The 72,089-nt window shown below is 39.5% G+C and overlaps 1 long non-coding RNA gene across 1 annotated transcript; it reads right to left on the bottom strand.

The window, feature by feature from the left end:
- Positions 1-38,409: 38,409 nt before the first annotated feature.
- Positions 38,410-47,792, bottom strand: LOC126933951 (uncharacterized). The gene is made up of 3 exons (XR_007718780.1): positions 43,910-47,792; positions 43,240-43,386; positions 38,410-38,564 (listed from the first exon to the last, which is right to left on the bottom strand). It is a non-coding gene; the product is annotated as an uncharacterized LOC126933951 (long non-coding RNA).
- Positions 47,793-72,089: the final 24,297 nt, after the last annotated feature.

The raw sequence follows: 72,089 nt of genomic DNA, 5'->3' as shown, positions 1-72,089 counted from the left end.
GCCCTAATGTCACCTCCAAGCCTTTGTGTAACAGCAGTGGACAGGGAAGTCCATGCAGTCACTCAACAGAGCATCCTCTCCAAGCAGAAGAAAACAGATAGTGAGGAACTTCCCCAAAGGAAAGGCTGGGGCCACAGAGGATAAGAGTGGGTCAGCTCCTTCCAGAGAAGTCCTGGCAGCTGGCAGATGAGTTCCATGAAGAGCTTCCTGCACTGTGTGGTCAGGGATGTCTTACAAGGGTTAGGGTGTTAGGCAGTTCTTGTGGTTGCTCTAAAGAAATACCTGAGACTGGGTAATTTATAAAAAAAAATAAGGGGAGGTTTTATTGGCTCATGGTTCTTTAGGTTGCACAGGAAGCTTGGCACCAGCATCTGCTCAGCTTCTGGGGAGGCGTCGGGAAGCTACAATCATAGCAGGAGGTGAAGGAGGAGTAGGAATGTCACCTGGAGAGAGGGAGAAGGGGGAGAGGTGCCACACACTTTTTAACAACCAGATCTCATAAGAAGTCACTCACTATGGCAAGGACTGCACCAGGCCATGAGGGATCCAATCCCATGACCCAAACACCCCCCACCAGGCCTCACCACAAACATTGGAAATTACATCTCAACATGATATTTGGGTGGGACAAATATCCAAACCACATCAGTGGCCATAAACTCAAGGTTTGGCGTCTACAACTGATTGGACACCAAAAATTAAAGGACTTATCAGAACCAGTCTTATAAGGCAGGTGTGGTTCCTTGCTATGAAAAGTGCCTATTATGTGTTTTTTCAAACTTCTCTTTTGTAAACGATACTTTATAGAGTGGCTGTCCCTTTGCTCACATGTCAGATGTGCTTGGAGATCAGGGTGTGAACAGTTTATTACTTATAGCTTAGTTTGTAGCTGCTGAGCTGTGAGAAGTCACATTCACATTTGAAGCCAAGGGCTGCCCATCAACCAGAGATCCTGGAATTGGTTGTCAAGGAAATAACTGAGTGACTGAGATAATGGGTATGTACTGAGTGGAAGTGTGAGTACAGACATTTGGGTGACCAAAGGAGTAGAGCATGGTAGGCACTTCATGTAGTTTCCTGAAATCCATCTAAATAAATAAAGGATTCCATTTAAGGGCTCAATATGGCTGTGTGACTTAATTCTGGACAATGAGACATAAGCAGAAGAAACATATGGAGCTTCCAGATCCTTCCCTCCTTTATGTATTTCCCATACTGTTCACTGCCCTACGAATAGGCTGGAAAATGCTGACTCAGTCAGCTTGTAGGATGAAATAGAAATCAAGTGTGGAGACTGGCAAATCAACACAAAATAAAACATTCTCTTCCAAAGCAACATTTCAGGGGAGAGAAGATGTCAAGTGGCTCAGAGAGGTTGAACAGATTGTCCAAGGGCAACCAGCAGAGTCATACCCCGAGGTTGGTCTCAGTTTTTCTTCTCTTATTGATTCTTTTTTCACTACACAAAAGAGCCACTCAATATAAAAGTCAACAACTACTAAAAGAACATTCAAGTGTGTATGCTAACATTTAAGTATAGTGGTCTTTGAGATAAAATATAGGTAGACATATGTATGAGTCAGGGTTCTCTAGAGGGACAGAACTAATTATACAAATAAAGGGGAGTTTATTAAGTATTAACTCACACAATCACAAGGTTCCACAATAGGCCATCTGCAAGCTGAGGAGCAAGGAGAGTCAGGCTAAGTTCCAAAACTGAAGAACTCGGAATCCAATGCTCGATTGCAGGAGGCATCCAGCACAGGAGAAAGATGGAAACTGGGAGGTTGGCCAGTCTCATCTTTTCACATTTTTCTGCCTTCTTTGTATTCTAGCTGTGCTGGCAGCTGATTAGATGGTACCCACCCAGATTAAGGGTGGGTCTACCTTTCCCAGCCCACTGACTCAAATGTGAATCTCTTTTGCCAGCACCCTCACAGACACACTTAGGATCAATACTTTGCATCCTTCAATCCAATCAAGTTAACACTCAGTATTAACCATCACAACATATGACTGGCTAGAGGTTGCTGTTTTTTTAACATACAGAAAATGTATACACATCAATATAGAAAACACTAGGTAAATATTAGTAGAAAATAAACATACCCAAGTAGAAAATTAATAAAGAAGAAATACAAATAATCACTAAATCTATGAAAATATAAAAATCCATAAACACAAAGATATATTAATTTTATTGCTTATTATATTGGCAAATGAATCGGAAATCATCTAAATGTCACAAAAGCAATAGTTAAATAATTTCTGATTCATGGATGAATGAAGCAATATTTAACCATTAAAGTTAGGATTTTAAAGTTAAACTAATAGCATGGAGAATCATTTATTTTACAGTTTTAAATGAAGAAGCTGAAAAACGATATGGGTTGAGTATGATATGAAGCATCTTTTCTTTTTTTTTTTTTTTAGAACTGGAGTTTCGCTCATGTTGCCCAGGCTGGAGTGCAGTGGCGCGATCTCAGCTCACCGCAGCCTCTGCCTCCCGGGTTCAAGCGATTCTCCTGCCTCAGCCTCCTGAGTAGCTGGGATTACAGGCATGTGCCACCACACCGGGCTAATTTTGTATTTTTAGTAGAGATGGGGTTTCTCCATGTTGGTCAGGCTGGTCTCAAACTCCTGACCTCAGATGAACTGCCCACCTCGGCCTCCCAGATATGAAGCATTTTTAAACATCATGGAATAAAAGACCTGAAGGAAAATGTTCCAAATATTTTAGGTCTCTTGATGGTGTTCTTTAAAGAAGTTTTTATTTACACTTGTCTGTGCTTTCCTACATTGGCTGTAATAATACATAATAGATTTGTAGCCGGAAAAACAATGTTTGAACTCACAAATACCTCCAAATTCAGAGCAAAGGGCATGCCACCCTGACACCTGGCGTTTTCACAATGTCTCCCATATGCTTTTCTCAGACATGTGGCTGCCTCTTCCAGAACTTCCACTCCCGTGATAATCGTACAATATTTGACTTCCACTCCCCTGCTAATTGTACTATACCTAATCCTCACACACTCTGATCTGGCCATTTTCTCTTCAGTACCTGACTTATCTTCCCTCCTCCTCCACTGAGCCAAGCACTTAAAGGCTCAAGGTTGCTGGGAAGGAAAAGGATCCTGTTACGTATGGAAGACACACGCTAATAGTGCCAGCAGTGTGGAGTGGGGGCCAGTGGCCCTCAGCAAGCTGGCTATAGACAGTTCTCAAGGCAGTAAGTAAAGAAGCAGAATTGGCAGAATAATGTTCGGCTTCTTGAGTATAATGAGCATGATGGTGACGACGTTGTTGATGATAACGATGATGATGATCACAGGGCTTGTATTTTGTCAGTGGTGTTCAAAGTTTTAATTTGCTAATATTTTACTGTGATTGTATTTTACAAAAGTAACTTCCATACAGATTGGAAATAAAAATAATAATAAACAAAAAAAAACCTAAAACATACAAGCATCTGGTTCGTCACCACAGATTCTCTGAGAAGCACAGTGTGAGAGCTGCGTCCTTGTGGGCACAGAGGCAGTGAGTCCTTGTGATCAGATCCTGGGTTGCTGCAGAGGGAATGCCAGCAAAGAAGGGATGGAGAAACAAGTAGAAGGTAGCTTTCTCCCAGGATCACCTGGGAGAAAGAGAAAAGGAATTCTGAATGGTGACTCCTGCGTGTTCAGAAAAATCCATCAGAATAAAAGCCCATCAGTGACCAAGGGGTTCTTTTTCCTGGCTTGTCCAATCATGTCTTTGTAAAACTGCTCTCTGCCCTTGCTGTGAAACAGTGAAGTGAAGACCCAGATGTGCCGGGAGATCAGGTTACCCTTCTCAGAGTCCCCTCCCACCCGCTATACACATCTACCCTCCGGAAGAGTGATACCTGATGTCATTTGGGGGAAAATGCATGAACGAGTTTACATTTGTGGCCTTAGGGCACTGGCAGAGTAGGTGTTCCCCAAACATTTGTTAAAGAGAATCTTGTGTTTTTGTAAAAACAAGAAAAACCACCACTCTCAATGTGCCCACCTCAATTTCCTTGCACTGCATAAGGGTTCAGCTAAAATAGAAGGATAATGTTTCCAAACTAGACTAAGGAAGCTGATAAATTTGATCTTGGTGAACAAGAGGGAAATCTTCAGTTCTTACAATAGAATCTTCTTCCAGGCCCTGAGATTGGAGTAATCCCCATGCTTTGTCACAGGATTAGATGTGAAATCACATCATTTGCTTCCTTCAAAGTTTCCAAGCATCTTAGTTCTCACTTTTATTACCTGCTCTTATCAATCAAGAACTACTACAATGCTTTTCACATTTTTCTTTCATGCTGTGACTTTATTTAAAACAGGGAACTTTTTGTACACCTGGAAACTGTCTAGCAAAGGATAGACACTTCAGAAGACACACACACACAAGTTGGGTAGTAGTGGCTCTGATTTCTAGAAATACAAAGAAAACTGTACTCACAAAGAGATCCTTATAGCTGGTTCCTTCCATTCATGAGAGGATAAAGTTAATGAGCCCAAGGTCAGGGGATCAATCACCATATGAACCACTTAAGTCTGGGCTGGGGCAGAACTTTGTCCCCCAGCAAAAAGCTGCACCCTGTCATCACCATCTTGTAAATGTCAGGCACCAGTCGCAAATGGAACTGGAACAGAAAATGTGGACAGTGTCAAAGTTTCCAACCAACGACTGCAAAACAACTAGAAAATTATAACCATCATCATCACACTTCCTCACAATTATAAGATGTTCTGACATGTAAAATATGTTTGTACATATTTCTTTATTCACTTTCAAATATTGTTGATCCCATCGGCCACCTAAGGAAGTAAGTGATGTGCTGTTTAATTTTAGAGATGAAGAAATCGAGACAAAAAACGTTACTCAAGCAATGAGTGGCAGATCCAGGACTCCAGCCAGATGTTGACAAATACTGCCTGAAAACCAAAATTTAGTAATGGGGAAAAGGTGAAATTTTCTTTGTACATAAAAGATCTTTTCTCTTTCGTACAGTTTTACCAAAGGCAAGGGTATACCATTATCACAGAACTTAAGAGTAAAATAAAGTTGATATAAGTCCTTCGCACTAGGTGAACATTGTCTCAGGAAGTGATTGACTGGGAGGGTTGTAGCTCTGGGCTTAGAAGGAATGTGAATTCTGCTTTTCCAAAAGCATGTAAGAGCATCTGTGACTCCTCTGCTTGGCATCACAGAACCTCAGGACCTGAAAGAGAAGGACCTGGAGAAGTCATTCTTCTTAGCTGCTTCTCCCCGTAGAAGAAATGAGAGTTCCGTTTCTAATATCCCGGTTCTCTGGAAGCCGACTTTGAGCCAGGGTTTGGCATAAAGATATTTATTAGGGATCAACACCTGTGGGAAGAAGCAGGAAGGAACAGAACCGGCCTGGGAAAAAGGCAACACCATTTTGCAGGCCGAAAGGAGCCATGGCCAGTCCCACAGGAGCTCCAGAAAGGAATATTGCCCATGGCAAAGGTCCCCATTGTGCAGAATGTCTGGGCCTTTACCCCAACCTTGTTCTCCTGGCCTCGGGTTGCCCTGGGAAAGTTGTAACCCCAGGCCAGGTGGCTTTCCTCAGCTGGGGGCAGAACTTACAGGAGCAGAGAGCTGGGGGCCTTGGGCTGACCCCACTACTGGGCATGGCAGCAGGCCCTCCCTGGGGGTGGGATCTAGACAGTGTGTCTATAGGTCTAATTGGATCCACCCCATTGGTGAGGGATAACAGAGGTACACGGCAAGGAAATATCCACATTCATCTAGGAATGGCCCATAAATACCGAACTAACTTAATTCACAGAAAGATAAAATCTAGATATAGAACCCCAGAGTAACAAACAAGAATAGTCATGAAGATTTAGTAGCCTCAGACGGAAGGCCAGGAAATCAGAGCTGCAGCCAAGCCTTCTTGACTATGGTAGCCAGAAAGAGGTGCCACATGGACACTCCCAGCTTATTCTCAGTACAAAGATAGAAACATATTTGTGAAAATAAGCCTAATTTCTAAGCCCAGCTTTCACTGGGGCAAAACTGTCAATATACTTCCCGCTGTAATTGGGACTGTCTAGGAACACAGGGGCTAAATCTCATAATGGAAGACCTAGATCGAACTTGTCCAACCTGTAGCCCAGAATAGCTTGGAATGTGGCCTAACACAAATCTGTAAACTTTCTTAAAACATTATGAGACTCTCTCTTTTTTTTTTTTTTTGAAAGAGTCTTGCTCTGTGGCCAGGCTAGAGTGCAGTGGCACCATCTCAGCTCACCGCAACCTCCGTCTCCTGGGTTTAAGCAATTCCCCTGCCTCAGCCTCCCAAGTAGCTGGGATTACAGGCACGTGCCACCACACCCAGCTAATTGTGTGTATTTTAGTAGAGACAGGGTTTCACCCTGTTGGCCAAGATGGTCTTGATGTCCTGACTTCGTGATGCTCCCACCTCGGCCTCTCAAAGTGTTGGGATTACAGGCGTGAGCCACCATGCCCGGCCACATTATGAGAATCTTTTGCAATTTTTTTTTTTTAGCTTATCAGCTATTGTTAGTGGTGGTGTATTTTATGTGTGGCTCAAGGCAATTCCTCTTCTTCCAACGTGGCCCAGGGAAGCCAAAAGATTGGACACCCCTGGCCTACATGATAGAACCTGGAGGACACCAACCCGAAGTGGAACCTGATGTTTTCTCTAAACCAGCAGAGAAGACCACTATCACATTCTCCTGCTGGATGTAAAGCTTCCTGAGTTCACCATACACATTCATGGTATATTTTATCTTTCAATGAAATAACAAATTACATTTTTCCTACTGTACAAAAGAGAATTACATCAAGTTCTAGATGTGTATTTATTACAAGGTTATTTTTCACAGATTGCAACAAGTAGAGTGTACAATGCTTGGTAAGTTTCTGTGAGAGACCTCTGTCCATTGTGACATCAGCTTGCTATTTAATGTCATTTATAAAGAAAAAGTAGAATCCACCCATTGAACACACACAAAATAAGGTCACCATACTGAGCTTCACTACAGTCTAATTTTCCCTTATTATGATCTCTATCATTTCTGTCCTCAGAGAAATTGCAAATGTGTTCGAAATTTCCTCCATCCCCTTCATGAAAACCATGCTATGCTGGGGAAAATCCCAGGCCCGCTATTCTAGCCACTGATTAAGGAAGCAGAGCATCTAGATTATCTAGGTTTTGTGAGAATTCACTTCACTAGCACAAAGAGAACTGGAAACACAAATGTAAAAGCCGACATCGAGGTGAGAAAAGGTCAATGCATCTCTACATTGTTTCAAGCAAAAGATAAACGGTCAAAGAAATAACCCCTTTAACAGGTCTCTTGGTTTCTTTGGATCCTGAAATTTCAACACTTTTCTAATTCGAAAAAAAGATACGTAAATTTACGCCTACTTTATACTAATGGGTCACCCTTGGTTTTGTAATCATGTACAAATCCACACAGCACAGGCAAACAGAAAATGTGCTGCCATGGCATGACCACTCATCAGATGCCCTTCAAAATGCATCAGTTCACTTGGTCGGTGTCCTTGAAAAAGGATTTCATTTCAGTTGTTCCAATTCTCTATTAATCAAACTTTCGATTCTTGTTTACATTTTAAGTAAAATTTTTCTACAGAAAACCCATATGCCAACAGCCTGATACACACATACTGTTCATCCAGGTTATTTATATTCAGCTAACAGATAGACAGTACCTTCTATGAACTAAGTACCATGACAAGAGCTTTACAGGCATCAGTATGAGGACTCACCAATGAGACCTCATTTTGCAACAAATAAAAAAAAATGAAGATGAACGTGCCTCATGAAATCTTAGTTCATTGTGATACCTCCTTATTCGTACACATGAGGCTTAGATCAGAACAATACATGTTGGTCTGTGTTTTTACTAGTCTCAGAAATACCTTCTTCCATTGTAGAATCCTACAGTTCTCTTCTATTTGCAGTCCTCTCCCTTTGCCATAACAACTGCCAGCACATGTGGTTGCCATGGCAAGCAGAGGAGGCATTATTAAGAAAGATAAGAGCTAAGACCTTACCTTATAATTCAACCTTGGTAGTTTATTTTTTCTCTTGAGTTCTTCATATTTTATGACCTACTTCATTTGCCCATGAACTCCAAATGCTTTCCAGATGCATCTGGACTTTATCAGATAACTGGGCAACAAAGGTACTCTTGGCTTTTTCCTGGTATTCAGCAGCAAAAGAGAAAACAAGCACCAATACTACAGAATCTCCAGGCCAACTACGAAAATGGCATGTAAAATTATTGTAAGACAAATGAGTTAGATATTTAGCACAACCGGCTCTCTAAAAGGTTAGAAAAGAGTTTAAGAATGGAAAAACAAATAATAAAACTACAAGTATTAAGAAAGATTTAACTCCAGACTTAAATAAGGAATTCCAAATTGCTCCCCAAATTCCAATGAAAAGCACTCCGACCATTTGAATATGTCAGTTGTCAGCTCTTTTAATGAAATAAAATAGCAACCATACAGCAAGGCTGGTACTGCAGCATCCGCCTTACCGGTAAAAAAACTGCAGTTCAGAATCATCGAATTCCTTGCCCAGGATTGTCCCATGTAACAAACAACAGATGCAGCTCTTTTGACCTCGAGTCTGGCACACTTCACAGCATTTTATGCTGCCTCAGCAGTATTTTTCTTCATAGATTAATTATTTCCATTTGGTACAAGGTGGTCTTTTGCCAGTTTGAATGGCATGAACAATATTTTCTGTTGCAAAACCGTCCCTGGGGAGGCTTCCTCAATGCGGAGCTGTGATATTGCACTCCCCATCCACGCTCCTCTGAGTGCATCCCGAAGGCACCCTTAGCCTCGCACATTTCCCTGAAAGTGAGAAGTTGTTCTTAGGTTTCCTGCACATCATAAACACCTGTGAAGGTCTGAAAATGGCGACTTCTTAGTCTTAACCTCTGAGATTAAAATTTAATTGGTCCAGAGTGTAACTTGGGCCTCAGGCTCCTTAAAAGCTCACCAGGTAATTTTGTTATGAGGCAAAGTTATAGAGCCACAGATCTAAAACTTTAAAGAAACCTTCGGTTGTGTAATAGGTACCTTTATAGTGAGCAATGCATTAAAATCACTTGGACAGACAGTAAAATACATATTTCCAGGTCCTATCCTGGAAATACAAGGGTTGGAATCATGGGTAGAAATCCCATGATTCTGATATAGTCAACAATTGGCATTTTGCAAACTGCTGAGTTTAGACGCCTAAAACATGGACAGATTAGAGAAATGGGCTATTGCAAACTTTGGGAATCACCGGAATCCTCTTTTAACTATCAGACCCTCTAAGGAGGCTTATTTCTGAAACGTAGTACCAATTATACATCATTCAGTCATCATGATTTAGCAGCTCTTACAGAAAGAAAACACACGGAATGCCCACCTGACTGTGTGATGAGAAATGTCCTGTTACGGCAGCTGCCAGGCTGTGAAGCCTGGGTTCATTCAACTCTGGAAATCTGAAACAGAAGATAATAATTACATTTTTAAAAATCCACATGAGTACCATTCAGGACATAGGTATGGGCAAAGGCTTCATGACTAAAATAGCAAAAGCAATGGCAACAAAAGCCAAAATTGACAAGCAGGATCTAATGAAACTAAAGAGCTTCTGCACAGCAAAAGAAACTATCATCAGAGTGAACAGGCAACCTACAGAATGGGAGAAAATTTTTGCAACCTACCCATCTGACAAAGGGTTAATATCCAGGATCTACAAAGAACATAAACACATTTACAAGAAAAAAACAACCTCATTGAAAAGTGGTCAAAGGATATGAATAGATACTTCTCAAAAGAAGACATTTATGCAGCCAACAAACATATGAAAAAAAGCTCATCCCACTGGTCATTAGAGAAATGCAAATCAAAACCACAATGAGATACCATCTGATGCCAGTTAGAACTGAGATCATTAAAAAGTCAGGAAACAACAGATGCTGGAGAGGATGTGGTGAAGTAGGAACGCTTTTACACTGTTGGTGGGAGTGTAAATTAGTTCAACCATTTTGGAGACAGTGTGGTGATTCCTCAGGAATCTAGAACCAGAAATACCATTTGACCCAGCAATCCCATTACTAGGCATAGATATACCCAAAAGATTATAAATTATTCTACTATAAAGACAAATACACACACACGTTTATTGCAGCACTGTTCATGATAGCAAAGACTTGGAACCAACTGAAATGCCAATTAATGATAGTCTAGTCTGGATAAAGAAAATGTGGCACATATACACCATGGGATACTATGCAGCCATAAAAAAGGATGAGTTCTTGTCCTTTGGAGTGACATCGAAGAAGCTGGAAACCATCATTCTGAGCAAACTAATACAAGAACAGAAAACCAAACACTGTATGTTCTCACTCATAAGTGGGAGTCGAACTATGAGAACACATGAATTTAGGGAGGGGAACATCACACACTGGGGCCTGTCAGGGGGTAGGGAGTAAGGGGAGGGATAGCATTAGGAGAAATGCCTAATGTAAATGACAGGTTGATGGATGCAGCAAACCACCATGACACATGTATACATATGTAACAAACCTGCACGTTCTGCAAACGTATCCCAGAACTTAAATAATAATTTTTTAAAAATCCACCTTAGCCAGGCACGATGGCTCACACTTGTAGTCCCAGCTACTTGAGAGGCTGAAGCAGGGGGATCACTTGAACCCAAGAGTTCAAGGCTACAGTGAGCTGCCATCATGCCACTGCACTCCAGCTTGGGCAACAGAATAAGACCTTGTCTCTAAAAAATATAAAATGATAATTTCCACATCATTGTTCAGAAATTAATTTCTCTTCAAAATGCTTGATGTTCTTTTGCCCTCGGTTAGTCGTTTATTCATCTGGTTATCTTGACAGGATCACCAGTGATTTTAGGTTGACATAAAACTTTGGCAAAACTGATTATACCCAGAGTGTTCAGTGACAAAGGTCAATTCTGTATTTGTAATAAAATGTCAGTTGAGGCCAGTCTTGGTAGCTCAAGCCTGTAACCCCAAAACTTTGGGAGGCTGAGGCAGGCAGATCACCTGAGGTCAGAAGTTCGAGACCAGTGTGGACAACATGATGAAACCCCATCTCTACTAAAAATACAAAAAAATTACCCAGGTGTGGCATTGGGTGCCTATAGTCCCAGCCACTCGGGAGGCTGAGGCAGAAGAATCACTTGAACCCAAGAGGCAGAGATTGCATTGAGCTGATATCACGTCACTGCACTCTAGCCTCGGTGACAGAGTGAGACTTCGTCTAAAAAAATAAAATAAAATAAAATAAATAAATAAATTTTAAAAATGTCAATCGCAACTTGTCAAAACTTTAAAAAATGAGACAGGTCTCCCTTCAACTCCACTTACATTGCATCCTTTTTTGTGGAACCCCCTGTATGAGCTCCTTTCTATTGAGTGCTTGTTGCTAAGGCTCCCATTACTTCCTAATCAAATCCAACCCTATTCCAAAGAAAGGGCCTAAACCTCATTTTCCTCTTGATATAATACACTGGAAGTAACTTTCAATGCCGCCTCTTTTAGTGAAGACATTATCTGACTTACAAAAAATACACAAGTACATTTAACACAAATTTCCTGTTTATTATGTACCAGCATGTACTACGGGGGGACTAGAGAGAAACGAGTAAGACAAAGCCATGTTTCAAAAAGCTTGCTACTCTCCAAGAGAAACATATTAAACCAATACACATCAAGGATTGTATTCCATGTAGACATAGCCATAATGAGGATTCACAGGCATGGGTAAGTTAGTAAAGGCTTTCATTGAGACATGATCTGACTCATAGAGGATTTATTGGAATTTTACAATTAAAAAATAAAACAAAAAAAACAAAGTGCACTCAAAGAATTTGTGCTTCAGAAAACATCCACAGCAAACTCACCATTTGAAAGTTATTCATGATGACTGCCCATAGAAGACAGGGAAGATCCCAGAGGAATTTAAATTAAGAAGTTTGCAGGAGGCCTGGAGGAGGCCCTTGAATGCCATGAGAAGAAGTCTGTGCTTTTTCTTTGTTCAATTTGTAGTCACTAGGATGACAATCCCAGATTTGTGTTCTAGAGATCTATCTAGCAGTTGCATGAGAGATGCGTCTAAGCAGGTCAAGAATGAAGGTACGAGAATATCGGGTAGTTCTTACAAAAGTCCAGTTGTGCAATGATGGGAGCTTCTATTAAGTCATGGGGGGACGGGTTAGGATATGAGCTGATTGACTTGAGATAGGTGTAAAAGTAAAGCAAGGATTTGGACAGTCAGGATGAAGTTTATTGAAAATTCAGATATCAAGGAAGAATACATGAGGTTTTCATTTGAAACAGGGAGAAAGTAAAGAATTGTTCAATAATTTTTCCGAGTTTTTCCAATAAAGACGTGTAAGTGGTTGACTCTCTTTTTTAGGCATTTCATTTTCCCCTGCCAGATTTTAAAGTTCCTTCAAGATTGAAATCATCTTTTACTGACTACCTGCATCTCTAATAATGCATTGCACAGGAAGGAACTCAGAATAAATAATCAAACAAAATTACACGTTAGCAAAACCTATCAAAGTATCAGGAGTGTAAAACACATGAAACAATGCAATGCATGGCCCAGTATTTCAAGTTTCACGTCGAAGAGGACAAAGTGATGCATGCATCTGTTGGGCTTGTTGAGTACTTTCTCCTGGCTAGCTTTTCCCCAACTGGTTTGTTCATAGCCGTGAAACTTGCAAGCCTGATTCTCTGACTTTTGGGGAGAATACTGAGCTATATGACATTATTAAATGAGTGCATTTCTAGCTAGAGCATACTCTATTATTTGCAACCAAGAACCATATTCATATTTTAAATAAAATCATGCTTTATAATGCCAAAGAGCTTATTTGGCAACAAAAGCTAATATTAATCTTCATTAATTTATTAATTCTTCCATTTACTAGAAAATATCTAAAGATTGCCTACTATGTGCTCTGCAGTATTCCTGGGGCTGAAGGCAGTCATGAGCATGACATGTGTGCCCTCTCTGTCAGGACACTAAAATAGTCTAGCAGGGGAATCAGATAATAAACAATACAAATAATAAAAAAAAAAAACCTAGATATTCCTAGAAGTTCTGTGAAAAAAAATAGAGGGATTAAGGGAGAAACTTCAGTCAGTGTAACTTCTTTAAGAGTACTCAGTGAAGACAGCTTTGAAGAGGTGGTATTTAATCTAAGATCTAAAGAAGGAGACACGGTGAGGAGTGCAGTAAACGTGCAGGGAAGGAAGGAACGAAGGGAGAGCTTGGCTTACAAAAGCCTGATCTGGAGCCTGGTAAGGGAGCGAAGTGAGCCCTAGGATGAACCTGGGCTGTCCTGACTTCCAGGCTAAGATTATAAGGTCATATTAAGCAAGACACTGACAGATTTTAGCAGCATGATCAAATTCAGCCTTTTTCTGACTGCTGTGTTTTAGAACAGCGGTCCTCAAACTTTTTGGCACCAGGACTGGTTTTACCGAAGACAAATTTTCCAACGATGGGATGATGGGATGGGGGGATGGGGGGATGGGGGGATGGTTTTGGGATGAAACTGTTCCACCTCAGATCATCAGGCATTAGATTCTCATAAAGAGTGTGCAACATAGATCCCTTGCATGCGCAGTTCACATTAGGGTTTTGCACTCTTATGAGAATCTAATGCCACTGCTGATCTGACAGGGGATGGAGCTCAGGTGGTAATGCTCGTCCCCCACTGCTCACTTCCTGTTGTGTAGCCCAGTTCCTAACAGGCCATGGACGGGTACCAGTCCAAGGCTGGGGCACTGGGGACCTCTGTTTTTTATTTATTTATTTATTTATTTATTTATTTATTTTTTTATTTTGAGACGGAGTCTCACTCTGTCGCCCAGGCTGGAGTGCAGTGGCGCGATCTCGGCTCACTGCAATCTCCACCTCCCGGGTTCACGCCATTCTCCTGCCTCAGCCTCCCGAGTAGCTGGGACTACAGGCGCCGCCACCACGCCCGGCTAGTTTTTTTGAATTTTTAGTAGAGACGGGGTTTCACCGTGTTAACCAGGACGCCTGGCTAATTTTTGGTTTTTTAGTAGAGACGGGGTTTCACCATGTTGACCAGGCTGGTCTCAATCTCCTTACTTAGTGATCCCCCCGCCTCGGCCTCCCAAAGTGCTGGGATTACAGGCGTGAGCCACCGCGCACAGCCGGGGACCTCTGTTTTAAAAGACACATTCACTGGGTGGGCACAGAAGGAAGGGCACCAGAAAAAGAGTTCTCTAGAGAATAGAGGAAACTGCTTTGGCAGGGCTGGTGGTTACAGAGACAGAAATCACTAACTAGGTGGATTCAACACCATTTGATGCTGGAATCTATTATGGCTTGTTGTTTGCCGGGTTGCATATAGGAGGGAGAGAGTGAAAAAATAAGTAATTTTTAGACTTCTTGTTTAAGCAACTGGATGGTTTCGCTATCTCATGGTGTGAGAAATGTCAGAAGAGGGGCATTATTTAAGTTTGGGGTGAAGAAGAATGTCAAGAGTTCAGGTGAGAAAATATAAAGCAGAGACACCTGTAAGATACCAAGTGATGGTATCAAATACATAAATCTAGAGGGTGGAGAAAAGTCCAATATATAAATAGAAATTTGAGGATATTTACAAACAAGTGGCACAAACAGCCATGGGGATGAATAAAATCACCTAGGAAGAGTATTATTCATTAGAGTGGGCAGAGAACTAAGGAAGTCCAGCATTTTAGGGCTGGGTAAAGGAGGTGAGTCACAAAAGGAGGCTATGAAGGAACGGCCAGAAAAGAAAGAGAAATCTCAGATGACCGTGCTGTCACAGGTCAAGTTATGTGAGCATTACCAGAAGGATGTCATGGTATCTTGTTAACTTTTGTAAGATAAGGAAAGGAAAGCGTATAATCTAAGGGGAATGATTGGGGAAAGAGGGGAATTTAATGATACGAGAGAGTAGGATAATTAAAGAAATGAAGCACTTGTAAAGAAAAAAAAAAAAAAAAAAAAGCAACAAACATGATCCAGAGCTCCTGTAGCAAAAAGAGTCTTTGTTAGAAGATGGAATAATTCCTCCATAAATAGAAAAGAAGATGAGTCCAGGCTCAGACAGGTGCACAGAGTCAGTGCTGGGGAGGTGAAGGGGCACCCAATGGCTTTTGTTTTTCTAATGAAGTGAGAGGCAACGCCATCTGTGGACAGCATGTGGCAGGAGTGGCGCAGAGGGGAATGATGGGGGATGAGCTTGAATAGAAAAACAAAGGTCTAAAATAATTAGAGCAGAGAGTGGGAGAATGAGCTTATTAGAGGAAAACCTGTAGGATTTCTTAGAATTTTTGAGTGAGAATTTAAATTATTAATCATGAATGTATGAAGATGATATTATACTCTTTTATCTTTTTCTAAACGTTCTATAGTGGTGTTCACATTTGCAGATAAAGACATGAAGACTATACGTGAATCTAACCAAGATTAGTGTTTTGAAAAACAAACAGAAGGAAACAATAAGTATGCAAGAGAAATGACAGTCTTTCTAAAGGGAAAGTTATTTTCAAAAGATGTAGTAGATTGAATTATTGCTTCTACCTATTCACTCTGCTTTCTTGTAAAAAAAATTATATGCATTTGCATCATGCACGAGATTTGTAGTGTCTCCCATTGGAGAAGCATGTATCCTCACCCAGATGACATCAAGCTTGTTTGTGCGACTTGCTTTGGCCAACGGCATGTAAATGAATGTGGCATGTATCACATCTAAGCCACAGCATTGAGAGTCGTGTTTTGCCAGCCATGTCGTTCACTTTTCCATCCTTTGGGAAACAGTTGAGTTTCTACTCACACTGCTTCTCATCCTTTCAGCCAGAAGATCAAAGCTGTCTTCATCCAACATGGAGTAGCTGATAAGGCAAGCTACAGTTGGCCCAATGTTGTTTGGGGTAATAAACCTGAACCTCTTCATTTGCTTTGGGGCTATTCTTATTTTGACTTTGTTTCCACTTACCCAGAACTTCTTATTCGATTAGCTCATCTTAATTCAGTCTCTTACCCTTTGGACTTGATGTTAGTATTTGGTACCTTGCTGCTTGAGCTTGACTCTTGGCTCCAATGAATCCCTCAGGGACTTTTCTGGAAATTTTCCTGGCCTTTTCTTCCTCCAACCTGTCTAGCTATTCCTGCACTGTCTGGACCCACAAGCTCAGAGACAGGGCAGATTTGAAGAGTTCCTGTTCTGAGGAATGCTCAAGGGGAATTGATTGTTCCTGATTGCGAAGGCTACATAGTAGATTGTGCCTCCTCCTCAATTTAACTAGAAACAGAAGATGATACTCAGGGCCCTCAAGGAGGTCATTCCAATCTGGAGAAGCTGGTTCTAATGAGATCCAGTGGCCAAGAAAGAAACTTGTAGCAGCCAATTCAAGTGGCTTCTGCCATAAACATAGCATAGATTGTCCTTGAAAATCTAGGTGCCTTGTTCTCCAAAGGTCTTCTTTTGAGCTCAAGACATTCAGGCTGTACTATTATGCATATAGCTTAGAAATATAATGATTTTAAAATAAATTAAATTAAAGTCGAAATATTGTTTGGGATATGAAAAGTGTTGCAGACTGAATCGATATAAAATGTGTTGCAGACAAATTGCATCCTTTGAAGTCCTAATCCCTGATGCAACAATGTCTGCAGATGGGGCCTTGGGGAAATAAGTAGGTTTACATGAGGTCCTCGGCTCTGGTCTGATGGAAGAGACACCTGAACATTTTCCTTCTCTTTGTGTGTGTGTGTGTGTGTGTGTGTGTGTGTGTGTGTGCGCGCGCGCGCGCGCGCGCGCGCCTGCATGCACCAAGGATGTCACAAAAAGGTGCCCATCTACAAAACAAGAAGGGGGCCCTGACAGAGAACCAATTGGCTAGCAACTCTATCTTGAACTTCCCAGCCTCTGGAAGTGTGAGAAATAAATTTATGTTGAAAAAATCACCCAGTCTATAGTATTTTGGTATGGTGACCCAAACTGACTAACACAAAAGGTAAAAAGAGAAGAAATGTGTTTTCTATGACAAATCTGACTCAATTTTCCGTATTCCCACTTACTGGAATTTTTGAAAATCTTTTGGTTTACAATATTTCCTATTCAGGAAACAGTGCGCCTAAGCTCAGTCATATTTTACTGCCTTCATTCATCACCTGTCCTTAATGAAAAATAAATTTAAGTAAGTGAATGATGAGATGGATCAAATTATTCTCTAGAGCTCTAGAGGGTGTTTCATGCTCCCTAGATGGTATATAAACGCCTGAACATTTGTATACAAATTGATCAAACATGCAAATCAGTAATCTGGGACTGAAAAGACACAGAAATGATCTTGGAAATTGTATTTCAGAAAAAAAAAATTAGAGTATCATGTTGGTAGACACAAAAGAACTTTGATGAAAGCAGCTGTTAAATTGTTAATTTAACATAAAGATGGAGCTGATGATTCAAAAATGATCAACTAGGTTGCAGATATTCTGCACTCTGAATAGCATAGGCTGCACGGCATTCAGCCCGCTCCTCTGCTGTCATTTGAGGCTGCATTCTATCTGCATTAACAGAACTGTTAATAAATCACATGAGCAAGAAATGAGGAACTGAAAATCTCCAGGTGTTTGATAATGCCTCAAATATCTTCACCACATGTTTCAGAGGAGTCATGTGAGTTCAGAAACATGACTTGGTGATTACTCACTGCATTGCTCTGGCTACAGCCTAGTTAACTTCTACAGGATAAATTTAAATACCAGGTTAGGGTCACTATGATGCTTTCTTCTGCCTAGCCCTCGGTACTCTCTTTGATCCTTTGTGTACAGTAGAGATCGGTACCCATTGGTCAACTCATGGTTCCTTTGTCATAGAACATTTGTTTTCCTTACCAAGTCCAGATTTGTTCTCATTCTCTCTCTCTCTCTCTCTCTACCTTGCCCCCCCCACTGTCTCCCTCTCTCTCTCTCTCTCTCACACACACACACACAGAGAAAAATACTTTAAGATAAGAATAGAATGGTAAAAGAGAAAAGTTGTGCTTGTCTAGTCTCTAGGTTTAATATAAATGTTATTATTCAAAGGACAATTCTTAGTGTTATAATTGAGAAACTATGAGCTGAAGTCTGTAATTAAAACATAAACTCACTGGCATCTACTAGTAACTGATTGGACACCAAAACTTAAAGGACTTATCAGAACCAGTCTTATAAGGCAGGTATGGTTTTCTACAAGAAATCTGCAAGACAGGGGATGTGACAACCTTTGAGATGTAAGTCTCAAATTCTGGGGGCCGTTGACATGGTGTCTGATGCATCTTAATATCCTAGGAACAAAACATTAAAAGGGCAGAGGTGAGCTGATCGTCAAACACGCGTGATCTGACATTCACGACAACGTTCTTCATTCTAATCCAAATCAACTTCTTGATTTTATTTTTCTTTCTTTCTCAAACTTTTTTGTTTCTCAAATCAATTTCTAAATAGAGATAATTCAACCTTGTTCTATAAGTATGTTTCCCAGGTGTGTTTTATTTAATTCTGTTCAAAAGATCAAGGGAAGGAAGAATCCTTGATACTCCCTGAAAATATAAATATACTCATTAGCAGTTTTGACAAGATGGTTCGTACAGTGCTTTCAGCCCAATAAGGAGACATCATTGTAACAGTAGCACAGGACTCTCCCTGCATTTGTGCAGAAAGGACAATAGCCAACTAATTAGTTTTAAGAGAAGACTCAAGATATCACTTGTCCACAAAGATTCCCACCAAAATGTAGGACTTGGCTCAAAACTTTCCTCTTAGAAAAAAAAATTCTAAGAGTTACAGTAGATTCTGTTAGGAAAACATTGTCATCAGAGAACCCTCTGAATTACTTGGAGATGGAAGGAGAAGCCCCCATTCTCACCCCACTGGCTCAGTTTTTCCAACAGAACACATGTATAGACCTCTGCAAGTATTCTCCTGTATATCTGATTCAACTAGCCATTTTCCTGCTGGCATGACATTTATGAAACAGCAGGGGAAAGGCAAACATATGTGACTCCAAGAACATCTCATCAGGCAGACAGATGACTGTGAAGAAGTGTTTAGGGGCCCAGAATTCAGGGGAAATTTTATTAAGAACAAAATCCAGGCCCTATCACTGACTCTTGTACACTTATCTTCCTAAGCCTCAGTTCCCTCATTTGTATAATAAGAATCATCTTCACATTACAAAGTGGTGGTGAGAATTAGATCACATATGTCAAGTGCATATTGCATAATAAATACCCCCCAAATATTCTCTATGTATGTATGTATGTATGTATCTATCTATCTATCATCTATAGTATTTAGGTCTCCCCTAAACAAATACAAGAATAAGATAGTCACAATCTAGCCTTAGACAGCTAGGGTTTTATTGAAATCAAAATCATTTTGATTTAACTGAATTATGAGACTTTAAAAGTAGCCACATATACGTTGGTAGTATTACTAGCATCACTAGAAGAATTATTTAAGAACAATAGCAATGATAGTTCCATTTATTTTAGCTAAACAGATTGCTTCAGATTACTAGATCCAATTTTGAATTCTATTTATTAACATATATTTAACATGTATCTTCATATCTATTATCTATCTATCTATCTATCCATCTATTTACACAGACACATATAGATATAGATGAATGTTCAGAGAAGAGCAATCTGAATAATTAAATTTAAAAGTAAAAAAATGAAGAAACTTGCGTTAACAAGAATGGTATAGAGAAGAATACTCAGAAGCACAATATAATTATCTTCAAATATTTGTTAGACTAACATGAGAAAAAGGTTAGAAAAACTGTGAAGGGCTTTATGGAGTAAACAATCTGATAGCAGCTGAGGAAAGCAGAAGTCATCACAAAATTTGAGAACATTTCTAATATTTGGAAATATTCAAGATAATACGAGATGTCTTGTAAAATATGAAACCTGTTTATTGTCATTCTATTCAATAAAACTTATTAGTTGCACATTCTACTCAAGACACCAATTTAGATATTATAAGCATCCAAAAGATCTATACAATATTGTTTCTGTCCTTAATATGTTTATAATCTTGAAGCCAAAATGGTTACTGTGTAATCATGATATAGCAAGGTAGAGAGAAAGTGCTACAGGAGTGGAAAAGAAAATATTTCTGCCCTCCTCATTAAAATGGTACGTTTCTTTCCCTGTTCCCAAAAAGAAAAGTATCTGAAGTTTATATGAGCATGAAACACTTTAGTTTGGATAGAAAGAGATAAAAGATGAAGTCAGATTTAAGAATAAGACTCAACAATTAACAGGAATAGAAGAAAGACAAGTATTTTCTATCATACATTGTTCAGTCTGCATTTTCAAAGAATGCCGTTAAAAGGATGTAATTAGGGGTAATGAGGTGCAAAATTTCATGTATAAAAAATGATCTTGTTAAGGGCAGTTTAGGCAGATAGTGCAGCTAAAAAATGAATGTTAACTCTCTACTAACTCTATGCCAACATTATATATCCCTGACTTTTCTCTATATCAAATTCCAGTAGAATTTTTTTTAAATCCGAAATTTAAATGAATCTGGTATACAAGTCTCCTTTTGATCAAAATTATTTGAGGTGTTTTTTTTTTTTTTCATTTAAAAGTGGCCAAATCTCATCACAGTCTTGAATAGTAAGATGCCTTTTGCTCAGCTCTCATTCGTTAGTCATCTTTTTACCCACATGGATGAAATTCAGGAGTCTGGAGAAAGTGTCTATCACAGAGATGCTTTTCCTTCCCAACCTCTGTGAGGAAGGTAGTTGGCCTGAGTACATCTCTGCAGTTGAGTCCCTCTGTTCAGCCTCACTCTCCTTAGCACGGAGCAGAATATTCAGATCAGGGGGCTAATCCCCAGGCTTTGATGATCCTAGAACCTTCTTTCAAAGTGTGTTTCTTAACTCTAATCTCATAGATTTGGTCAATGAAAAACTGAAGGTCAAAATATGTATAGTATACATATCATTTTAGGTGTTATAGGAAAGCAAGCTATAGTATAAGCCTGGGTAAGTGGCAAATGTTTCCAAAATATCTTTAAAAATTTCTCCTCTTAAGTTTGGTATCTATTGTGACAAATCCAGTAAAACCCAAGCTGATCCTTAGTTTGACATTCACTTCAATACACATTTAATTGAACATTTCCAAGGTGAGAAGATTTACCGTGCACTAGAAAAACTCACGAATACTTTCAGACTGTGGGAGAAACGGATGAAGCTGATGGTTCCTCTGCAGTGTGGTGAGTTCTTTTGCAGGTACCACAGAGTGATGTGTCACACCCCTGATGAGCGTCTAAATCCAGCGGTATGTGCAAGGCAAAGCTTTCTGATAGAGGCTACTAACTTGAACTAAAAAACAGTTAGTACAATTTTTTTTTTTTTTTTCTGAGGCAGAGTCTCGCTCTGTCGCCCAGGCTGGAGTGCAGTGGAATGATCTCGGCTCACTGCAAGCTCCACCTCCCGGGTTCATGCCATTCTCCTGCCTCAGCCTCCCGAATAGCTGGGAGCACAGGCGACGCCACCACACCCGGCTAATTTTGTTGTATTTTTAGTAGAGACGGGGTTTCACCGTGTTAGCCAGGATGGTCTCAATCTCCTGACCTTGTGATCCACGCGCCTCGGCCTCCCAAAGTGCTGGGATTACAGGCATGAGCCACCACGCCCGGCCAAGAGTTAGTACAATTTTAACATTTGTGAAAAAGCCAGGAGAAGGGCAACTCTAGCAACTCCATGATTCCATCATATGCTGTCACAATTGCTATTTCAGAGTGTATGTTTGCAAGTCATTGTTTATTCAGATCTGTGTCAACACAACTTAATTGTGTCTTCTTTTCTGCCTTGAAACTCCTTCTTGATCCAAGTTTCACATTTTTATAGGAATATACAGATACTTATTGCATTTTAATTTTTGTTAACAATGGACAACAGAAAGGGTGAAAACGTGGTTCTCTCTGTTCAACTCATCTCTAAGTGTAATGCTGGAGGAGAGAGGATCACATCACGTGGAAACTAAGGTAGAACAAGAGGTATCAGCAGCATCGTTTCAACCCCAGGAGGGTCACAGTCTATACTTTTCTCCATCAGCTCCTCCTCTGGTGCAGCAGGAGAATGGGAGGAGGAGACATCGTCAGTGTTTCCTCCTGAGCTCACTTGCCAGGGGCACCAGCTTTGCATGAATTCAAACAACAATGGCATGGACAGGTTTACAGTAAGATATGTCTATCCTGAAAAAGAAAGTTCACAGCCAACCCACTAGCTGTGCTCATTGCTTGCTGAGCTGCAGGGAGCAAGGCCATCTTCTGAGGATCTATGAATGTGTGGCATGGTAATGATCTCACCTTCCAAGGAGCTATGATGTATTTAATGATATGTGGATCCAGGGAAACAAAAGTCATGCACGCGGTACGGAGGGGCTTGGAACCCGTCAATATCTGAGACAAACAGGAACATAGCATGGGGACTTTTGTTAATGTCCTGTTCTCTTCTTCTTCCACCTTCAATCTTAGCATGGAGAACTTCAGTGAAACTGATCTGGTTTCAAATAAAAGATTTGTACATTTTGACTATGAGGCATTTTGCAAGTTGCTTAACCTCTCTGAGGCTCAGTCCCTTGATTTGTGAGGCAGAGATAACACTTTTTTCAAAAGGTTGATTTAAGACCATAATAAAATCTTGAGCATGAGAAACTTAGCATAGAGTCTGGAACATTTCAGCCGCTCAATAAATTTTGGTTTCTGTCCACTTTCTCTACCTTTTCCTCTCCCACTAGAACTGGGGGCAGAGAAGGTCCAGTGTGTTAGCCTTCAGAATCTTTTAGTTATCGGGTTTTTTTTTTTTTTTTTATGGATTTCATTTTTTGGTCTATTTGTTTGTTTTCAGAGAGATGGATGAGATCTAAAATTTACTTCTACTGTTTTCTTCCCCATTTAAAACAAATGTAAAAATCAGAACGAACACATGTTTTTCCAGTCACAGGTAACTAAGAAGGAAGTATCCAGTAACTTCTTATCTCTGGGGACAAATATTACCCACAATAACCCAGAGCGAGCTGGGCGACGAGGGGATCTTTTTCCTGTACCCCCCGCCCAGTGCGATTCTAGCCATTCATTTTCAAAATGCTTCCATCTGTGGAGGAATGACCAAATTGCTGAGGTTGCCAACTAAAAAGTCAGCAGGGCCCGGCGCAGTGGCTCAGGCCTGTAATCCCAGCACTTTGGGAGGCCAAGGCGGGTGGATCACGAGGTCAGGAGATCGAGACCATCCTGGCTAACACGGTGAAACCCCGTCTGTACTAAAAAATTAGCCGGGCGCAGTGGCGGGCGCCTGTAGTCCCAGTTACTCGGGAGGCTGAGACGGGAGAATGGCGTGAACCCGGGAGATGGAGTTTGCAGTGAGCCTAGATCACACCACTGCACTCCAGCCTGGGCGACAGAGCGAGACTCCCTGCGCCTCAAAAACAAACAAACAAACAAAAACTCAGCAGAACTAGTTCATGGATATAATGTGCCATCTTGAGGAAATCCACACCTTTTCTCTGTCTCTCTCTTTTTTTTTTTTTAGTTCAGGTATTGTTTAGAAGGCAATTTTAATTTTAATTTTGGTTAACAAATTAGCATTAACTTGTATATATCCTATACTGACCACTAAACTTTGGGCCTGGTTGCTCGGTACCATCTGTTTAATTGCCACTTCCATATGAATTCTTCAGTTTTGATATTTGTTTCTCGTCTCGTGTGCATTTAACATTACAATCCCTATAAATGCTTCTTTTAAGATGGCTGAATATCTGTAAACGCACATGTCATTTATATTTTTGGTGGAATTTTTTTTGTTCACATGCACCCTCTACTCCTTGGACGTCTTGAAAAAGAAAGTATGACACGTTTTTATTAATACAATGTTTTATTTATTAGTATAAAAAATATTAAAAATAAGTACCTATTTTAAGTGTTTCTGTGAAATATAAATAATGCAATAAAATGAAAATCCAAATATCTGTAGAACTCAAAATATGTTAAGTATACAAAGACTAGAAACCTTATAAAGGTGGCAACATCTTCTAGATACTTTCAAGACCTTAATCACCCATGATTACTTGCCCTCCTCTTCTTTCATTATTTCTACTTGCAATCCATCAGACCTGTTTCAGTGAGAACTCAGGTAGATCTAAAGGTATTTTCCATTTTATCATATAAATTTTCAGAAATGCAAAAACTGTAGTGCGAAATTCTGTGATTTTGAAATGTTTAAAGTTAGTATAATATGTTAAAGACCTATTTGATTATTAACTAGGGCCAATAATCTTAGATTAATTCAGATAGTAATTAATTCAAACATGGGTTACCGTGTTTGAATCTGGTTATTCTAAAGTTTTCTAATTAGTTGTCTTCCCTGAAACAGGAGTGCATCCAAGTGATTGATATAGCCGTTTCCTTTTGTTTTTAGTATTCTGGGCCTAGACTCACAGTGGTTCTTAACATTAGCCACTCATTAGACTTGGAGAAGTCTAAGGAGTATTACCCAAGTCTATGCATCCAATAGATAGTCAAGTGAGAGCTCCCTGGCTCTGGAGAAAGGAGGAGAGGAGGTAGTCTAGAAACAGCTCTATCAGGAGCGGCCATTCATTGAGACAGGGGAATCTTAAACATGAAGACTGAGAGATTTCTTTAAGAGAATTTTCACTTCTCTTTTGTCGTTTCCCAAAGGGTACCATTTGTAAACCAAAGCTTAAGAATGCACTTTGGTCATAAAGGTAAATTTGCAGTTTCTTATGTCGTCAGGGACCATTCTGAAAGCAAACTGTCAGGAGCAAAGAGAAAGTCAGAGGTGAAAAAAGTGAGGCCAGTGCCCTTGCACTGACTTTCCTCATGGACTCAAGGACTTAGCCAATGTAACCCGGACACCGAGACTTTCCCAAAAATAAGACCGAGGGTGACAGTGCTGCTTCATTGAGGACAAATGCAATTAAATGAAATCAATAAAAAAAATTTTTTAATAAAAAATAAGCCAGGTGCGGTGGCTCACTCCTCTAATCCCAGCACTTTGGGAGGCCGAAGCGGGCGGATCATGAGGTCAAGAGATTGAGACCATCCTGGCCAACATGGTGAAGCCCCGTCTCTATTAAAAATGCAAAAATTAGCCGGGCGTGGTGGTGCAGGCCTGTAGCCCCAGCTTCTCGGGAAGCTGAGGCAGGAGGATCCTTTGAACCGGGGAGGTGGAGGTTGCAGTGAGCCGAGATCACACCACTACACTCCAGTGTGGCGACAGAATAAGATTCCATCTCAAAAAAAAAAAAATTAAATTGAAATTAAAATAAATAAATAATAAAATACACCACTATCAGGCGTTGTTCCAGGCCCCAGAATTCCAGGATGGAGCAGTTCCCACGCCCGTCACCAGGTGGCAGAGGAGCTTTGCATCCAGTCCTCCAGGCATCCCTGGGGCAGCACCTCTGGCTTAGGAAGCAGAAGTTTACTGAAAATTCAAGGGAGTGCAAACCTAACAGTAAAGCAGAAATCCTGTCACTCTGCAAAGCTGGACTTCAATTCAGAGAGCCAGGTTTCAGCCTTGGACCTTAGGGGTTTGGATGCTTTGGGAAAAGTAATTTCAGTGGAATCATAGGGATATCACTCCATGGCTAGAAGCAAGCTCAGTCCCAGTGCAGTGTTGTAGTTAAAGAAACAAAGCCTAATCTGTTAAGTCTAACTTCACTTAGAAAAATAGTAAGTTAATAGATCTAAGTTTTTTAATTATTTAAATGTTCATGGAAGAAGACACCGAGTCTTGATTGTTCCCATGGTTTCCCCAAATATTACACAGTCAATGACATACAACAGAAGCTGGGTATATATTTGTGATGGAAAGAAAACAGCACCCAAAATACTGACAAAGGAAAATAATGGAAAAGGCACAATTTGTTCCCTTGGTTTGGCGTGGAATGTAGTAGAAAGAGCATAAGCTTTGACCCAAGGTAAATCTGGGTTTGAGTGTCTACTTTGCCACTTCTCTAGACCTTTCAGCAAGAGCTACACAGTGGCTCTAGGACTGTTTACTCGGCTTTAGGATGAGGGCTAGTGTGTGCATTAAAGCTTGTAACTCAGAGTTGTCGCAAAGATTTAAGAAAACAAGAAGTAAAATACATGGCAGGTAGTGAGTGTTCAGAAACCTTTAGATCTCTTCGCATCAAAATTTCAGCGTGAGAAAAGTATTCTCTGGTGCTAAACCACCAACTCTGATTTTGAGACTAGAACCATGCAAAATTGTTCTGTGACCTGAAAATAATTTTCCAGATTGTGGAAATCACTGGAACATATGCTGTGGTCATCTGGCAAATTCTCTTTCTAACATTTGTGACTGAGTGCCCCTTTTAAGTACCTCTGAGAAACCCGGGAAGTTGGTTTCCCATACATTTCAAATAATGTTCTGTGAACACAGTGGCGTTAGGACATTCTGGGAAAACTCGTGATGTCCTTAGCAATTTACAGAGTTAACTTGAATTTCTGTGACACCAAGGCTTCTTTAATCATAAAGTCACAGTGAGATGATTGGACCTGTCAGAAGTACAAATGTTGGGAGTCTGCTTTGAATAAAGTGTGCCTTTGATAGTTTCCATTTAATATAATATTACATTCAAGAATTAAGAGACTCCTGAGTAATTTATCATTTTGCAAGCATAAGTGATCACTAATAACACTGCATTGTTATTTATTAACATTTATGCCCACCACAATTCTATTATGTAAATAACATAACAGATTGTCCAACTATATATTTAATACTTTGGGTATTTATTACTAATAACTGAGCATATATGACTTGATGCACAATGAGGAATGAAGATGAATGAGAAGTTTAGCTTAGTGAATGTTTTATGGATGAAATGTACATTAGATATTTTGAGGGAGACGTCCAGGCAATATCAGTGCTAGATTTTGTTTTCCCAGGACAGGATGAGAAAACAAAGCCTGACTTGTGTGAGAGTCATAACCAGTTCTGGAAATGCACAAAAGCACTATTAAGGCCAAGTATGGACTCTAGATCATCAAAGCTACCTAGTAGTCATTCATTCATTCATTCACTTAGGACATGCTTATTTGTTATAGACTAGGCATTAAGAATATAACAATCATCAAAAAAATATATTATCAGCCAGGTGTGATGGCTTATGCCTGTAATCCCAGCACTTTGGGAGGCCAAGGAGGGCAGATCACCTGAGGCCAGGAGTTCAAGACCAGCCTGGCAAACATGATAAAACCCTGTCTCTACTAAAAATACCAAAAAATTAGCTGGGTGTGGTGGTGGGCACCTGTAATCCCAGCTGCTCTGGAGGCTGAGGCAGGAGAATTACTTGTGTCCAGGAGACAGAAGTTGCAGTGAGCCAATATTGTACCTTTGCACTACAGCCTGGGCAATAAGAGCAAAACTCCATCTAAAAAAAAAAAAGATATTATCACCAACAAATACTAAACAAAAAAACCCTTACACACCTAAGTAGAAAATCTCCAACTGCAGTGAGGAAAATGAAGAAAGTGTTCAGGGACATTGTGGAAGTTCCATTAAAAATATTGCAGAAGTTCCATGTATACGCTGAAGTGTGAAGGATGGCTAGAGATGAGTTATCAAAGAATTAGGGATAACATGTTCTATGCCTGGGGTTGGGCACAGTATTCCTTATTTTTATGTTGTAGATTCAGACAAATGTGTTCAAATACTACTTATTATCTTTGTCATATTAGACCTCTATTAGCTTTGTCATATTAGAAATATACTTAGCCTGTTAGCATCAGTTTCCAAATATCTAAAACAAGGTTAATAATTACAATCTTAAAGAACAACACAGGGCTTTAAAGAAAAAAAGATGTGTAAATTTCCCTACTCTAATATCTGCACATAGTAGGTAGCTACATAATAAATGCTGATTACAAATATTTTCTTTACTTCCTCATTTTTACTCAACGGGATCCTATACCTACCCCACTCCACATTCTCCTTGACTCTAGCTTCTCACACAAACTACACGTGCCATATTTTTCTGAATATAAGATAGGGAAATTTCTTTTATCTCCTCTTTTTGGAGATTTCAGATTAATCTAACAAAAGGCTTGATAACAAACAAAAATTCTTGACTTAAAGAGAAATTCATTGATGTTAATTACGACACAGGACGCAATCCCACCTCCCTTGGTGCAAATAAATCCTCCCTGAGGTTTGCGATGAAGTCTGCCTGCAGTATTTCCTTCTGCAGCAGTGGAGATCTATGCCAAGACAGAGGGAATTTTCCCCTGTGTTTCTCTCTCCTGGCCATTCATCACCTAAACGATCCTCTCCAAGCTTCTAAGGAACTGATTGAGGGCCTGTGGGAAGGTACATCTACCCAGTGTGGGCCTCCGTCCAGTGGTGTCTGGTGGCCCTGGGCCAACTGCCCCCATCTGGTCCTCGGCATGCTGACTGGAGGGAAGTGCTTCACCAGGATAGAGTCTCAATGATTTAGGACGATCAGAGTCATATTCACTCAAATCCCAGTTGTAATAAGGAGACCGCCTTCCTCCAGCCCCGCTCCAGCCTCTGAGAGTGAAAGCAGGTTCTCCTTCTCCCTAGGGTACGTCCCCCTGGGGGCCCCTGCCAGACCTGCCATGTCAGACGGACTCCATTAACGCTGGTGGTCAAGAACTTCAGCAGTGCCTGAGCCAGGGGAAAGCCAGCCTTGGAAGCCGCCTGGCAGCAAGCCCAACCCCCCAAGAGCTGCAGAGACCCCCACAGAGCCAAGGCTCAGAAAATTGAAAACACAAAGAGTGGGCCTGGGTTCTTTTGCCTTTGATTTGATGGAGAAGGACATCTGCTGGCAGGAAATCAAACTCAGTGTTGCAGATTTCTCTTTTCAGAATGTGGAACGTACCAAACCAAACATGTCACACAGTTGGATGGCCTCTCACTGCTTGGGAGGAAAAAATGACGGGGCTTTGGATGACCCAGAAAAAAGAGATGACCTCCAGGCTGCCCCGTTCTAGTAAAAAGTGAGTCTGATGGTCAGAAGGGGCACTTGTCCTGGTACTGCAACCTCAAGTGCTTCAAAATGTTATAACTTGGTTCATGACTTTTTCAGTTTTTTTTCCTTGTACTTTTCCAGTACTTAATATAGTATATTTAAACTTGAAATAATACGGTTGCTTCCTGCCATCACTTTCCTCCTATTCAGACACTGGTGCTATCCCATTGTTCCCCGTGTTCCTTCCTGGATCTAGAGCGGCTCCTATTTATAATGGGGCATAATTGGTATCACGTGTCTTCAGGCGCACGCAGGCTGCACATGTGCAAGAAAAATAGTTCTCACAGCAATCTCTCCTCTGCATTCATTCTTCATCATTTGCTTAAGGGAAATCATGCCCTAAACCAGGTCTGAGGGAAATCTGGGAGAGATACTGAATCTATTTTGGCAAACTCAAATGTTTTATGGGGATGACCAGGCAGTCATTTTCCAACACAAGCCCAGGTATGGCCCACATCATCAGCCTCTCCCGTTTCTCACCCGAGCACCGCCTTCCCCATCGACTTTCAGGCTGTTTCCCTGAAATATCTTCCCATCCCCCAAACCATTTCCATTGAGCCTGGCCAGGCACTTGGCGTTATCTACTCAAATGTGTTGGCACTCAGCGATGACTTCAGGTTTCAGCCACTAATTTCTGTATGCCTTGAAGTCATTTATGAGAACATCTAAAATTTTATAATATTTATAAAAGTATTTTATAAAAATTACAATCTTCTCTATTCTTCTGAATTTCAGATAGTCATAGTTGTCCGTCCTCTTCTCTTTAGCCCCGTACCACGTATTCCCCTTCAGCCTGCTTTTCTCCTCCTGAGCCAAAATGCTTGCACGTTCCCATGGGTCCTTCAAGTAGCTGGGATTTCTGAGAAACCAAACAAGTTAATGTAGTAGCTTGCATGTGGGAGCCAGGATAGGGTTGTCCAGGGGATGCAGAGAACTATAAAACGCTGATGCTGTGCTCTAATGCTTGAACTCCTCCAAAATGCACATTGAAACTAATTCGCTCTTTGGTGGTGCTAAGAGGGTAAGGCTTAAGGAGGTGATGAGGTCCTGAATTCTATTCTCATGAATAGAACTCTCTATTCTCATGAATAGAATTAGTGCCCTTGTAAAAGGGGTTGCAGGGAGTTGCCTTGTATCTTCCACCACGTGAAGACACAGCAAGAAGGCACCCTCTAGGAAGCAGTTTTTTAGCTTAGATTCCTAGAGTCTGAGGAGACTTAGCACAACCTTAGGGAGCAAGATTGAGGGAAGAAAAGAGTGCAGCAGAAGAGAAGACGAGAAGATGAGGGTGTACTATGAAGCTGGAAGCCACTGAGTGCAGGCAGGTTGCCAGGTGCCTGGGAAAACTGACGCTCTGGGAATTGTTTCCCAGGACTATCCCTCTGCAAAGAGAAAGAAGGAATAGTTTATCCGTGAGATATCTGCAGTCCCCCGTTTCCGGGTTGTGCATTTGTCACCCCTCATTTCTGGGTTGCGCTAAGCAAGGATATTTTTGGCGTGCCAAAATTTCAGCATCAAGAAGGAAGCCACAGGCAGGAAGTGAGAGGCTAATGCATCCAAGAGGCAGGGTTCTCTCAGGAACACACACATAAGCTCCATGATGAAGCCAAAGCAGGGACTTCTGTCGATTCCTCCCTTGTGATGGAAACTGCAGCCCTGATAGCACACTGCAAGAGCTGCTCAGGTCAAAGGGCACATCCCCCAACGTGCGCTGGGGCAGCGCGTGACTGCTGGACAGTGGCTATGCTACAGTAAACTCCGGCTCAACCTGGCTCTCTCTTTGCTACCCAGTTCCTTCCTTGTCAATACCACCAGCACATTCGCCCTGTCAACCAGCTTAGCGCTGAAACTGTGATGAGCACTTCATGCTTTGTTTCTGTCTTCAGTAAGTTTTATGTCATGTCGTTCACAATATGAGGGGGTGTATAACCAATAAAGATGCCAAGACAATCCGTCCTCAGTGCTAACTGCCTGGCACAGGAGTCAGACGGGAAGCGTTCCATAGGAGCTGAGGAACTCATCAGGAGGAGGGAGATAAACCCGGGGGTTCCTGTTCCCTCTCACCCCGATCTAGAATCCCAGAAGGCAAAGGGCAAACCGTGTTCCTCCTGGGCATTTTTTGCACTCTGTGTACTTTTTTCAAACTATCCATTCCTTATAGTTTAATACCTAAGAGATGATTTCATTTATTGCAGTGTGTGTAAGCAATATCAGAAAAACACAACCCGACCCTTTGAAAATAATTTTATCTCTGGGCTATGTGATGTGGAAATGAAAGGAAAGCTCATTCTAGAGTATAGGAGAAATAGGTAAGACTACTGTCCTTTTGTGTGACCATACGGCTTTGTCAGTCACACAGTCTGATGATGTCAGTGCATTTCATCTTAGCATCCGGTGATGTGCTGTGTTACCTCATGCCACCAGACAAACATCCCTGGCCGCACAGGGCTGACGCACACTTCCGCTCTGGGCTCCAGGCAGACGCCCTGCCTTGCCCTCCATTCTAAGGATGAAGAGGTTTGGAATTCAGGGATAAACTGGAAGCATGAAAAATGAGCAGCTGGAGAGAGCCCCGTCAATGAAGAAAGAGTTAGTCCTGGGTGGGGGTGGGAATAAGAGTTTCAGGCACCCTCATCTTATAGACTGGCTCTGTGAGAGGCACCACAACAAATTCTCCGAATTTGCATTGCAGTTCTTCAAAGGATTCCTCCAATGATATCAGAGTTAGAAGGTTTTCAGTCTGATGAATGGGGAATATAGATAATGCTAAGTCCCCAGAGGGATTATATAAATGGCTTTTATTCAGATTTCCTAAAAATAGCACTATTCATGGCTTTTTTTGTCTCACATTATTAAAGTACTGTAAGTTCACTTTTAAAATGTTAGAAAAAAGTACAAAATTATGAAGACTATAGAAATGACCTATGATTTCACCACCAAATAAGTATCCACGTTTTTCTATTCATCTAATCATGCGTGCATAAAACCGTGTTAAATATACAATTTTACATCTTATCTGTTTCATTTAAATTATATCATTAGCATCTTTCCTATTCAGCTAGGCATTGTTTGAAAACCTCATTTTAATATCATTTGCATATTGTTTTATTGAGCCACAATTTATTGATCACCGTGTGTGCGTGTATGTTATGTGTGTGTGTGTGTGTGTGTGCGCGCATTTCTGATTTTTCTACGAACAGGAAATTCTTGATCAATGAGTATAGTAGAGATATGATTACTGCTTTTGGAGGAAAATCTGACCAAAACAAGAAAAGACAGAAAAACCCCCATGGGGCTGAAACTCAGAACAGAATGTCTCCTTCTCCTTGAAGGAGCCCGGACAAGCCATCAACATTTTGGGACAGTGCCAAGGTGAGGCCTCCATTGATAACTGGCTGGAGTCCGGGCATGGTTAGAATGGCACAGGCAAGTGTTCCATGGCACAGAGGTCTGGAAATTCTCGCTTGGGGCACTGGATCACAGGGATGGGGACAAATAAACCCTGCCAGCTGTGCTGAAGCAGTGCATGCATCTCCAGAGCTGGGACAGGGGGAGGACTTTGTTCTAAGACCCTAGGAGGGAGGGAGAGATACTAATCTTTATTCCAATGACTAAGATGGGCTTGGAATGAGATTGCCCTATATGCCAGGGACACTTACAAGATGCTTCACAGATATTAACTCATGCAGCCCTCATGACCACCCCTGAGGTTGGGAGGTGGTGTCATCCTCAAAACACAGTTGGAGAAACTGAGATGCAGAAATACTGAGTGCTTTGCTGAAGGTCACCAAGCAAGTAAAGGAGGGAGGTGGGATTGAAACACCAGGTGACCCTAATGCTCTCCTGCCTTTCTCCCCATCACCCAGCACATAGCATGAGGCCTGACTGTATCTGCAGGAGGAGATCGAGGCCTGAGGGAGGGGAAATGCTGTGGAGAGCGAAAGCAGGAGAGCCCTAGCAGAAGCGGGTGCCTGTGCCTGGAGGAACACCTTTGAAACGAAACCTAAAAATACCACATCTCTGATTATGGTTCAGAAAGATTCCTCCTTTTGTGTGGGTTTATGTAAGTGTGTGTGTGCGTGTGTGTGTAAGTGTGTGTGTGTCTGTATGAGTGTGTGTGTGTAGGGTGCTGGAAAAGGCAAGGTGATGATCCCTCTTTCTAGGTCCCTGCATTGGTTCTTCCCTGCACCTCCCATGGCAGCAAGAATGCATGGTTCCTCTCTGACACCTCCCTAACTGCGGACTCCAGGATCCAGTGGGCCGTGGCCAACCAAGCCCCTGGGAGGCACAGCTGCCTAAGCCACAGGTAGCTGTCAGAGGGGCTCGGCGTCACCCTCCAGAGAACAGTCCTCCTCCCATTCTTCTCATCTGCAGCAGTCAAGGGTGAGAAGGAGCCAGGCAATGACAGAACAAAAGCAGAAAGCTCACCAGACCGCAAACCAACCTCAACCAGCTCCTGTCTAAGACACGATTAAGGAGGTAATCCTCCTCAAATCCACCGAAGGGTTTTAGAGATGCCGGCACTTCCTGGCTTACAGAACACAACCTGTGTACAGTGATTGCCTTGCTTGGATATTTTTAGCATGGTCAATATAATGGCTTTACTTATAGGTGCCCTTTTGAAATTCAGCAAAAAATATTGTCACCAGACTGCTTCCAGGAAACAGAAAATTCTCAGTCACAGCTTTCTGAGAAGCACTTTTTAAATGTTATTTTCTGTATGAAGGTATAAAATGATTATACCTCATCCTAATCCAACCCCCTTCCTGCGTCTTTACCAGGCTGTAGGAACAGTCTTCTGCTTCTGGAGTGATAATTATTACGTACTACTAGTTACGTCATCAGCACACCACCAAATCGGCAGTGCCAGAAAGTGTCCAGAGAGGTATGATCCGCTTCCACTTAGCTTTCAAGAATGGAGAGTCCTGACCACTGAAGACTGAGTTCAATGGTCTCCCAAAGTCCATCCCACAAAATACTAGAGTAATATATCAGCAACTTTTACATTAGCAACGTTTCCATATCTAAGCCCTAATTTTAAGAGAAAATAACGCTGCTGGAGAAATCAGCAAACTAATCCAGGTAGGGCTTTATTTCTACTGAGTTATAGAAAAATATATAAAACGCAAATCAAAAACCAATATATGTTAGAGCCCTCAGGATGATGATGATTTAGATGATAATGTTTTCATGTCCATCCATAAGAAGCTACCTGAGGGACCGGGCGCAGTGGCTCGCGCCTGGAATCCCAGCACTTTGCGAGGCCACGACAGGTGGATCATGAGTTCAGGAGTTCAAGACCAGCCTGGCCAACATAGTGAAACCCCGTCTCTACTAAAAATACAAAAATTATCCAGGCATGGTGGTGTGTGCCTGTTGTCCCAGCTACTCGGGAGGCTGAGGAAGGAGAATCACTTGAACCCTGGAGGTGGAGGCTGCCGTGAGCCGAGATTGCACCATTGGACTCCAGCTTGGGCAATGGAGTGAGTCTTCATCTCAAAAAAAGAAAAAAAAAGAAAAAAGAAAGAAAGAAAAAAAGAAGCTGCCTGGACTCAGGAAAATGTGTCAGCATTTTGACCTTTAGGACAATGTATATTCTTCACTTTGCCTGAAATTTATTCTCGTTGTTAATAAATCTGCTCAAAAGTTATCTCCTCTATGAAATTCTCTCTCTCTGTATGTGTGTGTATATGTATGTCTGTCTGTCTTTCTGTCTTTGTTTCTCTCTCTCTCTCACACACACACACAAACACACACACAGTTTGCCTGCCCCTGTTCCTACATCACGTATTCTTCCTTAACTCCAGTCTCACTGTTCGTAATGCATTATTTGTGCATTTGTTCTCTGCAATCTATTACATTTTTTATTGTTGTTGTAAGAACACTGTTTATGTCTCTACAGGATTATATAACAACGTACCATAAACTGGATGCTTTTAAACAACTGGAATTTATTTCTCATGGTTCTGGAGGCTGGAAGTCCAAAATCAAACTGCTGGCAGATTCTGTGTCTGGTGAGGGGCCATTTTCAGGTTCATAGACTGTGCTTTCTTACTGGGTCCTCACATGGTAGAAGGGGCAAGACAGCTGTCTCTGGGTCCTCTTTTATAAGGACACTAACGCCATTCATGAGGGCTCCACCCTCACGATCTCATCACCTCCCAAAGCTTCCACTTTACGGGAGGAGTTCAGTTCCACCATAATGAATTTCATGGGGACACTATCATTCAGACCATCGCATACACTTCACATGAGTTCTCCTCTCTGAATACGTTTTTAAGTGCAGAATAAAGTACTGTTAGCTATAGGAACAATATTGTTCAGCAGATCTATTAAACCTATTCAGCTTATATAATTGAAACTTTATGCCTGTTGAACAGCAACTCTTCTTGAAGGCAAGAACTTTCGGCTGGGTGCAGGGGCTCATGCCTGTAATCCCAACCCTTTGGGAAGCCAAGGCTGCAGTGAGCTGTGAACACACCACTGCACTCCCATCTGAGCCACAGAATGAGACCCTGTCTCAAAAACAAAGCGAAACAAAAACCAAATAAACAAAAATGACTTTTTCTCACTCTTTCTATTTCATTTAACAAGCATTTCTGAACATTTACAGTATGCAAATGACAGTTACATCTGGAATATAAAACCACTATTCTGAAAGAGTTGATAATCTAAAATGGTAGAAAGAAAAAAATAATGTTATTCCAGAAAAATATATTGTATGGAATTTGTCTCCACATGGGGATAATGCACAGACCACATTTACTTGTTATATTCACATGATGATTGCAAACTTCATACGATTTTTTTTCCTTTGAAACTTAAAAGATTTGCTCAATAGATAGTGTGTTTCTTGGTGAAAGAAACAAAGTCTCTATTATTTACCGTTTCTATTACCAGTGCCCAGTAGGAACCAGGAATAGAGTGAGAATTCCATAAATAACTGCTACCTGAAAGAATGAAATTACAATTTTATGCATGTCTCTACTGATAAGACATATTTGCATGTTGGCCTATCACATAGAGTTTTACTTTTAATAAATGGTTTGGACTGAAATACTTCAAATAAAGAGAAGTGCAGCATCTTGAAAGTTCTTTAAAACAATCCTTTCTCTTTGGGTTGCCAGAGGATCAAATAATTCTCCCACACTCAAGTAGAGAATCAGACTACTCTCTTTTATCTTCATTTGGATATTTCTCTAATACATTCTCAATGCTTCCTTTTCAAACCTAGACTTTGATGGCAACATTACTTCTCATTTCCTCGTAAGCACAAGTTGGCCCTTTTGGATGCCGTGAGTGTTTGACAATTTAAGTTCCTTTAGATGCCTGAAACAACTGATTTCTCACTGGGGGTATAAACCTTTATATTTCTTGTCACTAATTTACTGAATGAATTGTGTTCATATTCTCTTTTTGTAGTCTTCACAGAAAGAAATTAAGATTAGATGCTGCTATTGCAAAGGCGATCCGAATACCCTGCTGTTTTCATCTTTTACAGTATTTAGGATGCCACCTCCCAATAATCTGTTTGTAAAAACGAATCAATTATCAACGACATGTCTTTCTCATGAATGATTAAAACAAACAACAATACAAAGGAGGGTTCCACCAGAAACCAGTACATCGCTTCAAAAATCTTAAGAGTGCTTTGCAAAAGCCCACATGAAGTGCCTAATTCAAAGAAGCCTGAGACTTTTAATTCCAGGTCGACTCTGCCTAGAATACAATCAGAAGAATTTCTGATTCCCAGTTTCCTATGGCTGAGCTTCCCCTTGGGAATGAGTTTATTGTTTTGGAAGACAGGAGTGCTTTTTGGTCCCAGCAAGGCTCCGTTTGGCAAACTAGTGGGCCAATGTATTTTGTGATGTCCTGATTAAAAAACAAAATGGGCCAGGTGTGGTGGCTCATACCTGTAATCCCAGCACTTTGGGAGGCAGAGGTGGGAGATCACTTGAGGCCAGGAGTTCAAGACTAGCCTGGGCAATGTAGCAAGACTCCGACTCAAAAAAAAAATTAATAACAAACGAAACAAAACAACACTACTTAAATTTCTTTAATTACTGTGTACTCATCATTAAAATAATGCAAATCACTGTACATTTTCCTGCAAACCATTTTTAATATGAAAAATCTGTGAAAAAGTAAAAAAAAAATCTATGAAGAATTTAGTTTAAAATTTTAGTTCTGACTCTTTCTAGTTATGAGAAGCTACTTGAGTTATTTAAGCTTTCTTTAATTTCTTGATCTGCAAAATCCAAATAAGAATGCCTATTTCATAAAACAGTTAGAAAGCCAAAATAAGAGATAGGCATGAAAAAAAACTCTCTGAAAAATAGAACTTCTTTTCTCTTTCTGTCTTTAAAAGAGCATATAGAGTGTGTGTGTGTGCATGCATGTGTGTGATTGTTTGCATGTGTGTGTGGTCAGTTTGTAATAATTCAGGTCAATTTTTCACTTCTTTTCCACTTGTTAAATGAGATATGAGACTTGTAGTAATGACCCAGAGGACTCTAAAGTACTTTATTCATCTCTTAAAAAGATCAGATTATAAATTACAAATTCAAGAATTATAGTTGTTTCCTGAGTCTTTTCATATATTTGGAGAGTATTTATTAAAAGCCAAAAATGTGACAATTATTATGTATTCTGTATGTAAGATACTTGATAGTGCTATTTTAATTAGAATATTTACCTTACCACATTCTGGTCCATCAGGATCAGGTTATTTTATGAGTCATTTGTTCCTTGACAAAGTCAAGAAGACATATTGTGCACAGCAATGAGAATAAGCAAAGCAATAATTCATTCATTACTGGGTACTTTACCCACTATCAATCCTACATCACTATAGAATCCTCTAGAAAGCTTTCAAGAAAATTAATGCATGGGTCACATCTCAGACCGAGGGAGATCTTGATAGTGAGACCCAGATGTTGAAATTTTCTAAACTCTTAACTGGATTCTTCAATGTATAGTCAGAGTTGAAAACCACTGCTCTAAATGTATTGTGTAAACCTGCCTTCTTCCCAACTAGACTAAAACATTTTTAACAACAAAGTCAAGGCATTATGTTATCATTATATCCCCTTTTACCTAGCACAATTCCTAGCACAAAATTAGTAACTAATAAATGTCTGTGAAAATAAGTGTTTTAATACTGATGGTCTCTGCCAACAGGATTTTAAGTCCCTGGATGGTCAGGGATTTATAAAGCCTCAAACATACCAAAATACTCTGTAATTGGCTAATGTTTATAAGTGTTTCTTGAGGCTACTATCATCCAATTTCAGGCAATCAACTACTTTGAGAAACACTTCATAAATGAAGAAGTTTGGGTGGCCAATCTTTGGAATGCAGACGCATAAGTATTCTGGATAATACAGCATGACTCTGGAAAAGAATACTTTTGTTTTAGTCTTCCTTGAGATTTTAGTATTTGGCATTGAAGATAATCAATACAGGTATGTAAGATGAATATATGAGTAAATGACCAAATAAGTAAAGAAAGTATATTTTCACACAAAAGGTAATTTTTTTTTTTTTTTTTTTTTTTTTGCAGAGGTGTGAAATGCTATGACTTATATTTTAACAGGAACATTCTGGGGACTGTATTAAAAACATTGTGAAGTAGGTCAAAGACAGAAACTGGGTAAAAGCAGGAAGATTATTGCAGTCATCCAAGAGAGATGATGATGGCTTGGACTGTGGAGGTGACAGTGTAGTGGAAACAGTGGTTGGAGTCTGTGCATGTTTTGTAGGTAACACCTACAGCTTGTATTGGAATTGAGTATTCATTGTGAGAAAAAGACAAGAGTCAGGGATAATCCACAGCTTTTGTGACTCGAGGTACTAGGATTAGATTTGCCAGAGACTTAGATGATGATAAACACAAGACGTCAGTGTTTGCAGGGAAGATCAAGAGCTTCATTTGGGGGAGGTTATGTCTGCATACTTAATAGCATAGATGAACTATAGAAGGAGACATAAACCTGGCGGGGGGGCTCAGAATACAGAGGGCGTATGAAGCAATGAGATTGGATAAAACCAGCGAGGAATGGGAAGTGTGAATAAAACAGTTATTCTCAGGTTTGCTTTTCATTTTTATACTCAATGCTTTTTCAAGGGTTTTTAACATATGTATTTATAATACATTATTCCATTTTATGCATCATTTATTAACTTAACAATTATGCCTACCAAACACATGGCATTCACAGATTTAATATTTCCAAATCAGACTGTATAGGAATCCAGAAGGTTCACAATGTGTAGAAACGTGTCATTTTGTGGAGGCCTGGATATTAACTTTACACTGTAAGTCTAACATGTAGGAACAAGTCGCTATGCCTAGTTAGCCCATGCCCTTCTTATCCCACCCTTGCTTTTTGATACTCATACACCTTGGTAACTCTGGTTATATCAGTGTTAGGAATTTTGCCCATTTCTGGACTTTCAGGAAGTTTCCCCGTGAAAAGTAACGGTCTGCTCTACAGTAAGATAGAATGAATTGAAATTATATTCTAGAGCCCCATCCAGTTATAAATTAAGTCCTGGCAAGTAATTTCAAAGTTATTTCCAGTGCTCTGTTATCCAGGAGCCAAGCTAGGTATTGTGAAAACTTCAAATATAAATATTGCACTTAATTTGTCCTCAAGGAGCTCACAATTTAGTATAAATATGACAAAAATATGAATTCATATAACACAAGGTGAAATGTGAGAAGGGTCATCAGGAAAAGTCAGTAATGGATGCTATTAATACAGTGTGCGGACCCTCTGGGTTAGATTGGTGTGCATTGGCTACTCCTGGGTAGGTGCTGTCTCCCCAGAGAACCGCTTTCAGCCGTACGGAAGAATCGCTTTATTTCCCAGGAGGTTGTATAAAGCCCACAGCCCATGGACCAACAAGGGAGCCTGACTTCCTTGCCTTCTGGGCGGACCAACTCAGGACACAGTTCATGTTCCAGAACACCCTATGTGAGGAGGCCAGAGGCAGAGTCCTGCTGAAAACACACCTGTCCTTAGCTCCTCCCCTGCCCAATACTAAGTCTCTTCCCTTTCTGCTGTTCATAGTCCTTCCTTTGATGAATCTCATGCACCCTAATTTCCAGCTCAGGCTCTTCTCTGAAGAATCTGATTGTACATAGGTAGAGATCAAACACAAAGGAAGTTTGTGCAAAATATTTCCATCACATAGATAAATCCGGGACGGAGAGCGTCATGGAAGGCATGGTAGCTGGACTTTCTGAGATAAGAAGGATCTGGGTATGAAAAATGAATGGGAGGCCAGGCGCGGTGGCTTACGCCTGCAATCCCAACACTTTGGGAGGCCGAGGCGGGTGGATCACAAGGTCAGGAGACTGAGACCAGTCTGTTCAACATGGTGAAACCCCATCTCTACTAAAAAACCAAAAATTAGCCAGGCGTGGTGGTGGGCACCTGTAATCCCAGCTACTTGGGAGGCTGAGGCAGGAGAATAGCTTGAAACTGGAAGGCAGAGGTTGCAGTGAGCCAAGATCGTACCACTGCACTTCAGCCTGTTTGGCAGAGTGAGACTCCGTCTCAAAAAAAGAAAAAGAAAAAAAGAAAAATGAATGGGAAAGGTCTACTCCATGTATGTCAAAGCAGAAGATAGAAGCACACTTAAGTTCTTCTGGAAAATAATGACTATATGCATTGTAATGCTAGTGAAGTCACGATCTACATAACTCAGTCTCAGAGCAGTGATGAATCCCAAAGACCATGTTCCAGGAACCAAAAGCAATTTTACAGTAACGTACCCTTCACTTACTTTTTACAAACAGCATAAAGAATGTAAGCAGACCACAGCAATCATGCTTAGGTCTTCTCTCTCCCTTCTTTCTTCATATATGGTAGTCACATTCATGCCTTTCCTGAACCCACATGCCCAACCTCACCTTCTGCACTCCTAGGCCTGCTACCTCCTGCCTTTCTTCACCTCTCCTTTTCTCGCGGTTGTGTTTCATGTGGTCATGAGAACCTTGTCTGGCATGGAGAGCAAGGAAGGGAAACAAGACTAGGAGGTTAAGCTAAGATGCACTTCACTGATGAGAGTCAGGGAAAAGTCCAAGAACTGTTTGATATAAGTAATCTTTATCTCACTGTCATCATTAAGGATCTAGATGCATGGCACAAAGCTAGGTCATGTCTGTATGTTGTATCTATGCTTCACCACAGCCCTGCCATCCCATCCATTTTGCAGACAAGTAAGTGATGGCTCACAAATGTGATTCGTAGGCTTTTGTGATGCGCATGGCTCTTCCCTCTATACTGTTCTGCTCAGTGTTACTTTTCTCTCCTTAAATATTTCCAGAGAAGGCAAAACGAGTTTTACTTGGAGTGATGGTTAATTTTATGTGTCAACTTGACTAGTCTAAGGGATGCCCAGACAGCTGGTAAAACATTATTTCTGGGTATATCTGTGAGGGTGTTTCTGGAAGAAATTGGCACATGAATTGGTAGACGGTGTAAACAATATCTATCCTCACCAATGTGGATGGCCCTCACCCCAACCCCTGAGAACACGAATAGAAGAAAAATGTAAAGGAAGGGTGAATTTTCTATCTGTTTTGAGCTGGGACTTCCATCTTGTGTCTTCCTTCAGGCATCAGAGCTCCGAGTTCTCAAGTCTTTGGACTGGGACCAAATTATACCACCAGCTTTGATGGTTTTCCGGCTTGCAGATAGACTATGGAACTTCTCAGTCTCCACAATTGCGTGAGTCAGTACATGTATATTACATATATTACAATTATATTACATATATATTAGATATGTTGTTTTATATATATGTTTTTTACTTACTGTTGTTGAAAAACAACTTTAACATATTCACATTAATCTGAATAATTTCCAAATTTTTATCATCACAATTAAGAAGTTTTGACAAAGTACCTGTGTGGGCATGGCAAGTTAGCAACCAACAAAGTAATTTGTTTCCCTGTGAAATTTAGAAACAGTCTAACAATGCTCATTATGGTTTACTACATAGTTCAGTTTGCCCCATGCCATCCAAAAAATATGATTATTAACTATCACATTTTATTAGACCCAACAGATATAAAGAAAATGTCTCATTGTGACATCAGGAAAACAGTCAGATGTGATGTTTGATATTAGAAATTTTGCATTTGTATTTATTTGCATTCTGTGGATGTTTCATTTTACCTCTATTTATTGATGCCTACCTTTACCCTTTTATAATCTATTGCTACAAAATAAATACATATTTTACATTTGTGCTTATTATAGTAATAACATAATAAAAGGTACAAATAAAGCATTTGTCATCTTTATTGCCAAATTATATTTAACCAATATTTTTCTATGTATTTTGAATGCATTTGCATTTATTTCATAGTAAATATTTAATAATCCTTAATTATTTTGACCAGTTCCACCGTTGCTTGTACTGTCACACACATATTTTTTAAGAATATTTGAATAATTTTGATGCCATTGTCAATTAAACTTTTTAGGAGAATCTGAACAATGGCTATATTGTCATTTGCGCATAGAAAGGCAATATGAAGGAGGAAACCAATAATTTGATTTTTTTCTTTTCATGAAAATCAGGGCAATGGTTAGTTCTCTTAGTAAACGTATTAAAGAATCAAGATACTTGGTTGATGAGAAGTACTATTTAAGCCATGCCTTTTTATGAAAATATGTCATGTTCAAATGCAGAAATTGTTTAATGGTTAACTTGCATTTTGTTCAGAATGACCTACTGAAAATAAATGATAATTATCCAATCATATAAGTGAAGAAACAGATGTACAGATCTCTTATGCAGAACATTTTGGATTAATGAGATGTTTTTAAAAAATCAAATTCAAGCCAGCTATAGAATAGCCCTGGAACTGTCAAGAAGGTCTTTTCTACATTTAGTTTTAGTCAATTTGGTTCTAATCAAAGGAATTTTTAAATGCATGAAACACACTGAGAATTCTGAGAAAACAATGTATTTCTAAATTCAACCTGGAAAAATCTATTTTTCGTCATCATTATGACCTTGCTTGGTAAGTCATTCTTTTTGCCCACACCTGGGTAATGTCTTCTTCCTCGGTGGAGCTTCGTATGCCAACCACACACTGCTCTGTGACGTGTTTCCTTGGCGCTGGATCCAAGTCCATAGCATTCATCGAAGGGGTCAGTGAAAGGCAAGCAGCAGGCTGGTGTGAGCTGGACATCTGGCATGTAGTAAATGCATTTAGAAAGCTAATAAACCACTCATTGTGAATGACTCCTGAAATTGATTCCAACATGAGCAGTTGGGGGAGAAATAAGCTTTTAGGAAGGTCATTTAATGTCATATAGAGTCTTTCTCTATAACCCAGTTAAACTGCTTAGCAGTTTACAAAGCAAATCCCAGCCCAATTTTGATCTGGTAATTAATTGTGCCTTCTACTCAGGGAAAGGCTGTGCATAGAAACTAGATATGGCCATAATTCTGTAGCCTTAATAACTCAGGATTTGAATTGCCAGATGGTCTTTGACATGAGATGGCTGCTGAAGAGAAATGGAAATCACTCCACTCACGTCAGTGCTTTGTAGATTCCTCACCAGTGACATATAAGCTTGGTGTATGTAGCTGCACCCCTGCAAGTGTAGTCTTACTGAAGTTCTCATATTAATCTTACAAACACATTATCAGGAGTGAGAAATGACTAAGGACATGATCAAAGAGGACTCAAATGTTTCTCTAGGTCTCACCTGTGGGAAAGAATACAATTTCTTACAAAAGGTAAGTGGAAAGGGCTTATTATGTCTGTACATGGAACAAGGAAGGTTGAGGTCCTGGAGAGAATGAAAACCTGGGAAGCTCCACTGTCAGCACCGGGAAGGACTGCAGGCCTCAGGTACACCAACTAAATAAGTGAGAGTCCAGAACAATGAAATTACAATCAAACCAATGCTGACATGCAATGCTACTAACCATGGTTTAACATTTCCTGATTCTCTGTTCTGCTTCATTTTTTGCATGACATTTTGCAAAATTCATTGCATTTTGCTTCACTAACTAACTAGCAAAAGGTTAAAAAGAGACTTCATATGTGAAAATTATATGTATTCTTAGGGGTAGAAAGAAAAGGTAAAGGTTAGGAGTCTTGGAAGGAGCTACAGGATTTGGTAAAACAAACAAATTTCGAAATAAGACATATTTACATTTAAATACTGGTTCTGCCTCTTGTTAGTTGTGTGACATTAAGCATGGTACTTTTATTCCTGAAGTCTTGGATTACTCATTAGTAAAATAAGAATTTTATTATCCACCTAATTGGATGCCATAAAATAGTAAAAAGGGAAAAATAGCCAGCACGTCCCATGTCCTTGTGACAACTTTATAACCTCTTTAAAAGACAAATGTAAATATTTTCAACTACTGGTTCTGAAGCAAAAAAGAAATGGAAAGTATTGAAGTAAAGTTAATATAAGGAATGTGTAAACTTGCACTTGAAATACTATTTTACTAGAACTCGGTATACTTACCATAGATAATAAGGCAAACGACATATAGGTAGTAGTGAATGAAGGTGTAGATGAAGCATTGGAAACGTAAATGCTAGGTATGGGAAATGAGCAAGCACTGAGGGCCCAGGAAGGTCAACACTAGATTTCCAAGGCTGACATATGCTTGGGGTTTTGTTATTCACCTTTCAGCTGAGACAGTAAAGCAATAAACAATTTTATAACTTAATAAGGCAAGAGTATAAAGACATAGTCAAACAGAAGCTGTAACAGACAGCCAAGCTGGACTTGGAATGACCACTGTCTGGATACAGGCTCAGGAAAAACCACAGACTGGGGAAAAATCACAAAAATGCAGCAGCTCTGTTCATAGCAAAGCTCAGTGCAATCTTCCCTAGTCAATCCTTTATGGCTCCAGGGGAATGGCCTAGCTTAAAACCTTGTTCCACAACAAAAAGGGGTCATTCTAAGGTCAGATCATAGAAGTCTCATGCCCCACTGACACTGAGTCACCAATCTTGAACGAGAAATGGTGGGACTCTTCTCCATGATTCATCCATTTAGCTAAAAGCTTCTAGCTTCCTGAAACAGCTGATCAAAATTTTAAATCCTTGGCAATATCATTGTATGTAATAATGTTTAGAGTAACGTATGCATTAGGACAGCAATTTTCCATCTTGCTGTAGTGTGTTGTAATCATTTGTGAATTGATCTAAAAATAATTGTTATAAAAAGAGTTAAAACAGTTTAAAATAAATCAGAAAATATTTAACTGTTCTTAAAATGCAATGTATTATTGATATTGTCATGTGGTTTCTTGAAGGAAAGTGCAGGGGATGGAGTTTTAGATAGTACTATGGGAAATGCACTTGTTCCAGAACAGTTCTGAATAGGGCAAGTTGTGCACATAAAAGTACTCCTCACATATATGATTCGGTATGTGGGAGGGTGATGAGGGACGAAATTGGGAACTGCTGCGTTTCTTCTTAATATAGTTTGGATATTTGTCCCCACTCAGATCTCATGTTGAAATGTAATCCCTAATGTTAGAGACTGGCAGAGGGATTTGGATCTTGGGAGCAGATCCCTCATGAAAGGTTTGGGCCAACCCCTTGGTGATAAGTGAGCTCTTGCCCTGAATTCATATGAGATGTGTCATTTACAAGTGTTTGGCACCACCCCCCAACTCTCTCTTTTGTTTATTCCTGCTTTTACTATGTGACATACCTACTCTGTCTTCACCTTCTGCCATGATTGGAAGCTTCCTGAGGCCTTCCCAGATGCCAAGCAGATGTCAACACCACCATGCTTCCTGGAAAGCCCGGAGAACTGTGAGCCAATTAAATCTCTTTTATTTTAAATTACCCATTTCCCTTATTTCTTTATAGCAATGCAAGAATTGCCTAATGCATATATGGAAATAGGGCCTGCATCATTTTTAAAGCAATGTTCCAACATTGCAATTAAAAGTGATTCACAAGATGTTATGAGTTGAATGTTTGTGCCTACTCCCCCAAATACATATGTTGCAATCCAAACCCGCAATATAATAGTATTAGGAGGTGAGGCCTTTAGGAGGGGATTAGGTCATGAGGGTGGACCTCATGAATACAATTAGTGCCCTTCTAAGAAGAAACAGAAGAACGACGGTCTTTCTCTCAACCATGCGAGGACATAATGAGAGGACACCCATCTGCAAACCAGGAGCAGAGCCCTCACCAGACACCAGATCTGCCAGTAGCTTGATCTAGGATCTCCAGCCCAGAACTGCTTGGTTGAAAGTAGTGATGAAGGATCTTCTGTGCATTCCTTTTAAATTGATGCCTCCAGTATTTCTGATAAAATACTAAAAAATAATTTTGAATTTTTAGAGAACATAAAGAATTCAGGCCCAGTGCAGTGGCTGATGCCTGTAATCACAGCACTTTGGGAGGCCGAGGTGGGTGGATCACCTGAGGTCAGGAGTTCAAGACCATCCTGGCCAACATGGTGAAATCCTGTCTCCACTAAAAATACAAAACTTAGCCAGGTGTGGTGGTACACGCCTGTAAGCCCAGCTACTTGGGAGGCTGAGGCAAGAGAATCCCTTGAACCCAGGAGGCAGAGGTTGCAGTCAGGTGAGATCACGCCAGTGCACTCCAGCCTTTGAGAGCCAGACCATCTCAAAAAAAAAAAAAAAAAAAAAAAAGGAAAAAAAAGAATTCACATTAAAAAGTTCAGAACTAGATAAGGCACCTAGGACAAAAATTTTAAGGAGACACTCTTTGTTAGGTTCCTGCAAGTGTTGACCTTGTATTTGTAGTGCCTCCTTAAATGATTTGCCTTGGATGCCTCTCTGCCTTCACCTTAGTCCCTGTTCAGCTTGTCCCAATATGAAATAAAACAGACAATGGACACTCCAAATTATGCCAATATCAAAGGAGAAAGGGAAACATCAGCTTGGGGAATTATTAAACCTTTTGGACTAAATGTATGCATCTTCTAGGGGCTTTGGAGATAATATTTTAGAAACTATAATATAGTTAGGTTGCTTATCAGTAAAATAAATGGCCTGAGAGGGAAAGTTTTTTGTAACTCAAAAAGTGAACTGCTGTCAGCTGATGATTAGTTTTAACCCTCTTGATGAGAACGCATTATTCACTTAAGATATGAAGGTGGTGAAAGGAGTAGGCAGAGAGCCACTCATATTCAGAACTTTTAATATAAATCTATAAAATGAAATTATAAATTAAAAAATTCCCTTGAAAGACATAATGAAACCAAAATTACTCAATAAAAAATTAGATAACTTGAATAATCTTAATTCTACTAAATAAGTGGAATTTGTAGTAAAAAGCTTCCACAAAGGAAAAGTCGAAACATAAACATATTCACTAGCAAATGCTACAAAAATTTTCCTTAACAATTTATAGTAATTCTATACAAATTCTTTCAAAATATAAGTAAAAGACCACTTCCCAACTTATTTTATGAGGTTAGCATTAAACTAACATCAAAACCAGAAAAATATATCAGAAGAAAAAAGATACATAGCATAAAATCACTTACATATATGTGTGAGATATATATATGACTTATATATATATATATGACAGATATATAAACACAAATGTCCTTACAAAATACTAACAAACCAAATCCACCAAAATAGAATGCATCATGATCAAGTAGAGATTATTCTCAGAATGCAAGGCTGGTTCAATATTTAAAAATAAAATCAATCTGTACAATTCATCATGAAAAAACTAAAAAATGTAAAAAACCATGAAATTATATTGATACATGCAGAAATAGTCTTTGATAAATAAATTCATGATTCTTTTAAAAGTCAGTAGATTAGAAACAGAAATAAACTTCCTCAACCAAATATAAGACATCATCAAAAAAAATTGCCCTACTACTATTAAACATTATACTAGAGATCTTAGCAAGTTCAATAAATCAATAAAGAAAAAAAAGACAAGAAAATTGAAAATAAAGAAATAAAACATTATTATTATTATTATTATTACTATTTTTTTCTGAGACAAGGTCTCGTTCAGGCTGGAGTGCAGCAGCACAATCTCTACTCACTGCAGCCTTGATTTCCTGGACTCAAGTAATCCTCCCACTTTAGCCTCCCAAGTAGCTGGGACTACAGCTGCCTGCACCATCATGCCCAGCTAATTTTTGTATTTTTTGTAGGGACACATTTTCGCCATGTTGCTCAGGCAGGTCTCAAACTCCTGACCTCGAGGGATCCGCCTGCCTTGGCCTCCCAAAGTGTTGAGATTACAGGCGTGAGACACTGCGCCCAGCCATTTTCTTTTTCTTTTTTTTTGTAGATGACATGAATTGGCTACAAAGAGAATCAAAAAGAATCTATAAACAGAATTAATCCTAAGTTTGGAAAGGCAAGAGAGTACAATGCCAATATGGAAAAACTAATGGTATCTAAATATGTTAGCCACAAAAAAAATGAAAATTGATTTGAAAAATGGTATCATTTACAATAGTTCAATAAGCTTGAAATAGTTACAAAACTTTAAAAATTTATACAAAATCCGTATGCTGAAATTTTGTTTTAAATATTGATGTAATAAATAATATACAATCTAATTAAATGGAAATACATACTTTGTCATAGAATGGAAGATTCAATGCTGTCAACTCTCTCAATTTGTCTATAGATTCAACACAATTCCAATCAATTTATATAGAAAGGTAAAGTAACTAGAACCCATAATACAAATTGAAAAAGAGAAAACAAAGTTAGGAGGACTCACAATGATGCCCAGATTTAACGTAAAGCTACAACACTCAAGACTGATATTACAGAAAGAGAGGACATATAGATCAATGGACATAAATAGAATCCAGATATGTAATCAAGCATATATGACCAGTTGATTTTTATCTAAGGAGTAAAGGCAAAAGGCAATTCAATGGAGATGGGATAGTCTCTTTACAAATGATGCTGGAACAATCAGATTTCCATATGTAATAAAAGGAACCGCAATCAATATTTTGCACTCTACACAAAAATTAACTCTACAAGGATCATAGACCTAAATACAAAACTGAAAATTATAAAATTTCTAGTTGAGAACATAGGAGGAAATCTTATGATTTGAACTTAGATTAGATATAATTTTTAAAAAATTATCTATTAAAAATGATAAATTGAATCTCATCAAAAGAAAGAACATCTACTCTTTAAAATATACTATTGAAAGAAAAATAGGGCAGCTATACATTGGAGAAAATATTTTTAAATCACACATTGTATGAAAGACCTGTATCCAGAATATATAAAGAATATTCAAGGGATGGTTTAACATCCACAAATCAATAAATGTGATACACCACATAAACAGAATTAAAAACAAAAATCCCATGATCATCTCAATAGACACAGAAAAAGCATTTGACAAAATCCAGCATCCCTGTATGATTAAAACCCTCAGCAAAATTGGCATACAAGGAACATATCTCAATGTGGTAAAAGCCCTATGATAAATACACAGCCAACATAATACTGAACAGGGAAAAGTTGAAAGCACTCCCTCTGAGAACTGGAACAATACAGGGATGCCCACTCTCACCACTTCTATTCAACATAGTACTGGAAGTCCTAGACAGAGCAATCAGACAAAGGAAAGAAATAAAGGGCATCCAAATTGGTAAAGAGGAAGTCAAACTGTTACTGTTTGCTGATGATAAGTTTGTATACCTAGAAAACCCTAATGACTCCTCCAGAAAGCTCCCAGAACTGACAAAATAATTCAGCAAAGCTTCTGGATACAAAATTAATAAACAAAAATCAGTAGCTCTCTTACACACCAACAGCGACCAAGCTGAGAATCAAATCAAGAACTCAACCCCTTTTACAATAGCTGCAATATATATATATATATATATATGCTTAAAAATACACCTAACCAAGGAGGCAAAAGACCTTTGTAAGGAACACTACAAAACACTGCTGAAAGAAATTATAGACAACACAAATAAATGAAAACACATCCATGCTTATGGATGGGTAGAATCAATATTGTGAAAGTGAACATACTGCCAAAAGCAATGTACACATTCAACACAATTTCCATCAAAATACCACCATGATGCCTCATAGAATTAGAAAAAACAATCCTCTAATTCATATAGAACCAAAAAAGAGCTCACATAGCCAAAGCAAGATGAAACAAAAAGAATAAATCTGGAGGCATCACATTACCTGATTTTAAACTATGCTATGTCCTCAAAACAGCATGGTACTGGTAGAAAAATAGGCACATAAAGCAATGAAACAGAATAGAGAACCCAGAAATAAACCCAAACCCTTACAGCCAACTGAACTTTGACAGAGTAAACAAAAACATAAAGTAGAGAAAGGATACCGTCTTCAACAAATGATGCTGGAATAACCAGCAAGCCACAAGTAGGAGAATGAAACTGGATCCTCATCTCTCACTTTATACAAAACTCAACTCAAGATGGATCAAGGACATAAATCCAAGACCTGAAACCATAAAAATTCTAGAAGATAACATCGGAAAAACCCTTCTAGACATTGGCTTAGGCAAAGATTTCATGACCAAGGACCCAAAAGCAAATGCAATGAAAACAAAGATAAATGAGACTTAATTAAACTAAAGAGATTTTGCATGGCAAAAGAAACAGTCAGTAGAACAAACAGACAACCCACAGAGTGGGAGAAAATCTTCACAATCTATATATCTCACAAAGGAATAATATCCAGAATCTACAAGCAACTCAAACAAATTAGAAAGAAAACAATCCCATCAAAAAGTGGGCTAAGGACATGAATAGACAATTCTCAAAAGAAGATATACAAATCAAGAATAGCCATTATCAAAAAATCAAAAAAGAATAGATGTTGGCATGGATTTGGTAAATAGGGAACATTTCTACACTCCTGATGGGAATGTAAACTAGTACAACCACTATGGAAAACAGTGTGGAGATTCTTTAAAGAACTGAAAGTAGAACTACCATTTGATCCAGCAATCCCACTACTGTGCATCTACCCAGAGGAAAAGAAGACATTATACGAAAAAGATATTTGCACATGCATGTTTATAGCAGCACAATTCACAATTGCAAAAATGTGGAAGCAGCACAAATGTCCATCGATCACCAGGTAGATAAAGAAACTGTGGTATATATACAGTGAAATACTACTCGGGCATTAATAGGAATAAATTAATGGCATTTGCAGCAACCTGGATGGGATTGGAGACTATTATTCTAAGTGAAGTAACTCAGGAATGGAAAACCAAACATTCTATGTTCTCACTCATAAGTGGGAACTAAGCTATGAGAATGCAAAGGCATAAGAATGATACAATGGACTTTGGGGACTCTAAGGGAAAGGGTAGGAAGGAGGTGAGGGTTAAAAGACTACAAATTGGGTTCAATGTATTCTGCTCAGGTGATGAGTGCACCAAAATCTCACAAATCAACACTAAATAACTTACTCATGTAACCAAATACCATCTGTTCCCCAAAAACCTATGAAAATAATTTTTTAAAAAAGAGAAAACAAACTAATAAATGCATAAAAATTTTGAACAGACTTCACAATGTAAGATACATGGATGAAAAAAAGCACATGTAAAGATATTCAACACAATTAGTCATTAGGGAAATGCAAATTAAAATCACAGTGAGATGCTACTGTACACATAATAGAATGATTAAAATTTTAAAATGATGGACAATTCCAAGTACTGACAAGGATATGGAGTAATTGGAATTCACATATATTGCTAATAGGAACACCTTTTAGCTCTTGGGCAGAGCTTGGCTGTTTCTTATAATGTTCAGTGTAATATATTTATTATGTGGCTGAGTAATCCCACTCATCAGTATTTGCCTACATGAAATGATAACTTATCATTACATAAAAACCTGTACATGCATAGTGATTATATTAATAATTGCCAAAACTGGAAAGATTCAAATGTGCCTCAACTGAAGAACTGATCAACAGACTGTGGAGCACCCATACCATAGTATACTATTCAACAATAAAAAGAAACGAGCTGTTCAGACACTCAACAGTGTAGATGAATCGCAAATGGATTTTATGCTAATTACTGGGTTTTTAAAAACAGCAAGACAAAGAATTCAGAAGTAGCTTGAGGTTTTTGTTAGTTTGTTTTGAATGTCTGACCACGAGATAGATTTCTATTAAAATATGAAATGGATCCCAGCACTTTGGGAGGCCGAGACGGGCGGATCACGAGGTCAGGAGATCGAGTCGAGACCATCCTGGCTAACACGGTGAAACCCTGTCTCTACTAAAATACAAAAAAAAAAATTAGCCGGGCGAGGAGGCGGGCGCCTGTACTCCCAGCTACTCGGGAGGCTGAGGCAGGAGAATGGCATGAACCCGGGGGGCGGGGCTTGCAGTGAGCTGAGATCCGGCTACTGCACTCCAGCCTGGGCGACAGAGCCAGACTCCGTCTCAAAAAAATAAAATAAAATAAAATAAAATAAAATAAAATATGAAATGGAAAGAATAAGTCTTCAGGCTTCAAAATTCTATTTTTATGTATCTTTAATTGTCAAAGTTACTCAAATCATCATGCTTCTGCTCATAGAGTTACCTGCAAATATACAAGGGTTTAGGAAATAATTTATCAGTTGGTCCTTCCAATAAACAATATTTATTTCTTCAAGAGAGCTCGCCTGCATTAACAGTTGGAGGTTTGTTCTTTGGAAGACAGTGGAGTAGGTTTCTGTACGAAGTTAACAGATAGGTCACTACTTCCTATTATGCTCTCAGTAGTTGAACACTGTAGTTGCTTCCAATTATATCACAGGGTGGAAATTATTTACAGAAGCACATGCATTGCCTCTCCAAACCTAAATCAGTGATAATAGGGAAATATGAAGAAGGGAGCCCTGTTTATAAGAGATACAATTTTATCTTTAATTGAAAAACTTATTCCTTTCAACTTTGTTTCAAATATAACTAAACTAAGATAGTAACAATATAATGGAAATGTAAGACAGAGATAGGAATTCTTCACAGAATTATTTATACATTCTACATTCCCTTTTGTTTTCACCCAATATGGTGAAATGAAAGAAAAAGACAGTCATTTGAAACAACAGTGATGGCAACTACGGGTCAAGTTTTGTTTTTTTTTTTTTTACTATTCAAATTTGCAAACACTAACATTTCTGGGTTACTCAACTATCCCATTTATAAAATTTTAAATGCATGTGTCTTTTAGGAAAGAAAGCAATATTTATGGAAAGAAGTGAACATTATTATGTTGTGATTTACAACGTGAAAATGAATTATTAAATAATAAATTCAGTTAATAAAACATATGTTTTCCTTTTTGTCTCCACTGATGAGACTAGGAAGAAGAAACATGCAAAGAAGAAATTACAAGTTTTGTCATGTATACATTTAGAAGATTTTTAAAAGTGTTTTGATTATGTAAAATATAAACAATATGGGTAGCATTTTCTTTATTGAAACAATCTTTCATTTACATGATAATTTATATCTTAAGCATACACTGTATTTTCTTAACCATTTACATATCTGAACTTTATCAAACCTCTGAAACTTTGATCAAGTTCTATCTTCTTATATTTATATTATCATTCATTTTTAGTTACAGGTAATAAAAAATTCAGTAATTAGATTCACAGAATGGCAAAACTGTAGGAATCTTGGAGATCAATAACAACTCCAGTATTTTTAACAAGTGAAGAAACAGCTACTCAGTGGAGAGTTTATTATGTTTTATCTGAATGGATGTACTTAATCTTGCTACTACTCCTCTAAACCAGAGAAATTCTAAATCACAATAATTTTGTTAGCTATATAATTAGTTGAACACCTCTGAGACAAAGTCATCGTTAGACCAGAGGTTCAGTTTACTTTTCTTTTTGGCAAGTAAGGAGGAAAATTGTGAAGGAGAAGCAGCAAATGATCACGTGTGAATTCCCTGCAGTCAGAATAGATTAAAAATTGCTAAATCCAAGTCTGAAGAATCCAAGCTAGAAGCTCCCTCTCCACAGTCATCATTCCCACAGCAATAATCTAAAATTGTGATTGTGCAATTGAAGCAACTTTATATTTGACATGCAGAAATGTATTTTTTAAAATACTAAAAATATAATATGAACTATGTAATAGAAAAATGTAAAGAAATAACACTGATACACCCACTCTTCACCAGGCAAGCAGAAGACTTTTTTGTCTTCGGAATTTCCGAGTACATGGGTCTTTCTCTTTTGGTCCTTTTACTTTCACTTAACAGTATGCCATAAATATGTCTCATATTTATAGAGACTTTATAATTATATTTTGGATATGCATGTATTATTTCATTGTATTAAAATTGCATAATGTACAGAAGTATTTCTATAATGTGGCACTAGATTTTATGGCTGATGATCTCTGGCCAGTTTGTGTAGTGCTACAGCAAACATTTTGTTTCGATAAAAAATATCTAATTTGCAAAGATCTTATTTGTTGAAAAAAAGTCAGAAAAAAAAAAATAGAAAAAGAACATTATCCTTAAGGCCCCGAGGAGGTTCATACACATAAACATGCCTTGATAAATGAATCACCCTCTTTTGTAGAAGAATGTGTTTGTGTTTGTCATTCTCAATATAAAGCAAAAACAGAGCTTCTCTTTGAAATTGAGAATCAGGCCTTAAGGAAAGAAAAGTCAGTAGGGGCCAGGTGCGGTGGCTCATGCCTGTAGTCCCAGCACTTTGTGAGGCCTAGCTGGGCAGATCACAAGGTCAGGAGTTCAAGACCAGGCTGACCAACATGGTGAAATGACATCTCTACTAAAAATACGAAAATTAGTTGGGTGTGGTGGCAGGCACCTGTAATCCCAGCTGCTTGGGAGGCTGAGGTAGAAGAATCGTTTGAGCACAGGAGGCAGAGGTTGCAGTGAGCCGAGATAACCCCATTGCACTCCAGCCTGGGCAAAACAGCAAGACACTGTTTCAAAAAAAAAAAAAGATATATATATATATATCTTATATATATTATATATACATCTTATATATATTATATATATATATAAGATGTAATGGGTAAAAAGGGTGATGGGTTATTAAGGAAAACATAAAAGAAAAATATGAGAATTTAAATCTTCACTGGAGACTCTAAGAATAGAATTAGAGAAAATTGAATTATTGATATAGAGGACAAACTTGGTACACTTTCTCAAATATGAAGCAAAAAAGATAAAATGAAAGGAAGACATATGATTGATATGGAAGATTGAAATTGGAGGTTTAATCTAAAAATTAAAATTTTTGAAGTAAAAGCCAAAGCACTAAGAAATGAGATGAAAATCCAAGACGTAATTAAACGCTTCCAAAAGAAAATGAGAACCCCTTAAGCAGATAGGAAGGAATCATTACATTTTAGAAAAAGTAAGTGAAACTAAAACACACCCCAATGTCTTGTACCATATCCCTTTGGTTTCACTGACTTCAGCTACAGGTAGAGTAAATGGTTCTGTGGAAATTCAGCATCATCGCGTGTTCACGCCTCTACTCCAGGCGTTTTTCTTCTCTTCCCCTTCTCTGACTGCCTTTCCTGCATGCCTCCAAGCCAGCACAGCCTGAAAGTGTGGGGAAGCGACAGCCTCTTGGGGCGACCTCAACCAACTGGGACTGGAGTCAATGGTAACAATTACCATTCAGAATTCCTGTAGATACAGTATTGAAAATCTTTAGAATGACTCATTCTACAGAGAAAGCATCCTCTCAAGTGTATGTCCAGTGTGAAATTTTATACTAATGGGACAACATTAGCCAACCCAAACTGCCCAGAGCCAGCAGTTAGTATTTGAGATGCAGGATTGACACAACACAACTACTCGGGACTGGCTGAAGTCATCTTTCCACTGGTAGGTTGAGGATTGAATGGCAGGCTAGGATTTGATGATTATCCGGGCTTCATTCTAGAATGAAGGTAAATGTATCCTGCTTATCCACAAGACTAAATTCACTGAGCCATTATTTTTGTGCACTCTTATACATTAGAGGTAAGAAGACATTGAAATAGTAGAAAACCAAGAGGTGAGAGATAATGTAAGCAAAATATATATCAAGAAAATCAAGACGACTTTCTTTTCCTGTTAACGTTGGAATTACCACATTAACGTTCTCAAACGAAAGCAAGGTAAAACACAAGGCAGTTTTCACACAGCCACAAATCAAATCTGACCTCTTTGAGTTCTTTGAAAATATCGAAGAATAATTAGAATGTTTGTGGTACTTTCAGATGGAGCTCAGGATTATAACTGTTTGAAGAAAGCAAGTCATGTGAATACTCATGATAAGAAGCAATATTCTCAAATATCAAAATAGCCTTCTCAGAACTTGCTCCCCATTCCATTGTTTCTGGTCTCCTTGACATTATTGCATTTGGCATTATTTTGAACGAGAAAGAGAATCTAAATTTCAGAAGTTAATTTGAGTTTAAACTCTTCCTTTCTAATTAATCAAGTTGTCTTCGGCATCAGATATAAAGGAGTATTCATTTGTTCCCCAGGTTTTAAAAATAACGCAGAAGTCCGGGTTGTTTTTCTGAATGTTACAGTGAATGACAGCTGCATGGCCAAATCTGACATCTCTCACCTGACTTTCCAGCCCAATCTGTTAAGGGGGCGAAAACCAGAAATAACCTCAGTGACTTGTGGAGTCTCTGTTCTTGTCAACACTGGTCAACAGTTTTCTTCCATTGCAGCTACTTCCCACAGGGATGCTGGAGCCAGTGAGTGTACCATTGAATCTTTTGTAATTTAGCTCAGCCCTTGTCCTTTGAACGGCCTCTCTCCTTAGATTTTCCCTGATTTCCATATTTATTATTTCATTTTCTCTACAGCAGACACTGAAACTACCTAGACAAAGAGAATCATTTTCACGCCTCACTTAAAGATGAGAAACATTCTGATAGATGTATTATTAAGTGACCGCATTCTGGTGCAAACATCATAAAGTACTTCCTCACACCTGGGTGGCACACTTGGCTATATGGATAGCCTGTTTGCTGTGAGGCCACTCACCTGTACAGCAGGTTACTGAACTGCCTACTGCAGGCAATTGTCACACGATGGTCAGTATTTGTGTATCTAAACATATCTGAACACACAAAAGGTACAGTCAAAATATGGCATACAAGTGAAAAAATGGTACACCTGTATGTGTCACTTAGCATGAATGGAGCTTTCGGGACTAGAAGTTGTTCTTGGTAAGTGAATGGTGCGTGAATGTGAAGTCCTGGGCCATCACTGTACACTACTGTTGACTTTAGAAACACGTGTCACTTAGGCTGCATTAGCTATGCAAATACATTTTTATTTCTGTAATAACAAATTAATCTTAGCTTACTGTAACTTTTTAAAAATAATCTTAGCTTACTGTAACTTTCTAAATTTACAAACTTTTACAATTATTTTAACTTTTTGACTTTTTTATAGTAACATAACTTAAACACACTGTACAGCTATACACAAATATTTTTCCTTTATATCTTTAGCTATATGCTTTTTTAATATTTTTACAATTATTATTTATTTATTTTTAAACTTGTGTTGTTAAAAGTGAACACACGAATACACATATTCCCCTAGACCTACTCAGGGTCGGGATCATCGGCATCACTGTCTTCCACCTCCACATCGTGTCCCACTGGAAGGTCTTCACCGGCAGTAAGACACACGGAGTTGCCACCCCCTGATAACAATGCCTTCCTCTGGTATCTCCTGAAGGACCTGCCTGGGGCTCTTCTACAATTAACTATTTTTTGTACAAGCAGAAGAAGTACAATCTAAAATAATAATTAAAAGTGGAGTACAGCAAATATAGAAACCAGTCACATAATCAATCATTTTTATTATTATTATGTACTGTACATAATTGAATGGGCTAGACTTTTTACAGGACTGGCAGCACAGTAGATTTGCTTTCACCAGCATCACTACACACAGGTGAGTCAGGCATTGTACTACAGTGTCAGGAGGGCTCCAACGTCACCAGACAATAGGAAGATATTTTTCAGCTTCATTATAATGTCATGGGACCACTGACATATATATGGTCTGTGCTTACCTAAAATACCCTTATGTGATGCAAGACTGTACTTCCCACCTCCACCCTTAACTCCCCATTAAGGAGCTACTGTTAGCAAATCAACATCGACATGATAGGCTATTATTCTCATTTTGCCTGTGTGGTCTTTTAAACCCAGTCATCTACCAAGCTTTCCCACAAAATGCCCTCACCCTTGCTCTGCCCCTGTGAGGGCAGGCACAGCATCCTGTACTAGCCTCTGGTTGTGCCTTTTCCACACCGAAAAGTCTGTATAGCAAGCACAAAGCCTAGAAACTTCCTAGAAAGCTTAAAGCTCCTTAGTATGTTATCAGACCTGCCCACTGCAGAATATTGCAGTGTACAGTCTCACATGTTCACATTGCATTCTTATGCTTCTACATCTTCCTTCACCATTTTCTCACATGTTCTAGTTTATCTTCCCATCTTCAGTGATTGCAGGTGGCTTTCTGTCTAGGTAACAGATCCCTGTTGGACTTTTTTTTTTTTTTTTTGGTAGAGATAATTCAAATTAAAACCACAATACCAAAAAAAAAAAATTAAGAAATCTTCCCTTTCACAGCCAACTCTTGTCAGCCTCCACTCCTCTTTTGCTTGTGCATTGAGACGGTTTTCCTGCAGCTCAGCTATCATTTCCAGGCTGTATCTCCTTTCTTGCTTTAGACGGCTTGATCTTTTCCCTTTACAATGGAGCTGATTCTTAAGTCCACAGCCCGATTTCTGCACTTCTGATGTCACATGTCAGGACAACCTCAGGCCTCACCGGCCCACATCCCATGACGCTTGCTGTCCCTCCTCCCATGGAGGTGACTATTGTGGTGCCCACAGACCTGTGTGACTGGAATGGCTTCAGCTCTCTGGGACTCTTCCTTCCTAGACATTCTTCACATGAAGGCCTCCTTACCAGCAGCCTCAATTCTTCAACTATGCTGCATTTCATTTCTTCATATTGTGGTCCTTGGCTGGCAAAGTCCCCAAATCCTTCCACTGAGGTTTTGTTGCTGTGGTACATCTTCGGAAAACCCAAGCCCACTGTGAGGCTGCTTCATCCATTCTCCTGTGTCTTTTCTCTTTATCCAGACACAGACAATACGTCATTCCTTCTGAACTCTTTTTTTCCTCAAACATAAAGGTGAATTTTCAGTCTGCATTCTAGACAACTTGTGCAGAATTTGACACTGACCATCAGTCCCTCTTTCTTGGAATTGTTTTCTCTCTCTTGATCTCCCTCAGAGGACTTCCTCCTGGGTCTTCTCGTACCTTATCACCCATGTCATCTCATCTTTTCTCTCCTCCTCTTCCACTGCCAGTTTCTTCAGTGTGGGCAGTCTCAGAGGCTTCCAGCTTTGGTCCTCTTCGTAGGGTCCTAAAACACATGCTCCAATCAACAATCTGCCCTTTACATGGCTTTGAATTCTAATTCTCTGCTGACTCCCAGATCAGTCTCTAAGCTGTGCTTGTGTCTCTGATTATGAGCTGCATACACCTACTTGAGCATTTCACACCCCTTGCCCCCAACTCAACATCCAACTGCAGCACTTATTTTATTACGTAAGTCACATCTTTTTTTGAGATAAAACTCACAGATTATTTATTTCCCAATCCTGGTCATAATTATAAGAAATTTAAAAATGCCATTGAAAAAATGGCATTTTACCTCTTACAACCTACCCAATAGCCAAACAAAAATAACAATAAGTCCAGAAAACATTTGAAGCCACAAATGAACCCACTATGTTCCTACATACCCAGCAAGTTCTCTTTCTGACATGGGAAAGTTCTGTTGATCAGGAACGATGTAGGCACTGTGGAGACAGAAAGTTGAATCCGACACTATCTTTCTTTTCTTAGTCAGTTCAGGCTGCTGTAACAAATTACCATAGGTTGTGTGGCTTAAGCAACAAACATTGATTTCTCTCGGTTCTGGAGGCTGGAAGTCTGAGATCAGGACGCGAGTTTGGTTGAGCGCTGGTGAGAGCCCTCTTCCTGGTTATGGCCTCAAATGGGTTTTCTGTGGTGCATGTGAGGAAACAGAGAGATGGCCTGTCTCTTCTTTTTATAAATGCATTTATCCCATCATGGGGGCCCAATCCCAGCACCTCATCTAAATATGAATGCCACACAAAGCCACCATATTGGAGATTAGGGTTTCCACAGATGCATTTTTTGGGATGGTAGACAAAAGTTTAGTCTCTAGCACTTCCATTCTGGAAGCTTGCGGTGTGTCAGGCAAGACAAACCATTATATCAAACAGGTTGTGCTCAGAGCTACAGCAGAGCTTTAAATAATGCCATAGGATTTCTATAAGAGGTGAAATATAAATGCCAACTAGACTTTATGTCTGCCGGATTATCATTAGAAAATCCTATAGGTTCCGATAGTTGTAATCAGATATGGTATAAAGCAATTGACTAATAGGAGCATGCATGTATCAGGCATGATTTGGAGGAAATAAATGAAGGGGATCCAGTAAGATGTTAGAAATTCAAGAACGGGTTCTCCAAGGAAAAATCAAAGTTATTACTATATCACAAACCTGTCTGAAATTGGGGCAATTAATCTTGTAACTTCTATGAGAATTATCTAGTTTAAATCTTCAGGCTTGATTTCCAATGTAGTGTATTATTTATTGCCTTATTCTCTCTTACTCAAGGACTTAGACCTTGGATTTTCTGAATTAAAATGAAAAGATTGAACATTGTCTTTGAGAAGCTTTTTACTTTCCCTAACTCTCCACTCCAGCAAATAACACTATCTCCAAGGTCCAGGTGTGGAACCCTGGACTCATTCCCCTTTGGTCCACGTCCAATTCCATTCTCATTTCCCATGTGGATGCCTTTCTCTCACATAAAAATCCTTGGGTTTGACACCTAAACTTGAACTTTTCTCCTTGTTTCAGTTTTTTCCCTCACTTTGGCACTTCTGGAATTCCCTTTCTTTCTTCTGCTAATGGTCATATCATTTACTAAATACCCTGTAGAAGAAAAGCACCATGGAAGATTCAACTCTAAATGTGAGGTGGTCCTTGCCTGTGGGGTTGCAATCTATTAGGAAACGTAGTTCTTCAAGCAACCGTAAATTCTTACTCTTTCCTGATAGATTGCAACCCTGTAGGAAAGGTTTGTGGTGGGTGGAGCAGGAGCAAGGTCAGAATGGACACCCCTTAGTAATGGGACATGCTTGTTTCCAATCTCATGCTTTTTTCATTCTTTCTCTTCCACCTTTTCATAAAATTTGAGAATGAGGCGATCACCTAGCTTATTTTGGATGCACGGGTAATGAGGGATACAGAATGTGGTGTTGTCATTTGTTCGATCATTACATGGGGGTACTTGGAAGAAAGGACAAGATTTTCTCTGGTAGCAGTTAAAGACAACACAGGGTCCAATGTCTGAAAGTGATAGGCAGTGCCTTTTCACTATTTTTTGTTTGTTTGTTTATTTTGTATTTTTTAGAGATAGGATCTTACTCTGTCACCTAGGCTAGAGTGCAGTGGTACCACATAGCTCACTACAGCTTCAGCCTCCTGGAATCAAGCCATCCTCCTGCCTCAGCCTCCCAATTGTCACTTTTTTTTAACAGCTTTATTGAGGCATGTATGGTGTGACAAAAAAATACACCAATTTCAAGTGTATTTAAGTGACTATTTTTTACTTATTTTACTGAGCAAAATAAGCAAAATTTATGGAAAGCAACCGTCACCATAAATTGCTTTTATACCATTTTCACTCTTCCAAGAAGATCCCTCAAATCCATTTCGAGTTTACTTCTAGTCCTACTTCAAGCATCAGCTAACCACTAACCTGCTTTCTCTACACTTTCGCCCTTTGTGAACATTTCATATAAATGGATTTATACAATATGTGTTTTTGTGTGTGTGGTTTCTCTTAGCATAATGAATTTGAGTTTCACGCAGGATGTAGCATATGTAGGTAGTTTGCTTTTTTATGGCTGAATAGTATTCCAGCATACAGCTATATTGCATTTTCTCAATCCACTTTTTAGCTGACGCACAGCTAGGTTGTGTCCAGTTTCAGGCTCCAGGAAATGATGCCGCTAAGAACATTCATGAGTGGCTCTCTGCGTAGACCTGTTGTTATTTCTCTTGGACAGATTCCTAGGAGCAGAATAGCTGGGTCATATGGAAGTCCTATATTTAAGTTTTGGAGAAACCGCCAAACTATTTTCCAAAGTGTCTGCACCATCTTACACTCCATCCACCAATGTATGAGAGTTCCCATTTCTCCACATCCTTACTAATGCTTGTTATTTTCTATCTTATTTATTTTTGTTATTGTAGCAGATATAAAATAGTACCCTATGGTCTTTTTAGTTTACATTTTCCTAATGACTAACGATAGTCATTTTCATGTACCTATTTATATATACCTTGGGTGAAATGTTAGCTCATATGTTTTGCCCACTTTTTTACTGGGGTATTTTTTATTGAGTTATAAATTTCTTTTGAAAATATGAATACAAGCTCTTTATTAGATACGTGTTTGGCATATTTTCTCAGTCTGCTGTTTGTATATTAATTTTCTTAACATTATCTTTTGCAGTACAAAATTTTTGAACATTGAAGAAGTCTAATTTATCGTTTATTTTCTTTTACAGACTATGATTTCAGTATAGAATCTAAGAGATTTTTGCTTAACCCAAAGATTTTCTCCTTTTGTTTTTTCCAAAAGTTCTATTGTTTTGGCTCTTAGAAGTAATCATATAATCAATTTGAATTAGTTTTTGTGACTTACGTGAAGGTCTAAGTTTATGTTTTTGGATTTTATGTGTATATCCAGTTGACCAGGCACCATCTGTTGAACACACTGTTCTTTCCCTAATGAATTACCTTGGCATTTTTGTCAAAAATCAATATATGGATTTATTTTTGAATTCTTAATTCTGTCTTATAGAGGTAGATGTCTACCTGTCTTCGTCCATTCTGGCTGCTATGACAGAACACCGTAGAGTTGGTGCTTTATAAATAACACAAATTTATCTCTCACAGTTCTAGAGATGGTGGTGTCCGAGATCAAGGTTCTGGGAGATCTGGTGTCTGGTGGTCGCTCCCTGGTTCACACATACACATCCATCTATGTGCATGGGGGTTACCACCACCAACAGATGCCCCTTCCTGCCTCCAAGGGATATTTCATCTCCTTTTCATGAGAAGCACAGTGACCGTGAAATAAACTGGTCTTTTTGCTTCCATCTTCTAAGGTACTTTCTACATCAACTACCCAAACATTCTGCTACTAGGGTTGTTAGGAACTCAATGTTTGTGTTCCCTGGCAAAATGTATATATTGAAGCTCTAATCCCCAGTGTGGCTGTGTTTGGAGACAAGGCCACTAAGGAAGTGATTAAGGTTAAATGAGGTTGTAAGTGTGGGCCCTAAACCAATAGGATTGGTTCCCTCATAAGAAGAAACATCCAAGAACTTGCTCTTAGTCTCTCATGTTGCACACAAACAAAGAAGAGGTCATGACTGCTGGGTGCAGTCATCCACGCCTGTAACCCCAGCACTTTGGGAGGCCGAGGCAGGTGGATCACCAGAGGTCAGGAGGTCTAGACCAGCCTGGCCAACATGGTGAAACCCCGTCTCTACTAAAAATTATGAAGATTATCCGGGTGCGTGGTGCACATCTGTAATCCCAGTTACTGGGGAGACTGAGGCAGGAGAATTTCTTGAACCTGATAGGTGGAGGTGGCAGTCAGCTGCAGTCTTGCCACTGCACTCCAGCCTGGGCAACAGAGCGAGACTCTGTCTCAAAAAAGAAAAAAGGAAAAAAGAAGAGATCATGTGAGCACAGAGAGGCATGCTGTCTACAAACAAGAGAAGAAACCCTAGAAGAAAACCTCTCCCCCATCAGCATCTTGATCCTGGACCCCAAGCCTCCAGAGCTGTGAGAAATAAGGTGCTTTTGTTGAAGCCACTTACTCTCTGGTATTTTGCTACGGCAGCTCTGGCAAACTCATACAAGTGTTGAGACAAAAAAATGGAGTTGTCCTAATTCTAATCTCTGTCCTTTCTTCATAGCTAAGAATCACAGTCTACATCCAAATGCAAAAACATTTCCACAGCAGAATAATTAATATGTTTTGTGTATACAATTTTAATTGTTTGTGGTAGTTGGGCATTGTTATGAATTTGACTTTCAGAGCTGGAATTTTTTTTTTCTTTTTTGGTATACCTTCTCATGAAGCAGTCTTAGTGTTTGTTAAAACAAAATATGAGATTTATTTTTGGTTGGTAAAATAAAACATTTACTAAAAATGTATTGAAAGGATGAGAGATTAGAGATAGATAAATCGGACTGAAAACAAGGTCCTTTACTGGAAGAGGTTGGCCTGTGATACACTGCAAAGACTTTAAATGGCTATATATGTGGAAGACATAAACGGAGAAAGTTACTTCAAAAATTAAAGTTAGAGCTACTGGGAGGATGATGCCACCACTGTCTGGGAGCTGTGACTAAAGAGTGCACTCATACGCGTGTGGTGCATGTGTGTGTGTGCATGTGTCTGTGTGTGTGTGCGCATGCATGTGTGTGTGCATGTGTATGCGTGCATGTGTGGGGTGTGTGTGTGTGCTTGCGCACATGCATACGTGTGTGGCGGGTGTGTGTGCATGTGTGTCTGTGGGTGTATGCACATGTGTGTGGGGGGGGGGCGTGCATGTGTGTGTGCTCACGTGTGCATGCATGTGTGTGCGTGTGTCTGTGTGTGCATGCGCATGGTGTGTGTGGTGTGTGTGCATGTGTGCACATGCGTGTGTGGTGTGTGTGCATGTGTGTGCGTGTGTGTGTCTATGTGTGTCCACGCTTGTGTGAGTGCGTGTGTGTGGTGTGTGTGCGTGTGTCTGTAAGTATGTGCACGTGTGTGCGTGTGTGTGTTTGCATGTGCGTGTGTGTGGTGTGTGTGCGTGTGTCTGTGTGTGCGCACATGCATGTATGTGCAGTGTGTGTGCGTGCGTGTGTGTGCGTGCGCGCATGTGTGTGTGTGTCTGTGGAGGGGTTAGTATGAGAGGAAAAATGTCATATTCAGTGAAAATTTTCAGAAATCAGAACTCTGATATTGACAGTCATCCCAGATTACTAAGGATGGTGTCGGAGTTTGCCAATAGTAAATCTTATAGTTCCTGTAAAAGAAAAACAAACAAAAAGCTGAGTAAATAAACGAAGAACCATTAGATGTGTTTGGAAAGACTTGATCCCTGGTGAGAATGGGGACACAACTGAAATGAGGTAATCATCAACCGAAACCAAGGAAAACTGCTTAAAGGAAGAAGGAGAGGAACATGACCCAGAGACAATGAGAACTACGAAAAGCTCTTTGACAAGCCGATTCATCCCTCATCAGTGTCTGGGAGAAAGCAGACGCTACCCGCATGCTGCCTATCTCCCAAAAAACTATTTATGCAAAATGCAGTGCTGTCCTCAGAGTCATGTGAGGGGATAACCCTGATGATGACGGGGAAGCGAGCTGCAAGGAATTCACCCTGAGGTAGCCAGCAATCTATGTGTGGGCTGTGGTTTGGAGACATTTGGTGATTTTAAAAAGGAAGTGACAACGGGAGGCAAGAAGAAGGGAAAATGTCTCTTGGGATAGAGAATAAAAAATGTTTTTAAGCCGTGTGGAACTAAGCAGTGGAGAGTCAGACATCCATTACCGAAAAAGAGCAAACAATCAAAAAACAACAAAGTCTACAATTCTTAGCGTGGTTTCTAATACAGGATAAATCAATGTACAATTGTTTATATCTAGAACCTATATTTATCAAAAATATTTTCTTAATGAAGCTTTTGTCTTTTAAAATTTTAAATTTTAAAACTTTCCTTCATGAAGCTTTTGTCTCTTTTAGAATTTCAAAGTTCTTTAGTATCAGTATTTTACATTGAAGTACTTGCTGACATCATGGCATGAGGAGTTTTCCAAATGTCTGCAAAACTATCATGGAGAAAAACTATAATGAAAAGAAGTATTCCTGAACTGAAATGTTATGGCTATTTTTGGATTTTTTTCTTTGCTTAATAATTGGCACAAAAATCAAATACCTTAATCCTAAAGCACAACTCACCTTTGTCCTAATAATCAGAAATTCCATAAGATACAAAAACATAAGAGTGTTTGAAAGTTCAGTACCTTTCTGATTTTCAAATAAACCTAAGTGAACACAAAATGGAGGACACATATGTGCTTGAACAAGGGCTACTTTATTAGATTTTTTGAGTCTTCTCAATTTGGTCATGCCTTGAAGTCAGTGACTAGTGTATTGTGTCTTTGATCATAGTGTCAGCGTCTAAAAGATCTATGTGGCCTTTACTTTCAGAAAAGGGTAAAAGCTCTTCCTGGGAAAATGTATCCCTGTAAGCCAGCTGCCTTTCAAGTCAAAACAGAAGGGATCGTTTTCAGGCTAACCAGATAACAAGCCTCCATTTTTCCCTTTCTTATGGTGGTACAGCCAGATAGCACTTAAGTGATAGAAAGAGTTTCTCCTGGGCTATATTACCTTGAAATGAATAAAACTCAATGCATTATTGTAAAGGCAGAGATGTTCTGATTTTGGGAGCAGGAGGGTTTCAAAGTGGGATAACAGGGATGTAACACTGGTAAAATGAGAGGGCTTGCCATAATAAATGAAGAGTCTACCTGGAGAAACCAGCAAATGATTGTGTGAGAGAGGGACACATTAGTGAGACAAAAGAATTGCATTGGCTGAGTCACCTCAGATCTCAGGAGTAAATCGTTACCATCAGGCCTCTCTCAATGTATAATGGACCTCGCCTGTTTAAAGTCCAGGCAAGCTAGGAAGAACAATGTCTCTGAAACCAATTTACTGTGGATTTGTATATCTTCAAAGTTCATGGCTCCAAACTACTTGCCTGTTGGTGAACATGACAGATATTTGGCCACTTCTCCTCTCATTAACCCCAAGCCACTACTTTCTGCTCTTTTCCACCTCTTGCCCTTGCAGGGGCTGATATACCCACTCATCAATTATGTCCCAAGCTGCCCCTGAAAAAGAAAGCTATAAATGTTGCTCAAAGCCACCTTATTCTTGCTTTCATCCTGTTTAGGTCTAGTGTGCTTTTGTGTCTTTCTGGGAATGTTCTCAGCTCCCTCCCTGTCTTCTACACTGAATTTGCCAGTCTTCTTCTTAGATTGTGAAAATTAATGTGCCTTTATAATGGTCACCTTTATTTCTCCCTCTTGCCCAATATCCTTTATTTTCCAGGACCCAATTTAAAGAACGAGACTACTAACATTATCGCTCCCTATATGTGAGAGAACAAACAATATGATATTTTGTGTTTACCCCCAAATCAATGTTCTTTTCCAAATTCTTTCCCATAAATGTCAATAGGGAATTCTGATTTTGCAGATCACAGCAAAATATTATTGAGCCTAGTTCTTGGAACTTGGAGGCAATGAATGAAGGTCACATTTGTGTAGTTTAGAGACAAACTAGGAAGGATCTATGGTCAAAGAAAGTTAGGAAAGGCAGGAGACTCAAGCCCTGCGGTAGAATTACCCAGCAATGATAAGATTGCCACTCCCCCATCTTGCCACCTTCTTTGTGCTAGGGAAGTGTGAAGGAAGAAAACTGGCTTCAGTATCTATTATGTTCAAATATGGTATCCTTCCTAGTGCGGTGTGTTGACTCAGTTGATGATACAGTTACAGAGGATGTGAATGGGAGGACAGAGAGGGCCCTATCTGTGGGCTGGCCATATAATTTATCATCCAAACTGGCACAACTTGGACAGTGAAAGGGAGTGTGCTTTTAATAATTATGCCTAAACAATATGTGTTCACTGAAATGACCCAGAAACAATCGTGTGTATTAAATACTTCCTATTTAAGAGGTTTGTGGAAAAACAGAAAACAGTGAAAGAAACTACCCCTTGTCCAGTTTTTACTCAAGGAGCAAAATACCTTGGATTTCATAGCAGCAACAGAAAACACACTCCAAAATAGGAATTACAACCATTTTTGAGGCACCAAATAATACCAGTTTAAAGATGTGGCAAACAAACTGGTGGTCAATTGAAATTGAAGAACAAGTTCTCAAAAGGCCAACATAAAGGTGAAAAATATGCTCTATCTCCAGTTCAGGAATAGCTGTTCTTCCACCTGTCACATGGTTGTAGTTTTGTTATTTGTCAGGTGAGTTGGTTGCAGAAACTCCCCCTGGAGATGACCCTAATTGCCATGTCTTCCTAGAAAGCGCAAATACGGTAAAGCCACAGCTATAATATTGATATGCCATGGGTCCTACCCACATGTGAAAATGTGCAGTGTGTCCTTCACCTCAACATATAGAGGGGTGATTTGCATACTTGTGATCCTGTGTTAGTCTGTTCTCACACTGCTAATAAAGACATACTCAAGACTGGGTAATTTTTAAAATTTTTAATTTATTAATTTTTTTTTCTTTTGAGATGGAGTCTTGCTCTGTCACCCAGGCTGGAGTGCAATAGTGTGATCTTGGCTCATTGCAACCTCTGCCTCCCGGGTTCAAGTGGTTCTCCTGCTTCAACCTCCCTAGTACCTAGGACTACGGGTGTCCATCATCATGCCTGGCTAATTTTTGTATTTTTAGTAGAGACGGGGTTTCACCATGTTGTCCAGACTGGCCTTGAACTCCTGACCTCAGGTGATCCACCCACCTTGACCTCGTAAAGTGCTGAGATTACAGGCGTGAGCCACCGTGCCCAGCCAAGGTAGGGTAATTTATAAAGGAAAGAGGTTTAATTGACTCACAGTTACACATGTCTGGGGAGATCTCACAATCATGATGGAAGGCGAATGAGGAGCAAAGTCACGTCTTACATGGAGGCAGGCAAGAGAGTGTGTGCAGGGGAACTCACATCCATTTATAAAACCATCAGATCTTGTGAGACATATTCACTACCATGAGAACAGTATGAGGGAACCACCCTCATGATTCCATTATCTCCACCTGCCCTGCCCTTGACATGGGGGATTATTACAATTCAAGGTGAGATCTGGGTGAGGACATAGCCAAACCATATCAGATACCATTAACTGCTTTCTCTAGTGGAATTCAACACTATTCATGATAACAGTAATATAATAGCAATAATAGAAGGTGCCATCCTGGAACAGATACTCTGTGTCAGGCACCATGCCCCCTGCTTCTTACATGGCAGCTCTAAAAATCCTGACGTCCCTCACAACTAGTTCTATGGTGTATTGTCATCTCTAATTCTGTGGATGTAAAAACTGGCACAGAAGAGTTTCAAAAGATTTGTGTACGAGCACAATGTAAGAGATTTTTATGTGTTTGTTAGGGCTGCAAAAACAAAATACCTGAGACTGGGCAGCTTAAACCGCAGACATTTGTTTTCTTACTGTTCTGGAGGCTGCAAGTCCAAGATTGAGATGTCAGCAGGTGTTGCTCACTGTCTTGCTACATCTTCACATGGTGTCTTCTCTGTATGTGAGCAACTCTGGTATCTCTGTGTCCAAATTTCTCTTGTTATAATGACTTGGTCAGATTGAATTAGGGCCTAACCTAACAGACTCATTTTCACTTAATCAGCTCCTTAGAGGTTCTATGTCCAAATACAGCCACATTCTGAGGTACTAGGCGTTAGGGCTTCAACACACAAATTCAAGGGGGACACAGTTCAAGCCATGACAGTGACCTAGCTGAAGTTCACAACTGGTCTAAGTCTAAAACCATGGTTTCCCTGTCAAACCTGGTTCCAACCACCGAAGGCAAGTACTTTATTTTATGCTTTAAGAGAAGCATTATTTCCAGGTTACTGCCTCTATCCCCTAAGAGTTTTCAGCATAGGAGAGCAGAGAAAGAAGTTGACAACTTACTCTACTGCAAAACAAAATGTAATCATAATTAAATAAGAGCCCTCAGAAGACCATATAGCAAAATGGATCAAAGTACCACTGAAATTAGAGTACCTGGCTAGGTGCAGTGGCTCACGCCTGTAATCCCAGAACTTTGGGAGGCTGAAGCAGGCAGATCACGAGGTCAGGAGATCAAGACCATCCTGGCTAACGTGGTGAAACCCTGTCTCTACTAAAAGTACAAAAAAATTAACCAGGCGTGGTGGCCGGTGCCTGTAGTATCAGCTACTCGGGAGGCTGAGGCAGGAGAATGGAGTGAACCCGGGAGGCAGAGCTTGCAGTGAGCCGAGATCACGCCACTGTACTCCAGCCTGGGCGACAGAGCAAGACTCCGTCTCAAAAAAAAAAAAAAGAAAGAAAAAAAAGAAAAAGAAATTAGAGTACCTGAGTTCAAATCTACAATTCAGTAGCAGATAGCAGAAGCAATTAAAGTAAGAATCCTATCCCTTCATTAAAAAACTATGTATTGAGAGTCTACCAGGTGCTGTGTATTGTTCTAGGCTCTTGAGATACATTATACAGCTCTACATGATTATTCAAAAAAGTGTTTGCAAAATAAATGAGACAGTTTATACCAACTGTCTGATGCTTCCTATTATCTTTAAATAAGATCTTTGTGGATAATCCAAATTTGCTGATTTAAAGGATTTTTTAAGTTAATTAAATATAGGAGAGAATTAAATAGAAAGATGTAAGGTATTTTTTAATTTAACATTCCTTCGAAGCAATAATAAAATATTCAAGTGGGACAAATTCAAATAGCAAGTGGGGCTGGCCAAACCATTGGAAAAAAGCTTTCTGACCAAGTGGTTCTGAGACAGCTTAAAAAACCAACTTAATGCCAGACTCTGACTATACAAGAGAAGAATTTGGACAAAAGATGATAAAGAAATCTTTGAGATAAGTTACCTGAAACTGCCAAGAAAATTCTGATCTGATTCCATATCCACATCTGTACCTCGCCCCTTCTCCTTGTGGAAATGCAAAGTCCTGGGCCAGTCTGCTCAGGCCTTCCAGTACTAAACATACTCTGTTGAGACATAACATAGGATCAGAGATTTACAAAGACTAGAATCATCTAGCACAGTGATACAAGTATGTGGCATTCTAGAGACCTCTCTCTATATGCTGATGTTTATCTGTTTAGAAACACACACCAGGATTAAGGTAAAAGGGTATATGTTTCACTAGGTCACACTTTGCAAAGGTAGTGGCCACATTTTTTATTATTTTAAAGATAAGAGACACCATACAATTTTGCAGAATCTCAAGTAAGACCACAGAGCCCAGGAGCTCTGGACAACATTAAATTCAGCCATCTAATAAGACACTGTCCATAGTTGTCATGACAACATCCTCCTCCTTCTCATTTGAAGTGTGCCTCCTTCTTCTAGATGGAAGTGTTTATTTGGTGTCTGTTGGGAGGCTATAATTTTTTATTGAAATATACCGTGGAAAGGGCATTGAATTGGAATTCACTGAGCCTTAAGACTACCGTATATGAATCTGTGTTAAGATAACATCCAACGCCTTCTTAAAGTCTTCCTCTCATGGAAGCCAGATGTGTCGTATCTCTTATGAAGCTTTTATTTCTTTTTTAACATTATTTTATTTATTCATTTATTTATTTATTATTTTTTTGAGACGGAGTCTGGCTCTGTCGCCCAGGCTGGAGTGAGTGGCGCGATCTCGGCTCACTGCAAGCTCTGCCTCCCGGGTTCCCGCCATTCTCCTGCTTCAGCCTCCCGAGTAGCTGGGACTACAGGCGCCGCCCCCTCGCCCAGCTACTTTTTTGTATTTTCAGTAGAGACAGAGTTTCACCGTGTTAGCCAGGATGGTCACGGGGCCACAGCACCTGGCCTGAAAGTTTTTTAAGTTATTTTGTTGTTGTTGTTGGGTTCAATTCATTTATTTCTTA

Source organism: Macaca thibetana, chromosome 13, assembly GCF_024542745.1.
Source record: "Macaca thibetana thibetana isolate TM-01 chromosome 13, ASM2454274v1, whole genome shotgun sequence".
Classification (NCBI taxonomy): Eukaryota; Metazoa; Chordata; class Mammalia; order Primates; family Cercopithecidae; genus Macaca; species Macaca thibetana.
This window is presented reverse-complemented; position numbering and strand designations above follow the sequence as displayed.